Below are 72089 nucleotides of genomic sequence, written 5' to 3'. Positions count from 1 at the left end.
GGATCCAAGACACACAACACCCTTCTAATGATGCCCTCCAACTCCTCAACTTTGGGTCCTCGTATTGAGAGAGAGAGAGAGAGAGAGAGAGAGAGAGAGAGAGAAGGTGATCGACAGGAAGTAGGACGATAGGCCCATGAAACCTAGCCCAAACTCATGCTTCATATGGAAATATGTGATGTTCCCTAAATATGTGCTAGATGTGATTCATCTTTCTTAGGAATTGACTAAGTCTGTGTGTGAAAAGACTTCTAGAGTTGACGATTGAGTTATTGAGTAGCCTCTATGGAAGGGCATGCTCCATGCCAGTTATAGCTACAGACCTTGCAAGTCAAATATTAGCACTCTAGAGAGAGAGAGAGAGAGAGAGAGAGAGAGAGAGAGAGAGAGAGATGTGTATTTGCCTCATGTCATTGCAAGTTCTATGGAGCATGAGGAAAGTATTTGCAAAAGTGCTTGCAAATTTTAATAAGTTTCTTGTTGGACATTGCAATAATAGAATTTTTGTAAGATTTTTCTTTTTTTTTAAATCCCAAACATTGCTTCAAGCATTATATGCAGGATCCAAGACACACAACACCCTTCTAATGATGCTCTCTAACTCCTCAACTTTGGGTCCTCGTATTAAGAGAGAGAGAGAGAGAGAGAGGTGTCGTATTTGGGTGGACCCCATGTCTTTCTTTTGCACATTATATTTGCCTCTCTCTCTCTCTCTCAATCACACACACACACACACACATGTATACTTATCCAGCAGTTAAAATATAATTTTTTTACCTCCTCTCAAGGGTTACTATTTAGCTTGGTCTAGTTTCCTAAGCTATACCCTAAAAGGTCTATTTTTTGGGGAGGACAAGCCTCTCCCTTCTATCTTCACATGGGTACCCACCCCTATAGATATTATGCAAAATTGTGGTCTTCATTACTACCCTAACACCATGCCCTCACTCTGTCTGTCCCCCTTGACTATACTGCTACGCACCTCAGCCTACTACTCACTCCTACATGCAATCTGTCTCCCTCTCAACTCCTAGTACGCGAGCAGGGCAGGCCATGAGGCGGCTTCGAAACCTGTAGCCACTAATGACTCAGATTGTGGGGCGTCTTCTCACATTGAGCAAATCGGATGACCTATAAAAGGTGAGGGTGCTTTGGGCCCCTCACTTAGTTTGTGGGTATTCTTTCTTTGCATGTGTATTTCAAAGTGAGGTGTGAGGGCTTTGATACTGTGTTGCTATGGAGGTTGTTGAACTACCATCTCAGGTTGGTACTCTCCTTGATAATAGTACCTTGAAGACTTGCAATAAATTTTTCTTACCTTCCTGTTACTATGATGAGTTCGGTATTTTTTTCTATTTCTGTAGTTACCAAGTGGATTTAACTGGTATTATGCCACGAGTGCATATTGTGCATGAACTCATTGTTTGTAGGATGGGTTTTTTTGGATATTATGCCATGACTGCATACTGTGCATGAACTGATTGTTTGTAGGATCTGTTATTCGCGCAGTTACCAACTAGCTTTGTTTGATTTTTTGGGATATTATGTCGTGACTGCATACTGTGCATGGACTGATTATTTCTAGGATGGTAGGTGAAAAACTGTGGCTTGCAGTATCCAATTATTCTAATAAAATTGGCGATGTTTATTGAGGGGATCAATGGTCTTTTAATCCATGAATTGATCACAGTGACTTACTTATGTTTTTCTATCTCTGTTATGGTAGGAAGTTCGTTTTTTCATAATTGTGGGTTATGACCCAAAAGCAATTGGTAAACTTGTGTATTGCCTTATGGTTGAGGCTTCTAGATACCCTTGCGTAATCATAGTCCTGGTGCTAGGTAATGTCATGGTCAGCCAATAAAATAAAAGAGATCTTTTGGTACTAGATATTACCGTTAGACTGGTCTGTCTTGATACTATGCAGCTTAAAATTTTGGTTTATTCCTTTGACACTAAATGGTAAAGTTGGCCCCGAAGGACGAATATTATGTGAAACAAGCTATGGGGAATATGGTTTGCATAATTTGGGATAAAACATTGATACTAGGTTCATATCTGACTATTGTGCCGCTTAAAAAATGCTATTTTTAAAAGGTTGTTTACTAATGTGAAATTAGTTTAAGCTAGGATAGATTTAACCGTTTTTTCTCTCTCTATCACAACACATATAGATTGAGTTAAGTTGGAATTGACAAGCCCATGTGGGCCTATGAGTTTTGGTTTCTACTTAGCCAAAATTGACGCTTTAAAAAGGGATTTTTTGGTACATATCTCAAGTTGTTAATTAGGTTACTTTGCTTTATGGTACTTAGGAATTTAGGCCTGACAATATGTAAAACAATATTTAAAAAACTAACCTATGGGTTAAAATAGGACTATTGGATCAAAAGGGGTAATGGCCTTTTGATTACAATGATATATATGTTAAATATTTATTTAAGGTCTTATAAAAATTGGGCTATATAGAGACCATACATATAATTACTGTCAATAAATGAGATAATAAACTTTTTTTCACAATAAAAACTAACGAACTGAAAGACATGAACAGTTTGGACAGTGGTGTTAAGTTAAAAAGAATTTTAAGTTGGACATAAAGAACAACTGATATAGTCCGTTGACACCTGTAATACACATCCAAGACTAACAATTATGTTGTTTTGTTTGGATGAATGCAGGTGAGGACTCTATCCTTTCTTGGATATTTTTTTGGCTTAAAGCTATTGTCTTCCCTGTTAAGTATGGAGCCTGATTTACCCTTGTAATTTTCTGTGGTAAAAGCGCACATTTGTAAGGCCCCCATTATGAGGAGAAGCCATCGTGCGTGAAGGAAAATCACTCACCGGAAACCAAAATTTTCACGGACAAGAATCAGGGGCAACTTTAAAGGCCTCGAGGGCGGAGGCCCCCGAGACTTTTTTCATCGGAATATTCCTTTTTGCCGGAATATTATGGCCGGACGGCAGTCGGAAAGTGGTCGGAAAACAACCGGTCGGTTGGCCGGTGGCCGGTAGTCAATGGCCAATGGCCGGTGGTCGGAAGTCAATGGCCGGTGGCCGGTGGTCGGAAGTCAATGGCCGGTGGCCGGTGGCCGAATTCAATGGCCGGTGGCCGGTGGCCGAATTCAATGGCCGGTGGCCGAATTCAAAAGCGGACTTGTCTTCTCAAGGGCGGCCACACATGGGCGGATTGGAGGGTCCGATTTGGACTTATTCGCACAAGGGCGGCTACACATGGCTGTCTCTCATAAGAGAGGGCAGCCCTTTTGGCCTATAAAAGGAGGCCATTTCTACACACATTTCATAGTGTGAAGTTGATGCAACAAGGTGAGTGTGAGGTGGTGAGAGTGAAGCAAGGCGGGAGCTCCATTAAGGGTATAATCCCTTTGTAAACTACTTCTTGTTTTGAAGTACCAAAGCCATTGAGTGGCTGCTTTCCCGTGGACGTAGCCCACATTGGGTGAACCACGTATATCGTGTGTACTCTCTCTCTCTCTCTCTCTCTCTCTCTCTCTCTCTCTCTCTCTCTCTCTACACTATAATCTCGTGTATATAAATTTGTCTCTCTCCATTAAGTAATCTACTCAATTATCTATTTAGCTACGTCTTATTTCCTAACATTCCCAAGAGTACACTTGCTCCTACCACTTGGGAAGTAATTCTGTATTAGACATTATCATTGTACAGTAGAATGTGGCTTCATTCTCATATACCATGTACAAAGATAGTTCTAAGACTGATTTCTTTTTGTACTAATTTTTTCCTTTTCTCTAAAGCCAACTGTCTTTTGAATGTAAAAGTTCATTCATGTCTTATTATATAAGTTAAAATAGCTACACACACACACACACACACACACAAAAATGACTTCGCTACATCACATATCTTGGTCAACTTTTTACTATTGCTATTGCTACAATTTTTTCTATGCAATCACTACATAAGTTTTTACTACATGGTGTTTTTACTGGTCTCTCTAGATATTAGGAAAATTTTGCTAGTTCTTATGGCTACTAGGTTCAAGCTTGGGAACTCTCATTTTTGTTAATATTGCTAATGATCTATAGATTGGTTGACACTAATGGAATTCGATATAGCTATTGTAGAGAGTGGCTGAGACGGTCACTTAATGTTAAGGCTTTGGCTTATCATTGAGATAAATAGGCACTATAAATTATATTTATGAACTATGATCTAATGTTTGGATCATCTTGGAACTTGTACAAGTTGAAAACATGCTACCAATTGTGGATGGCTATTTAACAAACTCAAGATGAAGGAATAAAATCGTGGATCTAATCCTTTCTCATTTTCTTACACAGCAGATTGAAATTCGAGTCAGAAGACATATTGAAATGGTTTGGCAAGAGGCTTCATTTACTTTACACTTCAAAAAAAACATTTGGATCAGAAGGGGTGATGACTTTTTTATTAGAATTTAAATTGTTATATAAAAAATAGAATTTTAAAATTAAAAAAAGTTGAAGAAATTGAATTAAAAATGTTTTTTGTAGATACTTTATAGATATGACTTTAAATATAGAACAAAAAATTCAAACAAAGCTTTGATTACATTTGGATCACAAGGGGTGATGGCCTTTTGATCTTTTAAAAACTTCTAAAAGGACATAGCTTTGAAAGTCTATAGTCAATCACTTCTACAAGGATTTTTTATATTTGGCAATACTTGACACTTTAAGGATGGTTAGTTTAAGTTAAAAAGTTGTCAAGTACGACATGGATAACAACTGATAGGTTCGTTGACACCTGTAATACGTATTTAAGGCTAACAAATATGTTGTCTTGTTTATATGATGCAGGTGATAATTCTATCTTTACTTAGGATCTTTTTGGCTTTGTTGCTATCCATCATTGAAGAACCTGCCTCTTATACTTTAAAACAAAAAACTTTTTCTGACTATCTCTTGTACAAAAGCACAAGATATTTCATTCTTACTTTGATGTACAAAAATGAATCAATGACTGAGTCATTTTTGTGGTAATTATTGTCCTTAGTCTAAAGTCATTTGTCTTTTGAGCGGTTAAGTTCTTCTGTGTATAAATATTAGTTTGAAATAGCAACACACACACATCCTAAACACAAGGTTTTTCCCAAATGTTGGGACACCAGGACGCTGGCTTTAGATATAGATTGATGTACATAGTGCTTTGATGAACTCACTATCTATAATTCCTATTTAGGTTGATTGGTATTAGGTGGTCCATCATAGACTATACGTCGGATTCTTGCTAACGATATTATAGTCTTTGGACTTTGACGATTTAAGGTTGCAAGATAATCCAAGATTACTTATCCTTGTTCTAATTGATTTTTTAGGTCAAAGTTAAAGACAAGATGATTGTTTGAATGAGGGTTATCCATCACCCTTTGAAACATATAAAGATTATGGAAAATATCCAACAATACTTAATGGACCATCCAATACATTAATCCCCTTATCCTAGAACTCGGCCTTTTTTAGACAGGAAAGCAAAAAAAAAGGATCATTTATCCCAAATAAATACAATCTAACCTCTCACTCTTTTTTTATAGGCCTTGTCCCTTTCAAGCAATTGAGTTAGCTTCGGAATCTCTTTCTATTGCTAGCTCCCTTGTTCTTCGATGTATTATCAATCTGGATGCATCACAACTTATAGATGATTCTACCCTGACAACTGATAAGAAGTCTTCTATCTTACACATGTTGTCCTTCAATGATTGGGTCAAGGTTTTGGCTACTCTTGATGAAGATCCAAAGGATGGTGTGGCTATGATCTCAGAATACATCTCCCAACTACCTGTATTAATGCTAGCATATATATCTGCACAAAAGGCAATATGGAGTTTGCCAAGAGATATCCCAACTTCTACACCGAATCAATCTGGAATGTCTGTCAACCATACTTAAAATGTGCTTGTAAATTCCTTGACCCTAAGGTAGATTGTGACTCTAGTATTATGTGGTTTGACCATGCTATCTGGTACATTCTTAATCATTTGGAACAACTCTTCCCTGAGAAACTTGTAGACTTCCATTTCTCTTTGATTTGCTCTTGGCTCAGTGGGCAAGCTAGATCCCTTATTATTGACCAAATTGCTTTTAATGCTTTCAGAATCTTAATTATTGACATCCTCAAGGAACTTAAATTTGCTGAACCAGGCACCTATCTCACCACTTATGCCAGCTACAAAGGAGTAAAAATTGCCACTAGCCTACTTAAACCTTGCATTAAATATGATAATTCCCCCTCTCGTAAAAGGCCAAACTCACTAAGTATCCCTAACAGCTCTTTCATGTCTTCTCTTACACCTGGCACTTCTACAAGCTTCAATAGAGGAAAATCTTGCAGTTTTACTAGAGGGATAGGAAGGACTACCCCTATTCGACACCTCCTTGAAATTTAACTCATTTTGATGTGCATGTTATTTTTGGTCTTTGTGGAAGAAAGTCTATTTTTGGAAAAAAATCTACAGTTGATCAATTCATGTACAATGTCTATACTACAATAAACTCCTTGATTGGTTTCCTCCAAAATCTATCTTTTGTGAATGTTTCAATTTAATTTTTGATAACCATAACTTGTTGGAAAATGTCATGATAGGTTGGAATTATCATTAGCCTATTAAAAGTCTTATTTATAACACATAATTTTTACATGACAGTACTATTTGAAAGTGTTCTTGTTCAGGATATTAGCTTTTTTGTAAAGACTTCGGTGAATTAGGTAAGCATGTGTGCACCTGTGATCTTAAATCATTAATAATCTTGCGGTTCAAAGGATCATTTGTAAGGATTTGAATCACATTCCTATGTTCCCAAAAAATCCATACCTTGCCCTTACAACTTTAGTTAGCTGTTTGACTGAATTAGTCAATACTCTCCAATTGGAGATGACAGTACTACCGAACTTAACCAATTTGGTTAAAAAATGTTTTTTTAGAAAAGATAGCACTCTTACCACATGACTGGTTATCTTCTATAGGTTCTTGGATTACTCCCAATATTAAAATGAATTTTTAGACACTTTCACAAAAATGGCTAATTGTTGGTCTTGATAAGGCTGCCAATAACCCTATTTTTATTTGCAAAAATCTTGCATGGAGTGTTGCTCACTTACGACTTGCTAGGTTTGAGTTTATTTTAGTTAACTTATCTCCTAAAGAGGTCACCTTTTACATCACTAATCACTTTAATAATTTTGGCTACTCATTAGATGAAATAAAACTACTTGTGCTATTCCCAACGTATAAACACCACAAATATAAATTTAGATGGATTTTAGATGCTTCTAATGGGATATTCACATGTGTAACTAAAGACATTAATATGTGTCTTGATCTTGTGCTAATTGAGTTTGAATGTGTTCGTGCCTAAAAACAAAAAATGTGTTTTGATTTTCTCAAAATCCACTACAATCCATATTGGCTCATTAAAAACTTCAATGAGGTAACACTTAACTTCCCATATCAAATTTTCTATCTATTTTTTTATGATATCACTCAATGTTATGAAAACATTCCCATTAATGGTGGTCTTAGACTTTAAAAAAATTCTAAGAAAAATGATCAAGATAGCATTTAAGAATGCCAACTTGAGAACAATACATGTCATGATGACATCTTGTAATAAGTAAAGCCTAGGAGTAGTTGTGGTTTCTTTGTCAAGGAGAAAACTTGTAATCCTTTGACCCTCAAGGCTTGGTCTGAGCTCAAGGTTGGTGTATATTTCTGATGTTCTTAATACTATCCACTCATAATTGTGAGTTTTGCAAAGAAAAAAACATTTCTCTAGCTCATAAAGCTAAGTGGATAAAAAAGTCTAATGTATCACCTCCTACTCACTTCAATGAAAATAATCTATCTATAATCCTCACATGGATTTTTGATAATTGTACAATACAATGTAGAGGACAATGCTTCAATCAATGTTTTGATATCCCAATGGGCTTATCATGATCTTCTATTATGTGTAACCTATACCTAACATATTCTGAATACAATTAGTTTCTCAAAGCCATGGCCGATAAGTCTACAAACCAAAAGCTATCCCTCTTTTCTCACACTTATCAATATATTCTTAGTATCAACAATAGATCCTTTCAAGAGAGAATCTCAGCTATGTATCCAAAATGTGTCAAAATTTAGCCTACCCTTGGAACTAGCTTTAATACTCCCTTGGGTTTCTTTTTCACCTCTATACATTTCTTAAACTTTTCTATTTTACTACATAGTCCATATAATGGAACTTTTGATCCGCATTTCATTTAAAAAAGGGACAACCTTAAAATTCCTATTGTCGAGTTTATAAAAAAGAAGAGTAATAGACTAAATAAAGCGGCCCCATTAATTCATGTTTAAGCTTATTATACATGGTGCAGCCATCTCAGGTGCGCCTAAGATAGCCTGAGCAAAATTTCAAAGCTGGGGCATATTGGGTGTGTCCCGGTGCTTGGAGAAAGAAATTGTTAGATATTGTGTGCCTTCATATTGACAAATTGTGGAATCACATACTGTTTGAAGTGTTGGTGTACACGAAATTATAACTATGCAAAAAAGGGCGAGACGAGGAGCAGAAGCACTATGTTTGAAATCAAAGATAACTTTCCAAGTTTGAAGTATCTATTCAATTAAGTTGTGTGAGCCCATATATGAACTTAAGATCTAGTAGAGTCTTGGGAAACTTGGGTATCTTAGGAGAGAATAGGAGCATAGCGTCCATAAAAGAGAGTGTAAACCAAGGGATGCCATTAGAAACTATTGCGGAAGAAGTGTTAGACACTTATTATGACTCAAGCTCCGAGATGTCTTTCTTTTTAGCACAATCAAGAGGTAGGATCTCTCTCAATTTCAAGCATATTTTGACCTTCTTCAAAACCAACAAGTATAAGGCCCAGATTTACTTGGATCCTAACAAGGAGTTTGTAGTAAGGATAGATGACCATACCGTCAAGTTTGAAGAAGAGGTTAGGGCAAATAAACAAGACAGCTTCTATATGAATCAAAATGGGGTACAATAACTCAAGATACAGGATCTTGATTTCGTAGATAAATGGGGATTGGAGGTTGATACCCTAATTCCTAATAAGGCTGTGAAAGAAGGACCTCTTGTGCTCAAATTAGAAGATATGACTTGATTGATACCAAACGTTTGAAATGCATACCCACAGAAAACCCTAGTCTTGGAATCTATTGTTGGGAAGCCAACAATGTTACACACCTGATTTGGACTACCCATGCCAAACTAGGACAACTGATACCCTTGAAGATAGTGTATATTTTCAAGATTAAGGAGAAGGGCTTAGTAGAACTACCGGTCCATCTCTTTAGGGATTCTTATAACAACAATTTTGTTATGATGATTTCAAAGGAGATTGAACAGACTAAATACCAAGGACATTCAATCCAAGAAGTGATTATGGGAAACATACATGAAATTGAATAGAATGTAGACCCAAATGATAGAGCCTATGATAGCATGATCAATCAAAGAGGAGCATAGCTAGGGGCAGCCATCTCAATGATGGGAACAAGAATAGATATGCAGAAACCACCTATAACAGGGAAAGAATGGGTGACACTAGGACAAGGAGAGGTCCACATGAGTCACATCTATCAAACAGTCGGTTTGAAGGTTTAATGGGAGAAACTCTTGCTAGAACAGAGAGAGCAGGTGTTGAACATAACCGTAGAGTCAAACCAGCAGACTTCCAAAAATGGGTCAAAAACTACAGTGACTCAAGAGATTTGTATGACCACTTAGCGAGCTTTAGACAAGTTTTGAGATCACTTGTTGAGAAATTTTTGATAAGTAAGATAAGGAAGATAAGCTATCAAGATAAGTGAAAGAGCTTATCAAAAATGCGCATAAAAAGAGGGCTTCTCTTCTCATTTTTCACTTCTCTCCTCCATTTTTAGGATGCAGCTAAGGTGTTCTTCCTTGGAAGTGTGAATTTCCTTCCAATTAAGGTTAACCCCTCCCCCCCCCCCCCCCCCAACCCTTTCTTATCAATTGAAAAGTCCCAAAACCATAAGCCTCTTCTACCTACATAATTCATCCTCTCCACAGTAGCAAAGGTATGCCTAAACCCCTTCTTAAAGAAGAATTTGTTAATCATTTATACACTATTACATGAGTATTTTTCACTACACTAGCATGTCCACTTTTAGGAACTTTGCAATTTTCTTACACTACCATGCATGAAAGGGTTTCACTCTTGCAAAAGCACTCAAAGGAAGTTTCTTGATTATTGTCTCAATATTGCAAGTTCTTGCATTCCAAAGTTTGTGCTTACCACACATAGATCACACCAAAGAAAAACTCATTGTAGAAAGCATATGCATTGTTTAATTCAAGTTTCTCTACTTTCAAGTTTGTTTTGCAAATTTAAAGGGGGGAGTAAGGGGATAGCTTCACGGAAGTGATGCCCATGTTGCTTGAACATAAAACTCCCATTGCTTCCATGGAGATGCCCCATGGATGGCAAGTGATGCAAAGAAAACATATGGGATTCGTTTATGAGACAGGGTTAACTTGAAACTTACGTCAAGACAAAACTTAACTTTCAAGAGAATCGTTGCTTTTCTTAAGGTCTTGTTTGAGTAATCACTAAAAGGAAGTAGGAACTAAGTTGACTAAAAACTTTACCGAGAAGATTTGACGTGGATAGCCCTAGCATAACATAGAAGATTTAAGTGTGAAATCTATCTTACATGTTAGGAAAAGGCCGATGAAGGTGTTTACATGCGGGATGCAATGGGAGATGGTCCTTTTTGGCTAGGACTGGTGTATGTTTTGAGCTCAAGTTCATTCATTGCCCTAGAAATGGGATTGAGTTATAGTGAGTCCCAGTCGGGTGATAAGGACCCTCAAATACGTGTGGAAATCGTTCTAGTTTGGGTAGGCCTAATGCCGATGGGAAAAGGAGGAAGGAAAATGGATCCATGAAGGGATCAAGATAAGGGATGAGGATGTTATTTAATTAAGGAACTCTTCTAATTGTTTTGTAAAAAGGAACCTTGGAAAGGCTAGGAACCTAAATGGGATATTCCGCAATTGTCCTCATTAGGCGGACCTTTGCTATGCTTCTTGGATTATTGATTTAAAAAGAATCTAAAGTAGATTAATTTTGTAAGCATTTCCCACACAAGATAAAGAAAAATAAGAATTGAAATTGTGTCAAGGCGCCACCTCCATACGTGGTGGAGGAGACAGGATACCTGAGTCGTGGGACGAGGATAGGGATATGCTTGGAGAAGTATGTGTGATTTTGAAAGATAACTAGATAATTTCTAACATCATAGTACTACCTTGGGTAGGTGCATTTATCAAACGGTTTGGTGGGTGGTGGATTCCGGAGGGTTAATTTGTGGGCCAAAAAATTGAACCCAATTTTATGTTGTCCATTAAGTTAAGTCAAAAATGGGATAAGGGGATTTTGATCTAAGCGGGAGTCAAACGTGGGAATGAGGGCTTTTGGTAGCTATTAAAGAAACTCATCTGAGGGGAACGCTATGACGGCTGTGCTTGGCCATAACCAAGAAAAAATCACCAGTGACCTTGAACCAAGGGTGAAAAAGAGAACACCCACTAGTTGACCATGGAAGGTTGAGTTTACATTTAGTCTGATGACTTCGACTGGAAATTTCAAAGCGAAAAGGAAATATGGGTTAAGGGTTTCGTAAGAGAAAATTTGTAATGGAAATGGCCTATTAACTTTGAGAGTAGCGGAAACTAGAGAAAGTACTTTTGGGAAATTACTTTGAGAGCATAGTAGGTGAACTTAATTGATGGTAGCAACATAAACATAGCATTTAGTTAACTTGGCATGAACAATAATTTTGCAACAGAGAGAGTTTAGAGAACATGACAACAATTGAGGACCTAATTTATGTGGAGCCGATCCCCCCTCCAATAGGCATTTGTATTTTAGTTTCTCCCATCAAGAGAGACTTGTTACAATATAATCTTCGTGTTCCTTGTGACCTAGATGATGCAATGAATTTGGAAAGCTTCATGCATCACAAGAATAACATTAACTTTGTGAAAAGAAATTAACTATCCCAAGACCTCAAGCACCTTTGAAGGTGGAGAGAGATAGCAGGGAATGAGGGTAGGAAAGAGGAAGAAGAAACATTTCGTAGGAGAAAGAATTAGTTCCTCACTTATCATCACTCTTCTTGATAGCATACATAACAGCATAGTAATGAAGATGGAGAAGATGGCAAGCTTAAGCATTGAAGCATTGCTCTTGGTTGGATTTTCATTCCATAGCCAAGAGTGTTGGTGTAGGCTCTCAACCTCTCTACTTGCTTGAAGGAGGAGAGCAAGCTCTTGCACTTTGCACAATGAGTGTGTGTGTGTGTGTGTGTGTGTGTGTGTGTGTGTGTGTGTGTGTGTGTGTGTGTGTGTGTGTGTGTGTGTGTGTGTGTGTGTGTGTGTGTGTGTACTCCCCAAGCATGCCCCTAGCTTGAAGGAGGAGAGCAAGCTCTTGCACTTTGCACAATGCACAATGAGTGTGTGTGTGTGTGTGTGTGTGTGTGTGTGTGTGTGTGTGTGTGTGTGTGTGTGTGTGTGTGTGTGTGTGTGTGTGTGTGTGTGTGTGTACTCCCCAAGCATGCCCCTAGCTTCCTTGGTCGACCCCCCCTTGTAGCTCATGCTTGTAGCTCATGCTTGTAGCTCATGCTTGACGCTCATTGGACTCCTACAGGCCTAGCCAATCACAAGCAAGAGGCATTACAAACAACAAGGGTAGTCTTGGGACAAGTGTCTCCCTTTCCCCTTTGAGAGAGAGAACTTGATAAATGGAAAAACAATTAATTAAATCTTTTAAATTATCATTGGACCCCTTGGGTGGCCAACCAATAGGCTTTAGGCACACGATGAGGGCAACATGAGGAGGAACTTGACAAGTGTCCCTTTTGCTTTCTTTGTACCAAGCTTGCCTTGTGTGAGGGTGTGTGTCCTCTCTCATCGTAGGGCTCTCCCCTCCTTGTAGGGATAATTGTTGACTTTTGCACACCTTATCCCCAAAGCACCTTAGTCAGCAAGCATGACAAAGCACCTCAAGCCTGGGTAGTGTTCCCACAAGCACCTCAGCCTCCCTAGTCGGCAAGCACGACAAGTACCTCAAGCTTGGGTCGGGTTTCCACCTCAAGCACAGCCCTAGCTTACCTAAGGTCAAAGGACTTTTAACACTAACTATTGGAGGTCTTCAATGAAGCTAACCCTAAGGTCTTTAAGCTCCATTGGTTAGCCTTGCTCTTTGACAAACCATCTTTCATTTGGGCCCCTTTACCATTGGCCCCGTGTTGAGATAGATCTATAAGCACATGTCTATATCCTAACCCTTGTTCCCGTTTATTCTCCCACATTAAATGATCAATCTAATATGATAAAATATTTAGGTTGGTTAGATATTAGATTTTATGACAAAAGTGAATGTTATCACCCCCTTGAGTTGGCATCAAAGAGCGGGACGGAGTCCTGTCTTGGTGTCGATCTCAAGCGGTAGGGATGTCAGGAATCATGGTATATCTATTTGGAGATGATGCATCCAATGGCCCTGGCATGGCCCTCACAAGTGGTATCAAAGCGTAGTTTCTTATCCTTGGCCAGATAAAGATTTTAGTAGAGCTTTTGTAGGAAGAGAGTGAGGTATGGACAGAAAATGGCATGGAACTCTCCAGAAAGATAAGTCCTCAAAAACATTGTGTAAGAGAAAGCAAAAATATAAAAAATGGCTAAGAACTCTCGCGATAAAAAGAGGAAATGGAAGTAATTTCTCTAGAAAAGAAACAAAAACCATGCTAGAGCACCTCATCTTTCCTGCAAAAGGGACTGTTTCTTTTCAAAAAGTAAATGGTGAACAAGTTTTAGTGCCAAGTAGAGAAAGACAAGCTCCCTTGAAAGTACTCAAACTAATGAGCCTTGGTAATAAATTTTTGTAACAAAAAACCAGAGTTAATATATTAAAAATTTTGAAACAACTAAAAGCTATTTTTTAAGAATGGAAAAATTTGACATAAAAACAGGGAAAATTTGAGCTACCGTTACGGTAGCTTTCCATCCATTGTTCGTGCAACATTCTCTCTCTAGCGTTAAAAGGACCAAATTTGAGTCCAAAATTTCCCTATGTATATTCTTGAACAATTTTCTAAAGAACTATTTGAATCTTTTGGTTGGAATCAAATACTGGCTACTCTGGATGTATGTGTGGATTGCGTAACCCCAGATTAGTCTACTACCAAGTTGGGATAAAAAAAGAAGTTACCCCAAAAATAGTTTTCAATATGAGATTTGGACATTATGAGTTCACAGTCATGCCTTTTGGCTTGGGTAACGCCCTACCATCTTTAACCGTCTGATGAGTGACCTTTCAGAATAGGGCTATATGATTTTCTTGTGGATTTCTTTGATGACAATCTCATATTTTCAAAGACCCAAGAAGATTGAGAACAACTTGTATGCCATATTATAAAAACTCTTAGAAAAAGCCTAGTTATATGCTAAGCAAGGAAAGTGCTCTTTCTTTGTAGAAAACGTGTATCTTTCTATTTAAGATATTTCCTAGGAAGGTTGGGAAGGTCTTATTTCATAGTTTCCTCACCTTTCATAATGTGTTTCTCTCCCTTTTGTGATCGTATAAATCTTCTCTAGACAATGTAATCAATGAGTACAAGATCCATCTTGTTATTTTTTTGTCACTCAAGAAATTCTACCTTTTGTAATAGACTGTTTTTTAGTGTTATTCTTTGTAGCTAAGATAGCTACATTTGTAGCTCTCTCAAGGGATTCTACAAATATCAGACATAGGAAGTTCAGAACGAATTTAATTGTATTTGTCAAGAGAAATCAGAGAAAGAAGGATTTAAGACAAGAACCAAGATCTTAATAAATGACAAACTTGTTAAGAGATACAAAGATGGATTATTTTTACAAGTCAATAGGCCCATCCATCACATGATCACAAAAGCAACTATCACAAGGGGGACACATATTAGGCTTTTCACCCATAGGAAGAATTTGCTGTGAAATTGCTGCAGTGATCTCTCTAGTATGAGGTGAGAAGTTAAAGGGCCCTCTAAGAGGTAAACCAAAGTGAGGGTAAAGATATATCTTTTGATTAGGAAGAAACTATGCAAGCAAATAGACTCACTCAGAGAACCCACGATACATCAACCTCATCAGGCGCATTAGTATCAAGGATCCAAACCCATTGCTTCAATTACCATAGCCAAGCAGACATTGTTGCGAAAGTGATCCCAACCCCAAAGTGTCACCCTTATTATGTCTCGGAACATCCACTATTTGGTTTGAGCTATTGAATTTCCCAAGTAAGCAAGCACTCATACCGCTTCACAGAATCCCTCCTAAATAATTCACTTGTTTGTTGCAAATGAGGAATGACCACGGATGAGATCATCTCTTGCTACCCACTGATCCATAAAGTAAGGTAATGAGCAAAGAGACAGCGGAAAGGGTTAAAAGAGACCATCCTAAGAAGTTCTTGACAAGGAGATGGGAAGAAAAGAGAAAGAGAAAGGTAAGAATACCATAAGAGATAAGGATAGATTGTCCCTTATATAGATCACCATCTAGAGAAGAACGAATTAGTGTTATCTAGAATTTAAAGGTGTAGCTTGCGGATGAAGATTTACCACCTTCCTTTATTGTTTCGAGTTGAGAACAGCTCTTTCTTTTTGTTTAGGAGTTTGTAAGGGCCTTCTCCTAGCCCCTATGCAAGGCCAACAATCTAAGACACCAACTTAAAAGATGAAAAAGAAAAAGAAAATCATGGAAAGAAAAAAATATTCGAGAAAAATTTAGGCTCAATTTAAACACCAAAGTATACTCACGGTGCATTTTTGGCTTATGTCATGGGAACATGGACATAACCAATGCATAGAAAATTAGCTTTTCGTTTTGAGAAAAAATAACATAAAGGAAAAGATAAGATAAGGGAAAGTAAAAAGGAAAAGATCGAGAGGAAAAGAGAAGATAAGGATAAGGTGAGTAAGTTCTCATGTTTACTCAAGCAAACTTTCCTTTGTCTTAGAAGGACAAATTACTAATTTTCTCTTGTTAACTAATAACATTGCTAACCACTAACTACGATGTTAGTTCAAGTTCCATTGTTTCAAGTTCTCTAAATTACCATACTAATATGGTATAGAGAGAGTAGAAATCTCTGTCTTTAACCATAAGTGACTAGAGATTATACTTATATTTTTCAAGTTCCTTTCTCTAGATTACCAGACTAATATGGCATAGGAGAGTAGAAAACACTCTCTTTAACCATAGGTGACTGGATATCATACTAAAATAGCATGCATGTTGGATGATGATTAATATCTATGTGTACCCTTAAACCTTGCCAGAAATATATTTTTCTATTTTTAAGATGCACGAAATAATTGCCACATAATCACAAACAATTAAGTATTGAAAATTTTTGGAAGTAACTATTCTATTTAAAGTGGCATTATAATTTACTCTAAAAAGAATGCTCTTATGAAAGGTTCACAAGTTTTTCTTTAAATTTAAGAGATAGGATTTTTCTTCTTTCAAAGAGAAAAAGAGCATGTGTGTAAGATTTGTTTAGTGATACAAATAAGAGATAGGATTTTTCTTCTTTCAAAGAGAAAAAGAGCATGTGTGTAAGATTTGTTTAGTGATACAAATAAGTTAATACTTATTGACTCAAGGAGAGTTAAGTGTTGAACGGTAGCTCTATCTTGATCAAAGGAGTTTTTTCTTGGCATTGGGAATTTCCTTCCATTAAGGTTCCCCCCCCCCGCCCCCCCCGGCCTCTTATCAATTGGAAAGTCTCGAAACCATAAGCCTCTTCTAGCTACATAATTAAACCTCTCCACTTTAGAAAAGGTATGCCTTGATCCCTTCTTAAAGAAGAATATGTTAATCATTCATACACTATTACATGAGTATTTTTCACTACACTAGCATGTCCACTCTTAGGAACTTCGTAATTTTTTTACACTACCATGCATGAAAGGGTTTCACTCTTGCATAAGCACTCAAAGGAAGTTTCTTGATTATTGTCTCAAGAATTCAAGTTGGTGCATTCCAAATTTTATGTTTACCACGCATAGATGACACCAAAGAAAAACTCATTGTAGAAAGCATATGCACTGTTCATTTCAAGTTTGTCTATTTTCAAGTTTGTTTTGCAAATTTGAAGGGGGGAGTAAGGGGATAGCTTCACGGAAGTGATGACCGTGTTACGTGAACATAAAACTTCCATCGCTTCCATGGAGATGCCCCATCGATGGCAAGTGATGCAAAGAAATCATATGGGATTCATTTATGACGGGGTTAACTTGAAACTTACGTCGAGACAAAACTTAACTTCCAAGAGACTCGTTGCTTTTCTTAAGGTCTTGTTTGAGTAATCACTAAAAGGAAGTAGGAACTAAGTTGACTATAACTCAAGGAGCTTAATCTAGATTTAAACTAAAACTAAAAACTTTACCGAGAAGATTTGACGTGGATACCCTAGCATAACATAGAAGATTTAAGTGTGAACTTTGTCTTACATGTTTGGAAAAGGCTGGCGCGGGTGTTTACCTATGGGATGCAATGGTAGATGGTCCTTTTTTGTTAGGATTAATAACTATAGGTCTATTTTTTGAGCTCGAGTTCATTTATTGCTCTAGAAATAGGATTGAATGGTAGTGAGTCCCGACCAGGTGATATGGACCTGCAGATACGTCTAGAAATCAACCTAATCCAGGTAGGCTTGATGCTGACGTGAAAAGGAGGAATAAAAATGGATCCATGAAGGGATTAGGATAAGGGAAGAGGATGACATTGTGATTTAATTAAGGAACTCTTCTAATTTTTTGGTAAAAAGGAACCTTGGAAAAGCTAGGAACCTAAATGGGCTATTCCGCAATTGTCCTCATTAGCCGGACCTTTGCTCTGCTTCTCGAATTATTGATTTATAACGAATCTAGATTAGATTAACTTTGTAAGCCTTTTCCACATAAGATAAAGGAAAATAAGAACAGGAAATTGTGTTAAGGTGCCGCCTCCACACATGGCAGAGGAGACACGATACCCGAGTCCTAGGACGAGGATAGGGATATGCCTGGAGAAATATATGTGATTTCTTGAAAGAACTAGATAATTTTACTAATACTAAAAGAAAAATGAAGTAAAATATTCTAAAAAGAAAAAAGGTGGGAACGACCTGATAAATTCTATCTTGCAAGGGTATGCAACAGTTTGCATTCCGCTTTCAAATGTTTGAAATATATTCTTGGTTTGACATGATTGGAATATTGTTTTCTAGTACTACCTTGGGAAGGTGCATTTATCAAAAAATCCGGTGAGTGGGTGGATTCCGGAGGGTTAATTTGTGGACCAAAAAATTGAACCCAATTTTATGTTGTCCATTAGGTTAAGTCAAAAACGGGATAAGGGATTCCGATTTACGAAGCAGGAATTAAACTTGGGAATGAGGGATTTTTATAGCTACTAAATACACTCATCTTAGGGGAACGCTCTAAAGGCCATAACCAAGAAAAAAGTGTCAGTGACCTTGAATCAAGGGTGAACTAAAGAACACCCACCAGTTGACCCTGGAAGGTTGAGTTACATTTATTCTGATGACTTCGATTGGAAATTTCAAAGCGATAAGGAAAGATATATTGGGGTTAAGGGTTTCGTAAGAGAAAAATGAATGTTATCACCCCCTTGAGTTGGCATCGAAGGGCGGGAGGAGTCCTTTCTTGGTGTTGGTCTCAAGCGAGAGGGATGTCAGGAATTGTGGTGTATCCATTTGGGGATGGTGCAGTCGACAACCCCTGGCATGGCCCTCACAAAGGGTTGTAGGGAGCACAGTAACACAGGGAAACCTGGAAACTTTTTGGAATAAAGACAAATACACCGGCCACACCAGACATCCAAATCACACCAAACTTGAACCATAGGCTCATCACTAGTGGGAGAACACATTGGTAAGCTCCAAAGTGTAAAAAATGTGAGAAAAGTTGACCTAGTATCTTCAGCACACCAAAGATAAAGGGCCCATATATGGACCAAATTTGACACATGTGTTGATGCCATCATGTTGGGGAACTGTGGGGAGTTGGGGGTGCACTAGAGTTCAAATCATCAGGATAGAGCAAAATGATCATATCTTCACCGCAAAGTGACATTTTGCACCTCTGTACAAAATCTTGATCCGTTTGACCTCTACACATTACACTTGACCCTTACTATTTAGTGGGCACACAATTACTGGATAGTGACTCCAAGTCAAGCTCGGCTCAAAAAAGGAAACAAAACCAAGGCCATCACCCACCATAACTAACATAGTAGAAGCTAGATATGGCAAGTTAGGGGCATAAATAGCAATTAAATGCAATTTTTATCTTAGGTACGTCATGCCTTGATTTGAGCACTTTTGCACATTTTTCCACACAGCATGATCCTCATACCTAGCACACAGCATACACTAGCCCATGATCACTTTACCACCCAAAAGAAACTAAACTGGACATAACTGACTTTTAGCTTGTCAAATGAGTCCAAACTTCACCAAAAACCAAATCTCCACTCTATGAAACTGAACAAGTTGACAAGAGCCCAAAATGGCCCCGAGCTAGTCAATTCTATCATCTTAGGCGTGCCTAAGATAGAACTATGACCAGAGGGGTTTGACTCATCAAGTTTCAACAAAGAAATGCTTACTTGGCTTATCTCAAGCACCATGACAATTTTCATCAAGCTTGGCAAAGCACAACTCCATCAATCATCACAAGATCTAAAAGCAAAAAAAACGGACACAAAGTTGCCCATAACTCTCACCACAGGTGTCAAAGGGCCATCACACTTCATGCATGTCACCTACAACACATATACATCATGTGCATCCACTTGGTACCAATTTGCATGCCTACACACACACTTGCATCTTAGGCGTGCCTAAGATAGACTTTGCCAGAAATTGTGATTTTAGTGCTTCTTGTTTGCTTTGTTAGCTTTTCTACTCTTTGGGAATTGCTAGAATTGGTCCGATAACCAAATTTGATGAATTTGTGTCAGGTTCTCTCTCATCCAGTTCAAGAGCTTCAAAGAAGAAGACCATGAAAGAAAAAATGGTAGAACTTTCCCCATATCAGCTTCAGGAAGAGTCCCTAAAAGAGGCCAATGTCACTGATGGCTTATCAAAGAGCAATTAGACAGCCAACATGTCACAATGTACCATGGCACATTCAAGAATCCACAAGGATCCCAAGTAGAAGTGCATATCCTGCCCAAAGAAGCTCAGGATCTTGCCAAAGAAGACGCAGTCAGACCACTATAGGAAAAGATCAGTCCAAAAGACTATCTTGAATTGGAAGCATGTGGTGTGGATTACAAAAGAGCCTCTCTCTCTCTCTCTCTCTCTCTCTCTCTCTCTCTCTCTCTCTCTCTCTCTCTCTCTCTCTCTCTCTCTCCCCAAAACCCAGGTTATGCTTGTAAAGACCCTCAATGACAAAAATCCATGCATTGTATACAACAATGAGCAACTTGAAGTGGTAGATAGCTTCAAGTACCTTGGCCTTGAGGTTCCATCCAATCATAAATGGAAGGATTGCGCAATGCGTCACTTGGAAGCCGGAAAGAGGGCTTATCATGCATTTGAGACCATGTGCAATGCTGGAGAGATCAAGAGTAGGGCTCTCAAAAAGTACCTCTTTGACACATTGGTGCACCGGTGCTTCTTTATGGAGTGGAGGTGTGGGGTGATAGCATCAGGAAGTCTACTTGGAAAGAGTTTGAGAATGTCCAAAAGTGTTTTCTCACCATTTTTTCCAAGTCAAGACACAAACATCGTACATTCTCTTACTTCTTGGGTCCGGATCGCTTCCCATTGAGGTCTTGGGCATGCAACGGGTTGTGGAGTACATGCTTAAGACACAACGTAGCCCTTTGTATCGACTTCCTAGAATCACATATGAAGCAAGTCAAAAGGTCCAAAAGACATGCAAGAGCAAAATATTAAGTTTGGGGTGGATGCTTGACATCAAGAAATGATTTGGAAGATGGGATGCATGTCACTTGGTCAAGGATGCGTCGATCGACTCCCAAGTTAATGAGGCCTTCTTACAATGCCAATGTATCACGGCTTGGGAGAAATCCAGAGGTTCTCGTTTCAGCCATTACACCACACACATTGCTGCAAACTACACATCTCTCTTCTTCTCCAAACGAGGTAACCGAACCCATCCCTACATCCTTGAGCCCATCCCGTTGAGTTCGATCCACACCATTGCCTCCATTCGTCTTAGCTCCCATTCTCTATGCTGCGAGACAAGACGTTCGGGCACTGGTGAGGAGTCTCATCGACTTTCCACCTTATGACCTCGTCAAGTGCGAGAGAGTGAGTACCACACACTACTTGAGTGCTCAACTTTTGACCACATTAGGTCCTCTTTTCCCCATATATTCAGTCATGAGCTCTCCCTCCCCTACATACCTTCCTCTCCCAATCATGATGTGGACTCTCTATCGCGACACTCATTTCAATCATTTTTGAGCATCGAAAGTCACTTATGACCTCCACTCACACCACGTGACATGTTCATTTGGTCCCATAGGTCATATTTGACCTCCAAGGATGATAATAGAACTCTCTCTCTCTCTCTCTCTCTCTCTCTCTCTCTCTCTCTCTCTCTCTCTCTCTCTCTCTCTCTCTCTCTCTCTCTCTCTCTCTCTCTCTCTCTCTCTCTCTCTCTCTCGCTTCGCATGTCTCAAGGAGGGGTAGCAGAAAGGAATGGAAGATTTTGTATCACTTGGTGAAATATGACAAGTACAAACGTTATGTATAACCAAAAAGAGCACCCATTTTTGTAGCCAGTTGATACATTCCTCATCATTTTTCCCCCTTCTATGCTTGGATGGATAGAGATCATCCATTTTTTTATTTAGAGGAAGACATTACTTATTTTAAAGGAGAAGATGATGTTATTTTTTTTGGGGATATGAATGCTTGCACCAAAACATTGCAACATGATACTCAACAATTTGATATACCATGCATTTCAAGGAAATTGGAGGAAGTTCACTTGTAGGATCGTACTTCAATGGAAGAGAAAGAGCCAGATCACTATGAAAAGATACTTTTATACATGTCTAATAGCACGGATATGCTCATTGCCAGTGGCGTATCTTTATGGAGTGGAACCAATAAATCTACATGTAGAAAACATATTGGGGATAGTGTGATTGAGTATATGCTACTCTTTGAATCCATCATGTATCGAATAAAGAGTTTTATGCTTGTCCATTGAATCCCGGAATCAAACCATCAGACCTTATGTATTGAAATTGCATGTGGAGAAGCAACTAAGCTTGATAATCTAATTATCACTATGTATTTGTTATTGTGCCGAAGAATGCTTTTTCATAAAGCATTTCCATAGTATCAACAAAGCTAGATCACACAAAAGGTGGTTTGATAAAGAATGTCAAGATGCTCAAAAGTCCTTGATAAAGCTTGATGCAACTATGGACAAAGAAAAATATCAAAGTCATTTGCATACATACAAGGCAATGATTCAAAAAATGAGAAAAAGATGGGAAGTAAAGAAACAATTTTTTCAAGTCCAAAAAAAGGCATGTGCATTTGGAAGATTTTGGAAAAACTTAAGGGGCAAGTGGGTTGAGAGTTTTGATAGCTTGAGTCTTGTGGATATGTACACACACTGTAGGTTACTATGAGCAACCAAATGCTGAAAAAATTCCTTTTTATGCTTCACTTTCATGTATGTCCTCTTTTTTTACTATTGAGGATGTATGTGATGGGCTCAAAAAGTTGGCCACTTGCAAAGCGGGAGATCTTTAAGGTATCAAGCTGGAAATGAAATGGACGGGAGCTTTTACACATGAGTGGATGTGTGATATGTTCAACCTTGCCCTTCAACATGGTTTGCATTATAATTGGAGTTCTAATTGGGTCAAGCATTTGCATAAAGAAGGGGATGTAAAGAATGTAAATAACTATCGACATGCTATGATAATTGGGTCTCTTATGCAAAATTTGTTTGGGTGCATAATAGAGATAATATTGAGTGATTGGGCTGAAGAGAATGGCAAGCATGCAAAAGGACCATCGGGTTTTTATCGACATCATAGCACCATTGATCATCTTGTCACTCTTTGTGTTCTCATGGAGGAAATTCGATTGAAAGGAAAGTGATTGTATTGTTGCTTTGTGGACTTTAAGAAAGCCTTTGATATGATTCCATGTAACAATTTGTGGAGAAGGATGGAAGAACTCCAAGTGCAAGGTGAGTTTATGCTTACGATTTCTCGAATCTATGAGAAGGTGATCTATTAATTGCACATGGGAAAAGAAATTTCAGCAAGCACTATTGGGGTTGAACAAGGATGTCTGTTGTCACCAACTCTCTTTGGTCTTTGCATCGATCAATTGGAACAAATGGTACTTAACTTTATGCAAGAAGAAGGCATTGAAGAGGTCACTATTTGCAATGCGGTAATCATGCTTTTGTTGTATGCGGATGATGTAGTGCTTCTAGCACAGACTTTACAGGATGCACAAAAGCTTATGATTGTCCTTGAGAACTTTTGCTCGCATAGTGGGTTGATTGTGAATAAATCCAAATCAAAGGTTATGCTTGTGAAATCCAACCATAAGGAGAAGCCATGCATTGTGTACAACAATGAGACGCTTGAAGTTGTTGAGAGATTTAAGTAGCTTGGCCTTGAGGTTCTAGCTACACAAGTGGCATGAATGTGCTATGCATTGTTTGGAAGTGGGAAAGAGAGTGTACTATGCATTTGGGAACATGTATAATGCGAGAAACATCAAGTGTTGGGTTCTCAAAAAGTACCTTTTTGACACATTGGTGACACCAGCTCTTCTTTATGGAATTGAAGTGTGGGGTAGAAGCATCTCAAAGTCTACTTGGAAAGAGTTTTAGAATGTCCAAAAGCATTTTTTTAGAAACTTAACACTAGTTCTATAATCGGACACTCAAATGTCCCGAGACACTAAAGTGTCCTATTTTTTTAGCAACTTGTCATAATTATTTGGTGAATATAGAAAAAAAAATCCATAGGTCATGTTCATATCTTAGGTTATCTATGAGGTGAATAACATAGCCAAATTTTACTTTTGCCAAAATTAATACCGAATACAGATTATAATGATAAGTTTTAAGATGAAAAAGTCATAAAAATTTAGTGCAGTTTTAACAAAATTTTCATAAATTGAATACAACTTCTCATCAAAATAATATTTTGCATATATTTCAAGATTTATGATAGGCAAAAACTTATTATAGCAAGAAATTGAGCTTCATAACCTAGTTATGGGACTAGATTTTTGTTATAATCAAAAGACCAAAATCTTGAAAATGCTGACAAAGATGGAAATTTTGGTCTTTCAAGGCCTCTTTCATTAACATGATGAGGTTTTGGGACCAAAACTAAGATGTATAATGTATCTATAGGTCAATACCCATCAACTAAGCATTTTTCAAGGGTTCAAAGTCATAGGCATCTTGTAATTTAAGCTCAATAAAAAAAAATTATAGTACGTAATTTCTTGCAAAGAAAACATTGCTATGAAAAACTAATGAAAGTGTGTATATAAATCTCCCAATTGTGTCCATATGAGGTATTTGTATACAAATACCTCATATGAACGGAAAAATTGAAAAGTGGACTTTATTTTAAGGATTATCTTTGATAAATAAAAAATCATAATTACAACATGCGCAATTTTTTTGGATATGCCATAAATCACCAAATGTGGCTTGCATAACCATTAAAAATTATCACCTTATGTAATGGAGTCATAGATCTAATATATATGCATCATAAGACAATCGTTAATTGAATTTGTGAACGTTGCATATTTGACCCATAGGACTTTCTATATTTAATTCTAGTCACAAAGGATTTTTTTCTCACATGAAAATTGCAAAAATATCAAGCACATATATAAGTAGCTACCACGGATTATTGCATGCACCCTGCTCATTTTTTTCTTAGGCTAGAGTACCAGTTTTAAGACACGGCATTGAGGCAAGGGAGACGAATCAAATTGATTGTGCACATTATGGTCACTGCAAGTTTGAGAGTCTAAGTACCACACACTACTAGAGTGCTCAGCTTTTGGTCACATCAGAACTTGCTTCCCTCACATTTTTAGCCATGACTTAGACCTACACACTTTCCTTTCCCAGCCACTTTGTGGACTCTCCATTGCGACTCTCATCGTGTGGTGGTTGCTACTTCTGCCCATCGGGTCATTTAGTCCACACCAACTAGAATGTATAGTTTACCTGATTGGGCCCTTGGTAAAGGACCAATTGCATATATTCCCCACTTCTCAAATGGGCCATATGAGATGATAGGAGTCTGTGGCTCATAGGCTAGTGTTTGATCACTGGATACATGACAAGCTCTCCATGTTTTACACCAATAATGCACATCCCTGTTTAAACTAGGCCAAGAGAATCCTGCCTGTAGAATCTTTCTACTAGTAATATCTAGAGCAAAGTGGCCGCCGTAAACACCATCATGGCAACTTGAGATTACCTCCGTGATTTCACTGGAGATTGGCACTCGCCTGAGAATCTGGTCTTTGCCCTTGCAGTACAAGGTGCTATTTATAAGGTGGTATCTTGTTGCCTTTTGGACAAGCCATTGTTTTTGGCCCTTTGTATACCCTTCCAGACATTCTCCTGTATCTAATAAGCTGATGATTTCTGGCATAGCATTGCTACCCTGGAATAGGGGCAGCTTTAGTTAGATTGCTCCTATGGGAACATCTTGTATTCTCTCCTTGTCTAGGGTATGTACTTCTTGATTTTTTGCCCTAGGGACATGAAACAATTGCACTGCTTCAAACTTCCTTGACAGATCCTTAACTTGGCGTAATTGGCCAAGAAAAACCTGATTTTTTCAAATCCAAGTGACATTTATCTGCTTAATCAAGAGCATGGCATCGCCAAGCACATTTAGGCGTTGAACACCTTTTAAAACACATTGTTCTAATCCAAGAATTAGGGCCCCATACTCTGATTCATTGTTGGAGTGGGAGTGTAGCATAGCTGCCCAATAGAGAAGACCTTTTCTTTTCGATCATTGAGAATGATGATGCCAGCTGCAGCCTGCTGGTCCATTGTTCTTTTGTAAGCTCCATCAAAGAAAAGAGAGTGAGCTCCTTCTAGCTGAGGAATTTCCACCATTGGTGTCACTCCTTTGCCTTCTGTGTTGACCTTTAGCTTCTTCTCATAGTGACGATGAGTAAGAATACCTAATAGGCTAGCTCTGGTGGAGTTTTCCACTTGCATAGTGTAATCAAACTCTTGTAATCTAACAAGCCACTTAGAAATTCTAGATGAGACATCCATGTGTTGCATCACATATGGAAAGATCTCTTCCATTGTTAGAATTACAAAGGGTCTAGGCAATAGATAAGAGCAGAACTTTGTAGTGGCAAACATCAATGCAAGCACCATGTGCTCTACCGTGGTGAATCCTTTTTCCGATGGGGTCATGACACGGTTAGAGAAGTAGATAGGATGAATGAAAGAAGTTTGGGGGTCCTTCTACATTAGTACAGCTCCAAGTGTATCACTCCCTACACTGGGGTTAACATAAAATGGCTCGTCCCATCTAGGGGGTGCAATGATGGGAAGTGTATTCAGGATCTATTTCACTTCGCTAAATTGTTGCTCATTTTCTTCACTCCATAAGAAGACATCTCTATGGGTGACTTGCAAGTGAATGAACCTGCTCAAATACCTTACCTTCTGAAGGAAAGAGACAAATTGCTTAGCTATTGTGGGTGATGACAAAGACACTAAAGCTTGAACGTTGCTTGGGTCAGTCTCAATTCCTTTGGCTGAAATTACATGGCCGAGAAGAGTGACCTTGCTTTCACCAATGTGACACTTATATACGTTAAGTTGGACACCCAAGGTTTGCAGCCTAGCCAGGCCATCATAAACCTTGCTCAAATGGAGGGAGCGAGAAGATGCAGAAATCATCTATGAAAACGTGTATTGACTTACCAAAGTATGGCTGAAAGACAAAAGTTACATAACGTTGAAATGTGGCCGGAGCGTTGGTGAGGCCAAAGGCATCACTCTATAAGCAAAAAATCCCCATGGTGTTATGAAGGTTGTCTTTTTTTGGTCTTCTTTAGAAATGCTGATTTGGAAGTAGCCTGAGTAGCCATCACATACTGTGTAGCGCTCATGACATGTTACTTCGTTGAGGATCTCGTCTTGGAATGGGAGGGGAAAATGATCCCTCTTTGTTGCTGCATTGAGAGGTTTGTAGTCTACACAAACCCTCCACTTACTATTCTTCTTTGGCGTGACCACCACTGGAAATGCCTCTTGTTGAACTACCCCAAGCCTTCTGAGATTTTGCACTAAAGGCTTACTTCCTTCCTTGAGTCTTATGCAGTACTACACCACTGTGATGCCTATGATCTTGTCATAACCATCAATGAAAAGTGTGGTGAAGTTACCCAGCGTAGAGATGTATTCTTCTCTCTCTTCACTAGCTAACTCATTGGAGAGCATCTAATGTAACTTGTATCCACCAAGGGTTGCGTACGTGATGGTCCATCTTGGTTCTCTAGTGGTGTTTCAGATTGTTTCAATATCTTTGCATCTCTGAGGATGACTCCCATCACTTGGATGCTATTGTCGCTCTCCTCAATTGTTGTCGTCTCTTCTCCCGATGTGGTCAAAGAGTCATTGGTGAATTCATCTTCCGATGCCTCCAAGGTCATGTTGTGTTGCGTCTAAGTCTTCATGTCGTAGAATATGGACTTTCCCTTAGCATCCTTCATCTAGATCATTCCAGTACTCCAGTCCTGCTTAGCCTCCATAGCCATGAGCCATGGCCTTCCGAGAATGATAGGGTAGCCCTCTCCTTTGTGTGGCATGACAAAAACTTCTACCTCCACTTTTGTGTTGAATGCCTTCACCTTGACTGCATTCACAATGCCTACGCAATTCACTTTGATGTTATTTTCCATTTTAGCTCAGCAGTGTGCTGGCCTACTTATCTCTAAGCCTAGATGGTGCATCATTTTCTCACTCATGATGCATATTTGTGCACCACCATCTATGTAGACGTTTGAAATGCATTGGCCCTTGATGTGGGTATCCATGATAGGTAGGATGTCGTCAAGATTCCTCCGAGAGATAGCCCCATCTATCCTTGGCCTTGACTTTCTAGTACTTACCATTTTTTTCCATTTGTCTCCTCATCCTTGGTGCAAAATGGAGTAACTGGGGCCATGTTATATTCGGACCCTGCATGAATACATCTTGAACTAGGTCATATGGTTTAGCATACTCATCCAACAAAAAATCCACGATGTCAATCTTTTGTCGAGGCTTAGACGCATGCTTGCTAGACTCTCCTTTTCCTTTCATCTTCTCCTCCCTTTAAGAGGCCTCTTCGTGCCTAGCATGCTTCACTCTCATGGCATCCACTTCTTCTACTTTTCCTTTCCCTTTGTCCTTCTCTTTGACACGCTCTTCTACCTTTGTCTTTCCTTTCTCTTCAAGGTTGATGACACTTACAGCTTGGTTTCTAGCAGGTGGTGGAGGTAGCGGTGGAATGAGAGGTTGCGGTGGTGGTGGTTGTACGGGTGGTCGAAGGATTTGGACCGGTGGAATCTGCTCTGGTTTCCTGGGTGGTGGTGGTCTCGCCCTTGGTGGAGAGATTTGATTCTTCCTTCCTCCTCTATTGAAGTTATGCCTTCTTGGATGAGGACAGTAGTACATGCCATGGCCGTCCTCTCCACAATTGTAACAATGGTAGTCTTGATTCTATCTTTGCTGCCCTCTTCCTTGCTCTACATTTCTAGCAGGTGCATGCCCTTGCTGTACCAGATGTACTGAAAGATTCTCTACCTGGTTTGTGTTTCGATTGAGCAAGTCTTGTTGATCTTCATCTGGTTCTATGGTTGATTCCTCTAGACGACTACTGCAGGTGCGGCTAGGTGTGGTTGGGCCCTTCTCGGTTCCTCTTCCTTGATAGTTCTGGCTTTTAGATGAAACTCCTTATCTTTAAGGCGGGCTACTTCAACTGCTACCTCATACGTAGCAGGAAAACAAATTGGCCATAAACCAGCCACAAACCGGTCTTTCTTTAAGAAATCGGGTGCCCCTTCACCCTCCCTCAACGATGCAACCCATCGTCCCCATAGATCCACAAACTTTGATTTTTATGTTGCATACTCAGCCATACTTCCTTGCTTCAACTCCATCAGCAATTGCCATAGTTTGTCGGATGTGATGCCTTCTCCAAAACGCCTTAGGAATGCTGCTCTGAGCATATCCCACCTCTCCTTGGTGGCTTGCACCAATGCTGTTGTACCATGATCTTGATTCCACTTTCATTAACATTGGAAAAATATCATCAAAAAAATATCCACTGAGGTATCATCAAAAGTGCCTGTGCTTAGAAATGTTGTAGGAGAGCTCCACGCAAGTGGTCTGTGTGTGTGTGTGTGTGTGTGTGTGTGTGTGTGTGTGTGTGTGTGTGTGTGTGTGTGTGTGTGTGTGTGTGTGTGTGTGTGTGTGTGTGAGAGAGAGAGAGAGAGAGAGAGAAATGTTGCAGGAGAGCTCCACGCAAGTGGTGTGTGTGTGTGTGTGTGTGTGTGTGTGTGTGTGTGTGTGTGTGTGTGTGTGTGTGTGTGTGTGTGTGTGTGTGTGTGTGAGAGAGAGAGAGAGAGAGAGATTCTGGGTGTGTGGTCGCGTTTGCCTATGTTAGCTCGCGGGGAAGTACCAAGCAAGAAGGGCGTGTGGTGATGCACACTAATAAGCACCCCTCGATTCCAGAAATAGAGGGGTTATTTTTATGCACCCATACCTATAGTGGTTGACTTCATTATGAACCTTCACATTATGTGAGTTGTCTCATTCAAGTCCACCGCTAGTTCAGAGCTCCAGCTAATCCAAAAGAGACCAGCTGTGAGGTGTATTCCCTTAGGGTTCTAGGGTTTATCAATCCACGGAGAAGTATTGTGGCAAGAGCAATTTCAAGAAGCAGTGTATGCAAGAGAAGCTCATAGGTTTGTGTGTACGAGCATGTGTGTTTATGTTTTGATACTTCTCGTAAGAGGGCAATACACGTCTATTGCTCATGCTAGTAATAATGATGCCATAGAGGTTAGTAGGAATGCCAGCTAATAATAGACTAGGAGTGGGTTACTTAGCTTTAAACAAGGTAGGTAGTTTTTAGGTGACAGAGTTACTCGACCAAAAAGGTATTTAAACCATACCTATTTTTGGTAGATGAGTTGGAGTAGCAACTCTAGGTTAGCACACCAAAGAGGGAAGCTGTCAACCAAGGGTTAGCCAACGACTTGTCAGCTAGATAAGTGTGTGTGTGTGTGTGTGTGTGTGTGTGTGTGTGTGTGTGTGTGTGTGTGTGTGTGTGTGTGTGTGTGTGTGTGTGTGTGTGTGTGTGTGTGTGTGTGTGTGTGTGTGTGTGTAGCTGTTTAAATCTTAACTAATAAGACATAATTGAATTTTCACATTCAAAAGACACCTGGCCAAGAAATAATGAACTGATATGTACAAAAATAACTCAGTATCAGAATTATTTAGGTACAATGATTGTAGGAAAGAGATCCTCTTTCAGTAAGACAAGTAGTAAAAGAACTTTCCCGTTCCTCAGTGAGTATATCATTAAAGTAAGGTTGCTTGCCAAAGAAAAGACAACCCTCCAAGATAAGATAGAGTCCTTACTTGCATCCATCCAAACAAGACAACAATTCAGTTAGCCTTGGATGTGTTTTACAGGTATCAATGGACCATATCAGTTGTTATCCATGTCCATCTTATAGGTTTTAGTTACTTTAGACAAGCTAGGTTTATTCATTAGAACTGGTATGTTTTAGCAATCTTTTCTTATTACTTCACAAATGAGTGTTACGATCTACTTTCTAAATGGTGAAGTCCATTAAGAGTCAAACTATTTCGAGAGCCATAGCTCAGTAGCTATGTAACCATATACTTACCTTCAGAATTAGTAAACCCATGGTATCAAAGGTACCCCTTTAGACAAAGGGATGTGAAATCCGACTACTTTTTGTCAACCAAAGGTATCAGATGAGGGTGATTACTACCTCGTTTTTTATAACCAATAAGATACCAGTATAACCGGTCAATAGAGTAGCAAGACTCCTTTTTCTTAATGTGGAACCTTATTTTTCAGAGCAATAGCTTGCAAGCTATACCAGAGCCGGAAAAAACCAGCCATATACTTACCTTCATCATCCCAAGATATCCATAAGTCATTAGCAACTTTTTAGGAACAGTAGTGTCCCAAGAGATTTAAGAACAGTAGCTCGGTTATTATGCCAAGAGCCCAAAGTAGTTGTTTACATACTTACCTTCAAAATTAATAGACCCATGATTTCATTATACCAGCTATTGGCATCCCTTTAAACAAAGAAAGGTAATATCCGGCCATGTTCGTGCAAGATATTAATCATTTTTTCCATACAATGTAACAACCTAAGGTACCAAACGAATATCTCCTTTTCCTAATGAGTAGACCAATAAAAAACCACATAACCTGTAAAGCCCGCAATTGCAAGGTCCTGCAGCGGCTATAACAGAGTCAAAAAAATCCTTAGCCAAAACCAACTTGTGCAGGTATTGCCTTAATTAATATAGTTGACGAACAATAGTCACCTTTTATGCATAAGAAGTTATTAGGACCAAACTATATCAGTGCCAGGTGTAGCAGCCGTTGAGAACAACCATGTTATCAAGCCAAACCAACACATACACACACACACACACATTAACTCAGGCTGATTTTTTTGTTCAATGAGAGAGCCCTACTCGCTCGTTCTGTGCTTTGTCTGTATGCTTCCAGATGATGACAACACATACCCCTATTTCCAAACCAAATGTTTTAACACATTATGCCTGCAAAGGTAAAGTCCTGCAGCGGGCTAAACAACAGAGCCAATATAACTGCCTGTAACGACAACCAGCTCATGCAGGTGTTCCCTTTATTAATACAAAACCCATAACCATGTACCTTACTACAAAACGCAGGTAAAGTCCTAAAGCGGCAAAAAAGCCAATATAGCAATCTGTATAGCTTACACCTTTCACTCAGGTGTTCTCCCCATTAGTAAAGTCAACAAAAAAGGCCTAAAATTAGTTTCTCTTTATGCACAAGCAGTCCCAAGGCCCACAACAATGCCCAGTTGTAGCAGTTTATATACCAAATTATGCAGCGGCTTTTTACAGAGCCGACGACCCCTAGATTACATGCAAGCATTCCCTTCAAAAAAACCATTACTCTGCTCAAATCCTAAGCCATATGGCTCAAAAGTTTGTCTTTACGTTTAAGACAAATACACAGTGTATAACTCAGACGGCATCTTTCTTTACCAACCATGCATAGTACTGCAACAACAATCAAACCAAAACCGAAGCTTTGTAGTAAGGTACCTGTGTTACTTGAGCTGCAAGTTCCATTTTAACAAGTTCAAACAGTGGAGAAAATGAGCAGAAAAAAAGACCTACTCCAGGGCTAAGTGAGGGCCAGAGTATGCCCTCACCTCAGTTTATATAGAATGGCATGCACGCTCCTAGAGCCAGCAGGTTGAATGCATTCGGCTGCCCTCAACTGCGCGAGCCTGTAAGTGCCAATGCCTAGGGAATGCGATAGAGAGTGGACAGGGGCCGCCTACCCCGTGTGATGATATCACTCGATTCTTCACGCTTTGATTAAGCGGGGTTAAAGTCCCATTATATGGCAGTTTCCATTGGCATGGCTAAAGGGTATCATTATTATGCAACCATGGGGGGGGGAGAGGGGGGGGGGGAGGTATTTTAAAGAACTTATGACAAGTATACTAGTGTGTGTGTGTGTGTGTGTGTGTGTGTGTGTGTGTGTGTGTGTGTGTGTGTGTGTGTGTGTGTGTAGTTGTTTAGATCTTAACTAATAAGACATAATTGAATTATTACTAGTGTGTAGTATACTAGAGTGTGTGTGTGTGTGTGTGTGTGTAGCTGTTTAGATCTTAACTAATAAGACATAATTGAATTTTTACATTCAAAAGACAGCTGGCCAAGGAACAATGAACTGATATGTACAAAAATAACTCAGTATCAGAATTATTTAGGTACAATGATTGTAGGAAAGAGGTCCTCTTTCAGTAAGATTGGTAATAAAAAAACTTCCCCGTTCCTCAGTGGGTAGTTCATCACAGTAATGTTGCTTGCCAAAGAAAAGAAAACCCTCCAAGATAAGATAGAGTCCTTACCTGCATCCATCCAAACAAAACAACAATTCAGTTAGCCTTGGATGTGTTTTACAAGTATCAATGGTCCATATCACTTGTTATCCATGTCCATCTTACAAAATTTACTTACTTTAGACAAGCTTTAAGTTTATTAGATTTTTTAGCATTCTTTATATATTCCTTCCAAAATTAGTGGTATAATCTACCTTCTAATTTGAGTGGTGAAGTCCACCAAGAATCAAGAGTTTTCTTTTAGAAAAAAATTTTAAGGAATAGTGAGGTTTACTTGCTAAGCCATAGCTTGGTAGCTATGCTTGAGCCCATAGTAGCAACCATATACTTACTAAGCACTAAAGTATCAAAAAAATTCCATTTTACTAAGTGGAACCTCATTTCTCGAGCCATATCTCGATATTTATGCCAAGTTTTGAGGGTACCAACCATATACTTACCTTCAATCTCCCAAGATTTCTTCATAGCTTGGTAGCTATGCTTTATACTAACAGTAGCAACCATATACTTACCAATCCGAAATAGAGTATCAAGTGGAACTTTATGTCATGAGCCAAAGGCCAGTTTTTTTTATGCTGAGAGTATATACTTACCTTCAAAACTTCAAGTTTTTCCTTAAGTATTCAATACAGTTCGGTAGTTTTCAGCCCTGTTTTTCTCCAAGATACCTTCAAGTTTCCATTGTCCTGGGTGCTAGATGGGTTAAGATAACCTTAACACCTTCTCCCCATATGAAATCATGAGGGAAGGTATTATGCCAAAGTCCAAGAGTTGCCATATTTCTTAAAACAGAAAAGCCAAACGTCTCCTTGTCGGTGTCAGACAGAATTTTATCACCAAAACAAGCATAAGCTTTCAGAAAACTCAAGGTTCCATTCACTTCTCATGCGGTCACTAGCCTTAGCTACAGGCCATAGCTAAATGCATTAGCTATATACTTACCCCCCCCCCCCCTCCCCCCCTTTCCCTTTTTTTTAACAAAGCCAAGTGATTAGTCATCATACAAAACATTGTAATGTTCGGTTACTGTTAGGCTTGAACAAAGAAGAAGAAGACCAGTGTCGGCTTAAAACAGAGCCCAAAAAAACCAGTGTCGGCTAAAAGAGCGCCCAGTGAAAAAGCCTGTATCGGCTTAAAACAGAGCCACCTTTTTTGAACAAACCTTAGTTAGGTTGGTAAACGACAGGGACCTGCAACGGCTTAAGCCAAGCCAAGATACCCAATGATGTATATTTTTCTCAAGAGACTAGTCAGCAAATCCCGCAATCCTTCTAATAAGTCCCATCAGTCGAAAAATATACATTGCTACCATATCTAAGGGCTACAGCAGTTTTTATGAAAAAAACCAGTCTACGCAGAGTATTGCCAAAACAACTTCGTAAAGAAAAAACCCTAATGAATGTTATTCAGTTCCATGTTATGCTATGAGCACTACTGCAAGTAGTATTAACTAACTGTTTTCGAAGCAACAAATAACCAAAAGATTTTTTTCAAAAAAGCCTAGAGAAAAACCTAAGTGTTTTGAGCGGCGAGCTCCATAGCTCGGACAGTGAAGCAGACGGTATATTGCCTTTAGTCAGAACAACAAAAACATACACAAGCTAAGTGAGGGGCAAGGTGCGCCCTCACCTTATTTATAGAGATTGAGCTGCATTTTCCTAAGCGTGATCGATGAGAGAGGCAAGCCACCCTGCTGTGTAGCGTCTTCAAGTGATGCACAGAAAGCCTTGCTAGGGGAGATCCATACCCCAGATGCGCAGGCTGCCTACCATTTGCAATGAGAGCTCGGCGTTTTACTCACGCCCAATTCTAGGAGAGATTTGTTATGCAAGGGCATAGTCCCACAGGCCATAAGTTGAATGTTATAAGTCAGTATCCCACGAGTGCTTCAGGATTGGGGGGGGGGGGGGGGGGGGGGGGGATATATAGAAGGAGGGAAAAACTAAAGCCTTAATAGTACTACTGTGTCTGTGTGTGTGTGTGTGTGTGTGTGTTGTGTGTGTGTGTGTGTGTGTGTGTGTGTGTGTGTGTGTGTGTGTGTGTGTGTGTGTGTGTGTGTGTGTGTGTGTGTGGGTGTGGGTGTGGGTGTGAGAGAGAGAAAGAGAGTGCTTATCCGTTGGCCGTTGACACAGGAAAGGGAGGGGGGGAGAGAGAAAGAGAGAGAGAGAGAGAGTGAACGAGGGTGGGGAGAGAGAGAGAGAGAGAGAGAGAGAGAGAGAGAGAGAGATGGAGAGAAAGCGGGTGAGGGGAGTGTGTGTGGGTGTGTGTATGGGGTTGTGTGTGTGTGTGTGTGTGTGTGTGGAAAGAGAGAGAGAGAGAGAGAGAGAGAGAGAGAGAGAGAGAGAGAGAGAGAGACTATTCCTTACGCCTTCTTAGCTGGTGACGAGCAAGGGAGAGAGAGAGAGAGAGAGAGAGAGAGAGAGCTTGGCCGCTTGTAGTGATAATGGAGGGGGGGAGGGGGGGGATGCGGTCCCTTCTGCATGCGCATGAGCAAGGGGGGGGATGGCGGCAACCTGCAATTAGGAAGAAAGAAAAAAAAATTGTTTATTATAAGCTCCCCGAATGGGGTTGTTCCGATGGTCGTAGCCTCTCAAAGCCGGCCATCAGTGTCAAAGATGAAATTTGTGTGGTTGAGTCTGAATTATGTCATATTATGGACTCTATAAAGATTCCCCAATCCTAAGCCTAGTGTTATGGCATACTCTTAGCTAAGAGTTGTTCATGCTTTGTAATTCTCATTAAGTTGAAGGCTTACTTGTCTCACTGACTACACTTCTATATAATTGTCTGATTTGAATAATACAACTCCAGTTTCATTTCTCGGTTTTAATGTCATAATCTCTTTTCAATTCTAGTTTTATCTTTCAGTTACTCTTTGGTCTGATCTGAAGTCTTATGTATGGTATGAGCTAACTTTAACTACCAACCTAGAATAGTTGTCTAAGGCACATTCCAATGGTTGTGGACCTTGTTGAAGAAGAAGAACCCTTGCGAGTGCCCGAAAACAATGTCTGTAAAATAAGAGATGAGAGTCAACTTCCTCGAACCTCTTCACTTTAGAAATGCTACTGCACAAAAAAAACAAGTCTTCCATAACTCAAAAAATTTCTATTTTTACATCAATGTGTGGAGGGTGTTGTGCTCTTCAATTGAGGCTATAGATCGCCCAAATCGGAGTTTGGATGAAGAAGTTGTGATCAAAAGAGTGAATCAATGTCTACTATGTCAAAATGGCTGCGAGAGAGAGAGAGAGAGAGAGAGAGAGAGAGAGAGAGAGAGAGAGAGAGAGAGAGAGAGAGAGAGAGAGAGAGAGAATGGACCAAACATTTTGCATGCCCTCTAAAACCTTGAACATGAAAAGATCTTTCTTCTCCACATGAGAGAGAGAGAGAGAGAGAAATCTACTAGATTTTATAAGACACACCAATTAGCTAAACCTACTTTTGCACCTAAAAGCATCGGGCAACCATTGGCTTTTCGTAGCGCCCAACTGACTTGAGGGTTGCAGACTACACATCTAGCATTCTAGACATCAGCAATGTCAAGCAAGTTCGGGGACCTAGGGTAGTCTAATGGGCACAAGGGGGCTCTCTCTCTCTCTCTCTCTCTCTCTCTCTCTCTCCCCTTAAGTAGTGCCATGGCCCCCATTTCATGCTCAAGCTTGAGTGAACATAGTTGCTTCTTTGTCCCCTACCATCTTTGCTCTCCTTGCTCTTTATAAGACACACCAATTAGCTAAACCTACTTTTGCACCTAAAAGCATTGGGCAACCATTTGCTTTTCGTAGCACCCAACTGACTTGAGGGTTGCAGACTACACATCTAGCATTCTAGACATCAGCAATGTCAAGCAAGTTCGGGGACCTAGGGTAGTCTAATGGGCACAAGGGTGGGCTCTATGTACTCTCTCTCTCTCTCTCTCTCTCTCTCTCTCTCTCTCTCTCTCTCTCTCTCTCTCTCTCTCTCTCTCTCTCTCTCTCTCTCTCTCGCTTCTTAAGTAGTGCCATGGCCCCCATTTCATGCTCAAGCTTGAGTGAACATAGTTGCTTCTTTGTCCCCTACCATCTGTGCTCTCCTTGCTCTTTATGCAGCTCCTCTCCCTATGTGTGTGACTATTGTTGCATAGCACCAATCAAGGGCACGCCTCAAACAAGCACTCCAATAAGGAATTCCAAGAAGGTTTTTATTTAACAAATGATAAAGTAGAACCCCCATACTTGCAAATGCTTATGTTTTTATGGTTGTGTTAGTGTGTTTATCTACTCAATCTAAGTAGTTTTATTGTATGAGTAGGGTCAAGGATGTACCCACAGCTTATAGAAAATATTGTTGTTCAGCAAAGGAGTTTAGTGCAAAGTATGAGTGAGGGCAAGCTACCAAAAGATCTCACTGAAATGGAGTGGCCCTCATACTAGTGGCTTATTGTTTTCAAGGCCCCCTACTAGAAGGAGGCAAAAGTATATCTTCACATTGTGCAATCCAGCTTTGTGAATATTGTCTTCTCTACCATAAGCTTAATTAGGCAACCTCTTCAATTGGTGAGTTGATGACCGGGTTTGCTAGGGGCTTTGCTTATGAGAGAGATGCAATGGTTCCCCTTGGCCACGGAAACATCAAATTGTGTGGGCCCTCCTTAAAAGTAAGATGCATAAAGGGGGATTAAAAAGGAAACTAAATGAATTCCACAATGATTAAGGTGTTGGAAATTTGCTACACTTGGTTTGTATTGTGTTGTCTACATTAGTTATGTCTAAGTAAAGCTTCAACCTGTTGAAGTTGTTTAAAAGCCCCTCTACATGGAGTGGGTAGTTTGCATTGCCACATATCCTACTCATTGACATAAAAATTACCACACAACATGTTTCTTTTATTTGTAGCTACTAGAAATGCTAAATAGCTATAATGTCGCTACGAGCACTCCACCACAAGAGGATCTAGTTGATAGATCACCACCCAGCCATGAGACAATGAGATTACCCCTCATCCTCGGACCCTTATAGGTGTGTTATGTTGTCCACATTGGTCCGGCCACTCGGGAACTACGATCGCGGGCGTCCTGCCTTGAATCTCACCTTTCCCACACAGCCTTTACAAACTCTATGTGACAATTTACCCCCCCCCCCCCCCCCCCCCCCCCCCCCCCCCCCCCCCCCCCCCCCCCCCCCCCCCCCCCCCCCAACAAAAGATTTTTCATCCTCAAAAACAACATGGAAAAAAACTCTCAAAAATCGCACTCCGGCTCTGATACCAATGTTAAATACCTATAATGCCGCTATGGACACTCCACCACAAGAGGGTTTGGTCGATAGTTCAGCATCCAACCATGAGAGAATTAGATTACCCCTCATCCTTGGACCCTTATAACGTGTGGTGATGTCCACATTGTTCTGACCCCCCAGACACTACGTCCAGGCGGTCTCCCCCTAAACCTTTCCGATTGAATGAATGAAAGCCGATCAACTTGGATGTAGCCATTATAGGCTACATGGCATTACTCATGCCCCCTTATAAAGAGTTTTCATCTTCAAAAACAAGGGGAAATTCTCTTAGCTACGGCATTCCCAAGCTGCCGCTTCCTCGTCTAAGTATGTCCACTTAACTAGTATTTCATGGTACACTTTATGATGTCTTTGTCTATCTTGATACCCTAGAATCCTTTCCGGTTCATGTAATGCCTTTGGCGGCTCTATCAAGTCAACCAAAATCTTCGGAAAGAAACTATATTCTCCAAAATGTGAACTGATTTCTTCAGTTTACTAATGTGGAAGCCAGGGTGAACCTGAGAACTCTCAAATAACTCAAGTTTATATGCTACATCCCAATCTTTTTAAGACCTTTAAAGGGACCACAGTATCTAGGAGAAAGTTTGTCACACTTTTTCGCTTTCATAGTTTTTGACTTTGCAAGAACCTTTAGGAATACAAAGTCACCTTCTACATAGGTAACTTTTCTTCTTCCTTTATCAGCATATGTTTTAACACGATCTTGTATACTACAAATGCTTTCCTTTATTGCCTTTAGCCTATCATTCATATCTTCAAAGAAATCCTTGACATATTGAATATTCTCATTTCCTAAGCCTATAGCCATAGGAGATCTCTATTGGAAACCATAATCAACATAACTCGGTGTAAATCCAATTGTTTAATGTTTGAAAATGTCGTAAGAAATTTCCAAAATGAGTGAGTATCCTCCCCAATTAGACTGCTTCTTACTTACATAAAAATGCAATATGTCCTCTAGGATTTGGTTAACGCTTTTTGGTTTGACCAATAGATTGCGGATGATTTGCTATACTCATACTCAGAGAATTATCCAACTTTTTGAAGACTTCCCTCCAAAATTACTATTGAACTTTTTATCTCTAGATGACCCTATATCTGTGAGCAGGCCATATAGCTTGTATAGATATTCAATAAAGATATTTGCCAACCCTGGCATTTTAATCATTTTTTAATGGCAATAAACTTTGCTATTTTGGTCAACCTATCCACTACCACCCACACAAAATCATTTCCTCAACTCATCTTGGGTAAACCGATAATAGTCCATGGAAATGCTTTCCCATTTTCCCTGAGGAATCTCCAAAGGATGGAGTAGCCCCCCAACCTTGAGACGTTTATGTTTATTGACTTGAAACTTATTGCAATTCATAACATAAGTCTAGACGTCCTTAAACAAACTAAGCCAATGAATTGTCTTTTAACTAGTGCATATGTCTTTTGAATCCCGAGATGATCGGCACTTGGACTATCGTGACTTTCTTTCAGAATTCGGGACCAAAAGTCATCCAATAGTTGGTACCCACACTCTACCTTTGTAGAGTAAGTACCCGTCGTCAATGGAGTAGTTAGCATACTTCTCCCCCCGACGAAGTTTATCATCCCCCTTTGAAACTGAAGATGCCAAAGGTGATGAAGGGTCTACGTTAGAGCTCTTTGGCCCCAAACTATACCGGAAAGTCTTGATTAGTCTCTCTGTACTAATTCTTACTTCCCTACTTATCACACCTACGGCTTGTCTCTCCTTTCGACTAGCACTACGTGCCAACAAGGGAGGTGGTCGTGTCTATGAAGTAGTGCGATCATGTACAACTCGCCAGACCTCTGTAAAGGATGGTGTGCTCACATAACCCTCATAGTGATTCCAAGAACTCATTTTTGAAGACTGTGAAGCTTCATTCATATGCGACTAATTGCAACCGCCATTACATTATATTTACCTCTCTAGTAATGTATATGAAGGTCAAACTCCTGTAGGATTTCCGTCCACCTACCCTTCAATTTATTTATGACTTGAAAGTCATTTCAAAATTTCATGATCTATCTAGACCTTAAAAGTGGCACCATATAAATGGTGTCTCCTCCTTTAAGTGCATGTACTATAGCCAATAACTCTCGCTCATAGTTCAAGAAGTTGCGTTAGGCAAGATCTAAATTTTTAATTTCAAATGCAATCAGGCGTCCCCTTTGTATAAGCATGGCTCCAACTGCCTCATTACTTGCATCTATCTCCAAGAAAAACAGCTTATTCGGATCCACTATAGTCAATATAAGTGCAGTCGTTATAGCCACCTTAAGCTTTTCAAAGCTTTTCTATTGGTCTTCCTCCCAACTTATGTTCTTACTTTTTGCCCTCAACTGGTCTGCCAACAAGACTATGATCTTTACATAGTCCTTTATATATTGTAGGTAAAAGCTCGATCTACCCAAGAAAATCTACAGTTCTTTGAGAATTTTTGATACTGGCCACTCGAGAATAGCTTCCACTTTCTTAGGTTCCATCTGCATTCCCTTTGCGGATATGACGTGATCCAAATAATAAATCTCGGTCTCAGAAATCACATTTTCTTTTCTTCGCAAATAATTTATGTTATTTCAACAATTCGAACACCAGACACAAATGTTCTAAGTATTCTTTTTGAGATTTACTATAGAGTAGTATATCTTCTAGGAAAACTACTATGAATTTTCATAAGTATAGACATAAAATGTTGTCCATTATTGTCATAAATATCGTTGGTCAGGTGCTCGAAGTTGAGAGCATAAATTCTAAGTTGAAGATGCAATTTCAGCTTGTGTAGAGCTTGTGGTTTGAGGATTTTTTAGTAGATTTGGGCAAAGAATCACAGAGGCGTTTACACACCATCAAAGTGGTCTCTTGAGAGATGCAGTTTTTCGAGCACATAGGTGGAGCTTCTTTCACAAGTTTCCACGGGATACTTTGCCAGTGATTTTGTGCTTCAATCTATGGTCTTTGCAGATGAATTTGCATATGGTTATGGCACATGGTTGATTCCCATTGTACATGCATTTCGGTGAGCACTTTTGAGTGTCGGTGAGCTCTCTTAAGAGCATTGTTTCCATATTGATTAGTTTTTTGGATTGCACCTCTTTCAGCGCTTGCTTATGTGCAGTCTCTCCCTTGATGTACGTTGGATGTGGATTGTCATTGTATGTGAAATTATGGAGCCATTTTGGCATTTCTACTCATTGGCATTGAGTAATGGGTTTGGTTTATGGTTTTGAGTCCTCTTTCGAGAACTATAGTAGTCGAGGTTTACACCCACTTTGCCATATCTTTTTGTTGACAAATTTTGTCAATTTATAGTGGCCGAGAGCTTCTCCCACTTTGGCATCTTGGATACAGTTTATGGTTGAGATTTGCATTGAGATTTTGCTCCAGTTATAGAGGTGACTCTGCTTTATAGAGGTGACTCTGCTGGCTTTTTGCCTGGTTTTATGCACTTTGTGACAAGTGCTAGAGAGTTGTTAGCCAAGTTTTGGCTTGTGTCTATGCAGATGGTCATTTCGCTTGCGCTCTCATTGTGTATGGTCATTATTTATGCATGATTGGTTCTTATTTTTAGCAGAGGGTTATGCGCTTTATGCTATCATTGCCATAGTTTTGGTGATAGGTCTTTGATCAACCAGTTTTCTTTTGCATTGTATTGAGCAAATATCCTCTTGTAGACCGTGCATTTACACTTGCTGTGGACAGATCTATAGACTCGTTTTGCGCTTAGTTATGGCATTTTGTAGTAACAGTTCGTCATTGGATACACAGGTTGGTGTATCAAGTAGATCTCAGAGGAGCAGACATATGATTTGTTGGCATTGTAGCAAACCAGGGCACATAAGGAGATGTTGTTTGAGGCATTGGAGACAACGGGGAGAATTTTGTTGGTTGTTGTTGAAAGTATGACTGTGGTAGACACTCCTACTTCCGCAAGTTTACCCAGACATGCGTGGAATTTATCTCACGATTGACAACTAAACAGCAGTGCTTTACGCCATGTTACTCCTCGCAAGGAGTGGTTTAACATGTTTTCTACTCTGAGACAAGATGGTGTTCATGCTATGGGTGACATTCATTTGTACTTTGTCAGTGGGAGTATGCTTGTGCTCCATTACGTTCAGTATGTGCCTGATGCTCGTAGAAGTTTGATCTCCATCTCGCAGCTCAAAGATCATGGGTGTCATGTTCAGTTGACATATGAGTCTTACTTGACAAGGAGAGGTTTGCTTGTGATAGCGTGAGGCCATCATGGTGCTCGTTCGACTCTTCTCTACATTCTTGGTGTTAGAGATGCCATAGTCTCTGTGAGTCTGTCGCCATGCATACGTTTGTAGTCTAGGCGAGTACACTTTGCTAATGAGTAGTGTAACACTTCGCTTGTTGTTCATGTAGGGTCTGAGGACAGGGACATGTAGAGCAGGATAGCTCTTTGATTGCATGACTAGAGCAGTCATCGCTGGTGGTGACAGATTCTGTGTTTTGCCAGTCAAGGAGCAAAGCAGTAATTCACGTGTAAGACGGCATAGTCTCGATTACATTATAGTCATACCAACGAGAGACTGGATATGTATCTTTCCTGGATGAACTCTAGAGTGTTGTGCATGACATATATGTAGATGCACAGCTAGAGCGGCAATGCTCTAGCGAGACACAGCAAATTGATCCTCTTAGGATATAGATGCCTCCTACCATGTAGATGAGCGATATGGATTTCTTTGACATGCGGGTATGCCAAGACAAGTAGAGCATGGTACGATGGATGCAGGGATGGTCTTAGTCTTGAGCACCCTTGATTCATCACATTTATTTGTCTCTAGTCTTGATGGTGCAAGGATTGCACTTAGTGCAGAGGCGATTGCCAGGGATAGGTTAGCTGAGGTTACACGAATTTCATCAGCATTTGGGACTCTCATATACAACCTCTTACTGTCGATACCCGACATAGCAGCTACAGTGAGAGCATTTGCAGTTTGGACTCACAATAGCATGATGCATCGGGGAGTAGTGCAGGTCATTATAGGTACTTGCAAGGTCTACATGTTGATTCTAGCAAGGACATACGCTTCCGCACACCGCTAGAGTCTATACAACAGCATGCATCGGCTTCGAGAGAGCCAATAGGCATAGGTTGAGATGACTTTCCTCCTTATACCTCATGTACATACTACTAGGTCCTATAGTAGTACCACTTATCGGCACATTTGCCTTTAAGTAGGATATTATTGGGGTAAAGGTGGTGTGCCTCTTACACCGGGCTGGACACGCCAGAGACGCCCGACCAGCCAGTACTTGTACACTATTCTTTACTAATAGAAGAATAAGGGACTCTCTCACACAAACATTGTGGTGAGCTGCTCCACCCACACAGCACTGCGTTCTTACTTCTTCCTGTCTGCACACGCACCACTTTCACGCACTCACAATAGGTCTTTCCCTCAAGAGGGTAGTGTCTAAACCTCTAAATAAAAGTACGTCGAGCTTGGTTTCATTATCTTCATCAAGAAGTTAAGCATACATATCAAGAGAATGAAAAGGGTGAGTGGGTTTATCAGGGCTTCTTAGAGCTTTATGAGCTCTGTAAAACATCAATTGATTAGTGTAAAAACTCTCACTGATCTCTATACATCTCATGGGTGCACTATAAGCCTTTTAAACATATCTTCAAACGAGTAGATGATTGGCATTGGAGAGAAGCCGATGTCGAGAGCAATTGTGAACACCAAACCATTTGTGCAAGCTTTGCAAGACATCAAAGAGTGAATGACATGGTGATTAGCGCAATTAGAAGCTAATAATCTCACATTTAGTGCAGTGAATAGCATTCTAAACACTCTACAACTTCGATAATCTACAGCTAGCGTGTGGTATGTTGGATGAAATCGCGTGAAATTTGATGAGGATGTAGCACTCAGTAGGGTGCAACTTCTCCTACAAGGAATTGCGTTGTTTTGTAGCATAAAGCGAATATGAGCCGCATGTGTCGTGTGGGCTTGTTCTGCAATCAAGCTAAATCGGGAGCTAGGGGGTTTAATTGGCCGCATTGATGCAACAAGGGGGTGCGCCCTAAGCTGGGCCACAACTTTTGTGTTGAAGGAGAACTCAAAAGAAGCATCTACAACGTGTGTTGAGCTTTGCAAGTGGGGTATGCTGATTTGTCTCCCCTTTTCCATGAAAATCTCAACGGAAGTAGGACCCATTTTGACTTTATGAGAGCTAATCGGCCAAAATTGGCTTGGGGCCTTGAAAGAAGAAGGTTTCTTCCATTTTCAATGCATGAGTACTTGACCCAACAAAAGGGGAAAATAGAGGATGCACCGCCAAAAGGGTTTCTTAAAACTACTCCCTGAATCACTTGATTTGTTTAATGAAGGGTAGTGGCACCTTGACTTCATAAGGTACATGCCCGAGGCATTAACCAAAGCAAATATGGATTTTGTACATAAATGGAAGAGTACTAGTTGCTAAAGCGATGGTAGAATTGTTAAACCTAGGAATGAGCCATAGGCTCTAATACCACGTGATAGGATTACCATACTCAAGGAGGATGGGTTAGTGTCTCATTCATGATCGGACAACACTAATCCTTAGTATGAAAAAATACTTACAAAACACAAGATGATAGAAATTGGTCAAGTTCTCATTGGAGCATGAAGTTACATTGCATTTGAGCATAGAAATGAGCACAATATATAGGAGAAAAAGTGGCAACTTGAGTGACATCATCAATGAGGTAGAAAATCGTTCAAATCAACCCAAGAGGAGAGTATCAAGTGGCAAAACTCGTGCACACCTTTTTGGGGCTATTTTTTACCTATCGATTGTCTTCATATGCAAGTGGAAAGGTGCTAGAAAAGTCCATGGCTAATGTACACATATGTGGGCATCATTTTGGATATGTGATCATGCATGTGGACTTGGGGAGAGTCCCCATACTAAGGGCATAAGGTAGGCTTACCCAACATAATCACCCCTCTCTCTACTGAGAGTCGCAAAACACCGTCAAAATCGATAGCGCGTCGAAAAAGTCCTCTACAGGACTCAAATCATGCACAAAGTCGATGGAGATCATGGCCGGTAGATCTTGTAGCCGAATCCGACGTAGCAATAGCTATGCATTACATTTCTTGAAGATATGTAAGCTCGAACGGCTCCTTATATCCCAACACAAAGATCCTCTTGGCGAGCTTAATTCTTTAAGCCTTGAATTTATCCTTGAATTTTTTAGCTCTTTAGTGACCTGTAATACTATGTAAAGCCCTTCTTTGCTCTCTGTTTTCCCCGGTCTTCCCGAGGATTGTGGCAATCCAACAGACAAGGGCAGCAAGGGGTATACGCTCCTCCCTGTTTTTGTGTTTGTGGTGAACCTGATTGCAAGTGAAACATGGATAGCTTGGAGCTCTTTAAACGAAGAGGTGGCGGAAACACAACGTAGGCGGAGCTGGAGCAAGCAACCCCCTGGCACTGCAGAGCGGCAATGGGTTGTGTGGGGACGGAGTACTAGTCGACGGCGTTGTAGGGTGACGAAACTTGCGGGCGACCATCTGTCGTGGCCGACAATCGACGATGCTACAAGGTTGTACCGGAAACGACGGGAGACACAAGAAGCACATGTGCACAATGCTACAAGACTGTAGAGTGTTGATGGCAACGAGGTGGTAGCTCTACGAAGCAGTGACGCTACAAGAGGCAGAAAGAGGCGGCTCTAGCTGGGGATGACGAGCAATGCCAACAACGCTTGTACAATGCTCAACGACGGTAGCAGGTGGCTTAAAGCTTAGGTGGGTCCGTTCGCACGAAACTCGACACCAAGCTCTAACACCAATGCTATAAACCTATAATGCCGTTACGGGCACTCCACCACAAGAGGGTCTAATCAATAGCTCACCACCTAGCCATGAGAGAATGAGATTATCCCTCACCCCTGGACCATTATAAAGTATGGCCCACCGTCCACATTGGTCCGACCGCCCAGGCTCTACAATCGGGTAGTCTCCCCTTGAATCTGCCTTTTCGCCTCAACAACCGAAAGGCGGTCAACCTCGACATAGCCATTACATGCTACGTGACGAGAAAAGTAGAACCTCTGGACATTTCTAATATGTGCAATAATTATTAGTGAGTTGGAGCAAGTGAAATGTAGCTAGAAGAATTGAGGAAATGGTAACGTAGCAGAGATAACACAAAAACAAATTGAGACCTGAGTGCTCTCAAAAGTCCTACCGATGGTAGGCTCTTGAATTAACGTTGTTAAATTCAAGGAAGAAATACCTACAGGTAAAGTACTCCAAAAAAACCCTTGAAGACGCTTCAAAAAACCACTCCAGATCACTAGTATCAATGCTATTTACAACGATTAAAAAGCAGTAGTTAAAACACTGTGTTAAAGCACTCGCAAGACTTCAATGCCTAATTTGTCACACTAATGTTTATATATAACTACTCTACACATCCAAATGGCGCACGGCAAGGCAAGGCAAGGCAACCACAGTGTAAATTACCAAAGCCTAGCAACTAGTTCCACTCATGCCGAGGGAAGACAATGCAGTTGCTAATAAACAATTATTCTTGGACCATCACCTTGTGTTTTGCACACATCTTTATACATACACAAGATCAATTATTTAACTCTGTTCGTCAAAACCATGTTCAGTACAGCACTACCCGCCTCACTGTCATCTTTCACAACCTCACAACTTTCTTTCTATTCATCTTGGACCATCAACTTCCAAAAACCATGCATAATTGTCTGCATAATCGTCAATTGAACCATCCACCAAGTCTAGAATCTCAGAAATATGTCGCGGCAATTGTTGCTGCCTCAAAATCTTAATGCTTGATCATAATATACATATTTGCACAAGTAAAAAGATCATACTTGTCTTTGTGCTTTTGTCCACAACACCACCACCCATGTCTGTGAGAGCAAGACGTGTGATCAACATTGTGGAAATAAATAGTGCTCATCGAGCTCTAGTGCTATGTTATGACACTCATGTGTGCAAGAGACCATATGGCACAATATATGCTCCACCAGCCCCAACCTTCTCAATTCACAACACAAGCTTTCAGGCCCATCTATGTGAGACCATATAGCACATCATCAGGCTCCACCAGCGCCGACGACCATGAATTGCAACACAAGCTTTCAGACGCACAAATAGGATGTTCATAGTTGGAATGCACACAAAAAGATGTTTAAAGCCAGCTGGCCTTGCACAATTTGAGCACATCCAACATTCAAAGGACTTGGGTGAAGCCATTGCATACTTATGCATAGGAGCACCACTTAGTACATTGTATATTATGCTACGACAACCCTCATCATGCATGCTCCTTTCCATTTGTCAATGTAGCAAAAAGTTCTGGGGTGCACATATTGATCACACACTGCATTTGGTCAATATACTCCAAAACATGTTGGCCCTTACCACCAAATTTGCATATCTTGCAAACTCTAAGACCATGGCACACGACATCTATTAATAGATGATCTAGGGGAATTCCTTGCTGGATCACATAACTTAGGCCTTGTGAGACAGTGAGACCTTATGGTCCAACCTTTTTCTACATAACCCTTTCCGAGGTCAACCAGCTCTTAATTATATTTTCCTATTTCTGATTATATTTGTCTTTCACCAAGAAAAGCACCCCACTATTGCTTACTTTCAATTGAAAAAACAAGCCACACAAGAAGCAGACAAAAGGCAAAGCATCAACAGACCCCAAGTCTGCTTCACCCCTACTTCTGTTTCTTGTAACAAGTGGTCTCTTTTGCATTACAAGGTGATGATTTGCGCAGATTCTCCAATTAGAAGCCTCTGCTTTATACTCCTATTGGATTGGATGAGACTGGGGCGAGATAGTAACTTCCCACCGTTCTATGTGAGCTGAGGGGTGTGGCAGCAGGAAAAGGCGAGCTCTTTGACTCCACCATAATCTGAACCCAGACAACTCGAATGCACCCACCGTCTGAAGTTTCTCCCAAGTTCTCTTCGCATTGAGTTGCTACACCCCCATGATGCTACTTTAGACTGCACAAAGGCAATTCTCACTGTGATGACCATACCCATTATCTAAGAAAGTGACATTCAATCGACAGGTTATGTCATGCTCTAAGCCATTGTTTCTATGAATACCTTGTAATGTTTCAACTTAAATTGCACACAAGCATTCAGACCATAGGACAACTAGCATTTGGATGTGATATTACTGTCCGTGGCTGTTGCAGAGAAGTATATTACACTTCTTTTTCTTCACTGACACTCTACAATAATTATGCTTCCCAGGGTATATCTGAAGTCAGACAATACGAAACATTACCACCAGCAAGAATGCCCAATGGTCCTTACGTGATTTCCCTTGGCAAATCTCCTCTCACCCAAGTCTTGTATGGCTTGAAACCCCACCAATAGCATAAAAACCAGTCACAACCAAGTCCTGCCCACTACAAACTCTACAAAACATTGAAGATGAGTATTGCCCAAGTTAACACTACTCTTGACAAACATTGAAGACGAGCATTGCCCGAGTAAATCCCATGGCAGAACCCTACTCCCGAACAATACACACAAATTTGTGAACAATTAGCACAAGAAGTGGCTCTCTCATCCACTAATGTTATATATATAGGGAGCATGCTGCCATAGCAAAGGCAAAAATGGAAATTTTTTGGCATCAACTTTTACCAAGAGCGCAAATCCAGCACAAACCTGATGCTTTGTGGCATTGGACGTCAAGCTTACTCCTGTCTTCACTGCATTTGATCAAAGCTGATCATGGCTAGAAAAGAGCGGCTTGTAACATTAGGTACTTCGAAGTCACAAACACATTTGGTGGCAGAGACTAATTCAAATATCCTTAAGGAGACATAACTACACAACACGTATCTGAACACTAACAGATTAATGATCGAGGACAGGCAGGAAGCCCCATGTTTGCATGGACTCATATCAATCCAACTAAGTCTAAAACTTTACAATGTCCCAGATAGCCAAACGATGTCTTTTACAATAAAAAGGCAAGCAATCACACAGCCGGAACACACATGAAAGCTTCATCATTAGGCAGGGAAGCATGACAGGGGACTGATTTCTAACCTTTAGAAATTATCAATAGTTGGAGGGGCGGCGCCGACGGCCACCTTCAAACTCTTTCCTGAGGGGCTTGGGTGGGGGGTCAGGTTTGTTGGGGTCAGGTTTCTTCAAAGAAAGGACCTCTCTACCAGAGCCACCGCGGGTGACTACTCGCACAGTCACTTCTTGTCCGGGCTGGAAGATAGACCTGAGCTTTTCAAGGCCACCAAGAAAACCTAGATCCTGGGCAGGTAGGAACGCCTCGCGCCCACTTGGCATAGTAACCCAGTAACCCACAGGCATTGCCTTGCGGATGGTTGCTTGGAAAGTGTTGGGATCACCTGGTTTGAGCATCTTTTCCGGGTCCATATCCACGACTATGTCATCGTAGTAGTCGTTGTAATTGTTGTTGTATCTATTGGAGCTATAGGCAGCAGAGACGTGGAACCCTTTGCTCGTTAAAGGCGATAACGCTGCGGGCATGAAGAGAGCCTTAAGGTGGGCTCTACCAGCTATGGAAAATGCTTGAGGGTTCTGCGCCAATCTGCATAAGTGTTGAGCCCCGGCCTGTGCTGCCGGAGACGCTAGAAGGACACCTGGAGGACTCATTTCGGAACAAACGCACAGAGAAACGAAACCTGCGTAAACCCTAGCAGATAACTATGTTCCAACTCGACATTATATACATCGCCAACATTATCTTGTGCCCCTTGCAAAATATCTTCTTCCTGTATTTGTAAACAAGTGATAGACATCATACACGGTTTTATTGATGATTCAAAAAGACACATTGTTAAAAAGTCAATTGTAGATTCCCGAATAGGTGCTACATTTTTCCTTGTTAGGACATCATACACGGTTTTATTGATGATTCAAAAAGACACATTGTATAGGTGCTACATTTTTCGGAGAAAAAAAAATCTAAGCGAGTCTTGCCAGATGCACAGAGAAGTAAGAGTAGCACCGTCAAGGTCTCGATTGAAGTGCACAAGGGTATCTTGATTACATCGTGCAAAGGAGAGAGAATGGGAGTGTATGGCAGCACACAGAGGAGAGAGAAGGGGAGCCGACATGCAGATGCGAACGTAAGATTTGTTTTTTTTTTTGTTATACGTCAGGCCCCATGGAGCAATGTCACCTGGGCGCTAAAGTGGTTACAAGAGGATTGAGAGGGTGTTTGTTGGGTTGGTGGGGGTTCCAATCTGAATAACTCTTTTGTAAGGGTAGTGACACATTCACTTGAGAGGAGAGAGAAGGAATCTCAATGAGCATCTTAGGAAGTAATGAATAAAATAAAAGTGGAGCCAGTAGTAGTCTGAAGTTAAGGAAGCTAAGCTTTTCCAACACCTCGAAGCAAATGATGTTTCTGATGCGGATTGGCTTAGTGTGTTTAGCATCAAGCGAGAGAAGAAGGCAAAGATTTTTCTACACCATCTACATCCTCAGTTTGTCGCGAGCTGTGCAAAAAATTTACCATCATGTTTATTAAATAGTTCTTGTGCGCTCCTTGCCGCACTGTCGAAGCAAGGGACTTGCCAATACACCGTATGCGAGCCACAAACGGCTCCAAGCACACAACAAGCCTAAACTAGCAAGCTCAAGAAAACAAAGGGTGTGTCACTCACCGCTCTACGCTCGCCTTCGTGGTGGATTCCTCGCCGCGATGAAGAAGAAGCTGCAGTCGTGCCGCGCTCAACCGCTTCGCCGCCGTCGTGCCTTCGTAATGCTCGATCGCACACACACTCTCCCTCTCTCTCTCTCTCTCTCTCACACACACACACACACACACACAAGGAGGTGAAGAAGAAGAAGATGGAGATGGAGCAAGAGCACTCTTCAATTGCACAAATGAGAGAATGAGTAAAAATTAGGTTTAGTTGGCTTTTATAGGAGCTCACCCCATTCACACTTGGGCGCCCATGCTTAACCAACTAATCCCTTGAATGTCCAAGTTAAAGTGCGCCTCTCATCGGCGATCACTCTACCTTTCCCTATTGGTCCGACAAGCCCGGTACCTGACTCTACCAAATACATAATACGCGTCCATCGTAGGTGATGGGTGTCCGTGTGTCGTGAGGGTTAACATGCCCCCCTTCTTGATGTAGATTCTGTCCTCGGAAGCTATTGAGTTGAAGCTGGATCGTCGAGGTGGAAGAGCATTTGAGATGAATGTCCTTAGCCTTCTTCAGTCACTGCAAAATCAAACAACATTGGCACAGTAATGGCATTCTCTTAAAAAGCATATGCAGTTTTAGGTAGACACATTGATTGGTAAAAGAATTTCAAACAATTTGATAGCAATGAACATTAAATTGCAATGTAATCAAATGCATAAACAGATGTAAAGGTAAAAAATTAAACAAGTCTGGGGTCACTAATTTGACGGTCGAAAAGCACTAGAGATCGAATATTAATACCATGGGTAAGCTTCTTAATTTTCTGTGGTCAATTAAGTTGTTTAATCGCGAGAGCCCAGTATTCATGTTCAAGGGCTGACTAGAGGCTATATCTAGAAAACTTTGTAGTTAAGCTACCATAAAAGGAATTTCTCATGAAATCATCGCCTGGCTGATTACTTTTTCGTTGACCCCCCAAGGTCTTTTCACAGTGATTCAATTATGATGTGTGTGCTTATTTTGTATGCCTTGGGTTTTTTGCTTTTCAAGGAAAAGCGCCCACACTGGGAACCTCTAGGGCTCTAGTACCATAGGCGATACATGTGAGTGAAGTACCAAATCAAGCTGAGATTTCTCTTCCAGCTTAAAATTTTACATTGTGGCACTTTGATTTTTTGTTTGTTCATTTTCATCATTTTAATTTTGTAACTTTGGGGGGTCATATAACACTGTTACCCTCCCCAGGCTCATCACATTAGTAAACTCCCTTTATAATACTTACGCTAAAGGTCAATAGGGTTAAGCCCACTAGAAAGCCCTAGTACATTTCATACAATGCTGCCTAAATCGGATTAAGAACCTAAGTAACCATTGATTATTAGAAAGGCATTCCCCATGGTATTAAGAGAAGATTTCTAATACCTAGCTTGGTCAAACTAGCTTAGTCGGACTGCTTGATTTTTAAACCTAGACAAGTGATTATGACAAAACATTACATTGAATTAAATGTTTGATACTAAGCAAATGCGCTGAATATTATGCTACCAATCACAATCAAGGCAGACAAACATAGATGCAAAAAGATAACGGCAATGCTAATGGACAAGAAACACCTGTTTGTGTCGATGGTCGCGCTTGATTTGAAGGTTCCATGAAGGTCCAAATCCTATCAATAGCAACACGCTCCTGTACACACTAGGAAACAAAAGGAATACCTCCAGGAGGCACATTAGTGGGAAAAGAGATCTTTGCTAATCACTCAACTCTAAAACAGAAACACTCCTATCGTACTAATCTTACCTACCCTCCATCACTCAAGTGATGAGGATCAAAGGTGTTTTATGGCATAGGTTTCTGTTTCACTGTACCAATTGTGACATGTGTAGGTCTGAGTCAATGTTTTGACTTTAATGTGCATACTCGTTTGCTAATTGCTCTTGCTCTTTTTTTTATTTTATTTTTTTTGTGAGTATAAAGCTTTATATGTACATTCCCTAAGATTGGTGATTAAGAGGTCAGGGAAAAAGGTTGAGAGGGAAACAAATGAATGATGACTGTCAGCAAACACTCCCCCCTTCCTTGGGTAGATCATACCGTTTGAAATGAGCTTGTCACCCTTTGAAACCAATTGTTCCAGTTGGTAATAGGTGAGGATTTTTGCCAGTAGTTTTCTATTACCCTAGGTGCCTCGTCAAGTTGCAAGGGTGGTAAGGTACTCTCCCAGGATCGAACTTGAAGTGGTTCATCAGGTGATTCTTGAACACTGGGAGGTGTGGATTCTTTTGTAGCTTCATGGAGGTCCACTACTATAGATGGAGGCTGTGTAGAAGCTTTTACCTCTATGGATGTATTACAGGAGGAGCTAGAATCTTCATGGGACTCCCCCCTTCCTGAGCTAGGTGGAACAAATCGTTCTTTCTTTGGTACCCAAACTAACTCGGGAGCAGGTGTGTAGCATTCTGTGATTTTTTTCTTTCCACGATCATTGATTCGTTTTGGAGCTACGGGATTGGGCTCACTTGGGTCAGGTGATAGGTAAGAGCACAATCTACGTTTGGGTACCCAGATTTGATCATTTCCTTGATAGTAGCCTTGGGCTTCCAATAGTCGTTTAGGGATCCATCGCAACATTTTCTTACTTTTCTTGGAGCGAGTGGTACGTTTCTTACAAGGCTTCTGTTTTTTAGCACTAGCTATGGTCACTAAAGAAGCTTTAGGGACCCACTTGTATGTTTTCTTCGTTACATTAGGATGAGTCTTGTCAGAAGCGATATGCATTGCTTGTAGCATATTTAAGGGTATATGCATTTCATTCCCCTCAGGTGTTACCCAAGTCGTCCCCCTATTTCCCCAAGTGTCTATGGTTGATGCTAGGTGGACCCAGTCTACATTGTCTGATTCCGTCATACCCGGTAACACATCCATATAAGGAGAATCTTGGCCAATGTCTGTATCCTTCTTACAAGTGTAACAATATTGTAGTGGGGCCGAGTGAACGGTGGTGTCAGAGCGATGATCAATAATGGTTTTACTCCCTAAGGGGTGTACCTTACCAGTCACCAAATCCACTCTAAGGACAGAGTCTTGGAATTGCAAATAGACATGATTTTTAGACCAATCGTGAACCATTTGTGCTTCCCTCATGAATGGTCGTCCTAAAATCATTTCATACGACATAAGGTGTTTAGAGAAATCCATTACAATGAACGTATGTCGTACCTTGTGTCCTAGAACTTTGATCTTAAGATCCTTGAGCATCCCCATAGGTTTGGCTATGGTACCATTTGCCATCTTTACCACAATGTTAGTAACACTGAGGCGGGGTTTTCCCATGGATTCCCAACAATCTTTTGTAACGATGCTAACTCCCGCACCACCATCAAGAATTCCCTTTATAGTTAATCCCTTGGTAGTGATGGGTAGGGTCGCATTAGACTCGTCGCCTTCAAAATACTGCCCTAATTCGTTAATGGGTACCTCAATCACAGACTCGTGTCCATCTAAGTCAAGTGATTGCACATGATTTTCCTCATCAATCATAATCGAGTCAGGCCTATTTGGTTGCGCAAACTGCGGTAATCCCGTTCGTAGCTCTCCGTTAAGGAATGCTCGAAGTGCAAGGAATAACTCAGGATCTCCATACAGCTTTGCTATGATCGTGGTTCGGACCTCAGAAGACATGAAGTCCACTAGTTTGGCAACATTCATTGGTGTTTTGCAGGGTGTAGGTCCTTGACTAGGAACTGGTGAGGATGGAATCTCATATTCCTCAATGGGATCAGGTATTCCTTCGTTAAACATCCTTTCCAACAAGAAGGGTGTATGCTCACTTTCTGATGTCCTGTCCTCACTCCCTTCTTGGATGATACTAGATATGGCTAACGGTCTATGGTTCATGTGGGGTGGATGAACTTGCGTGGGAAACACTGTGTCATGAATTTTGACCTGCATTGGGTTCTGGTTCTAGTTTCCTTTGAGTCTCCTCCACTAAACCTCTTAGATGTTTCACCTGCTTAATCTCGTCTACTGGGTTTGGGTACGTCCCAATCTTCTTTTTACGATTTTTCCCTTTTTGCCCCTGCGGTTTATCTTGGGGGTCTTGGATTGGATTTGGAAACACTTGTGGTGTTTTCAAAGGCTCTTTATGGTTTTCTCTCATTCGGTTTTCATTTGGTTCCATGTTACGGTTTTCTTTGTCGGTCTTTCCCTTTGTGGTATTGGTTCTAGTCTCCATTGTCTCGACTGAATCTGAATCATCCTCGAGGTCATTCATATACACGGGGTCATCTCCTGTTCCTATGTTTGTTTTGGAACTTGGCTTTGAATTTTTCGTATTCTGCGACTTCTTCCTTCGTGTCTTCTTTTTCTTTGCTTGGATAACTGACGCGGTATCTCTCTCTTCGAGGATATGTCCTGGCCCTTGAAGCATGGACCGTGTAATCGCATAAGCAGGTGTGACGGGTGGTATTGGCGATGTCACAGTAGCAATTTCGACCAAATTCAGGGGTGTGATTTTAGGCGCATTTGGGTTATAGGGGCATTGGGCAATCAAGTGATCTATGCCACAACGATTACATGTGAGTATTGGCATTGCAGACGTGCTCCCTTGATTCACTTGCATCTGTGCAGCATTCTTTTGCAGCCTAATAGGGCACTCCGCTACTCGATGTGGTCCACCACACTCGTAGCATTGAAGAGGTGGCCTCCTAGCCTGGGTGTTGATATTTTGACCTCTGGATGCGAGAGCAGCAGCTTGATAAACCGGCTTGACTTGTCCCCAACAATCTTCCATGTAGTATATAGGACACTCTTCCAATGTATCAAGTCCGTAGGCAATACTAGTGTCTATTTCCTCCTCACAACCATCTGCATAAGCATTTGATGGCTCGCAACCCACTTGGTTCATAGGGGCGACTCTTGGATGCGGGGGCTGCGGTCCTAGCACAGGAGGTGGTAACGGTGTAGCTTGTACAACATTTTGAGATCTAGGGACCATGTGTTGCGGTAGTTGCTCAACAGGTGGAGTAGGCATCAATACAGGAGCTCGAGGCGCATCCGTCCAGGCTACAGGTGGTCTATTTGCCATCATACGTTTGATCATTAAACAATCCTTAGCTTGGTGACCATACCTACCACATGCGTTGCAAGTTCCATTAAATTTTACTCTAAACGTAGGGCACTCACTAGTGCTATGTGGACCTAAGCAAATGGAACACCATTGTTACTCCCTTCTTGGATACATGTGACTATTTTGAGGGGGTCGATTATCCTTAAGAGACTCTTGGATTGCCTTGGTGAGGTCTGTCAAGAATGTCTCAAATACCTTTGGCTCATTGGCAATGGGCTTTGCAGTCATGGGTTCATACTCAATGGCTTGTGAGCTAGTGGATCTCGTGTCAGTAGACACCCTCATGCCTGCTATCATCAAGTTGTCCTCTAATTGGATTGCATTGGCAGTGACATCTTCCCAGGTTGTGATACCTCTAATCACTAGTCCATTATAGATTCCTTCAATCCTCAACCCTCGAATGAATCGATCAAGCAGTTGGTTATTGTTGAAGCGCTCATTTACAGGGCAGCGAGAGTTTAAGTGCTTTAGACGACTAATGAAGTCCCTTACTGACTCTCCTTCCTTACGTTCGGCCTTCTGTAGCTGAGATGCTACACCCCAAAGCACACCTTCTCGTATGTACTCCTTTAGAAACAACCTTCGAAGGGTAGGGTAGTTTGTTTTCTCGTCCACCCTTAGGGTCCTATACCAATCTCCAGCCTTCCCACTTAATGTCAAGCTTAAGGCATTGCACTTATGTAGTTCGTTGCGTTCCCCTAAGGAATCACATACTTGTTCAAACACTTCAATGTGTTTTCTAGCATCTTCGTCCCCATTGAATTTTTGCGTGAGTTTGGCAATTTGTACTGCCTTACTTCTAGGCTCTCTATCAGATGCATGACGCATATTTTCCGCGATAGATCGACCTATGGTTTGAGCAAACGCTGCCAAGTCACCTATGTGAGGAGGCAGGGCCGGTGGAGGTACTCTTGGAATCATATGTGGGAGAGGAACGGGTACCGGTATTGGCATATGTGTAGATGATGCAGGATATGGAACATAACCGGGCATAGGTCCACTCGAATAAGAGCTAGGGAGCGGCACTCGAGGAGCTTAAGCAAGTGGTACAATTGGAGGTGTGGGGGCCATGTGTGCATAAGGGGCTAGAGGCACATATGGTCGAGGCCCCATATTAGGTACTACGACACTAGGTAGTGGCACTGCGCTAACCGTAGATGTCATCGGTACATTCTCTGTCAGGCTTATCCCTGGAGTGAGCACTGGGTTTTCCTTGATAGAGGGTTGAGCCAAGTTAGGGAAGCTAAAGTTTTCGCTCAGAGGCTCAGATTGCATAGAGACCCCAGGTGAAATGACGTAAGATGGGTCCATGGGGCTCATTAGAGGAGTCTCCATTTGTGATAGAGTAGGCTGTTGAGCCTTGCTCGTATCCAGAAATCTCATGGGGCCAGTTGAGAGTATATTTACCCCTCGGTTTTGCCTTTCTGATTGAATAATGCCATGGATAACATTACAGATCATTTTCTGTTGATCTTCGATGCTCGTGGCACTAGAGGTGGATTGTACAATCTCTATCCATCCTACATGGTAGGCGTGGCCAGAGTGTAGATCCGTCAACACCTCAGTGTGGAGGTCGTATGTCCAATGATCATTAATGAACAATCCTTCTAGAGTCGACGTGTTAACGGTTTCTTGTGAGGTAGAAGCAATGTTGCTCCCCGTGGTTTTACTTGCCACCAACGGTACTCTAGAGGGAACTTCTGAAGGAGGCAGCTCAACAGGGCCTTCTTGGTAAGAAGTTGGTAGGATATCCACATGGACACTCTTTGGGGGTGTGGGGTCCACGTGCGATGTGAAAGGAGATTCCACTTCCCCACCCCCTTCGCGTGCTTCATCTGCATCAGGTTCCGAGCGAGTAGCTCTACCTAATGTTTCCATGAAACGGCTAAACATACTAGTACTAGGCTGTGGAGCTTCGGGAGGTGCATGGCCTTCTCTCTCAGTGTTTTGGTTAGGGTATGCTTCCATGATTTCTGAGTCGGAGGAGGAATCACTAGCGGCTATTTTAGGGTCTTGGGTGGTGCTACCTTGTGTCCCCGCTGAGGGTCTAGAGCTTATCGTGAATGGGTAATGGGTGTCCGTATGAACAGAGGCACCCTCAATATGCTCGTGTTCTAGCACCCGCCCAGAGCGTAAGTGCATGTGCTTTTGATACCCTAAGGTGTCAAAAAGCTGCTCTAGGAGGCCTTGTGACTAGTTTTTAGCGTGTTTTTTGTTTGTTTTTTTGCTAGATTTTTTAGAGCGTGTCGTGGAATGGGCCGTGTGATAGCTCAAAACGAGCGTATCGGTCAGAGGGTCGTGCCGTGCTTTACAGCCCTCCGTTTGGTCACTCTATGCCCTCGGAATCCCTAAAACTGTCAATTTCCAGTAGGGAACTAGGCCCAAACTAGAAAGTCTAAGGGTGCAAGTGGGAAGAGAAAGGAGGAGAGTGGAGGACTTGTCCCACATGCTCTCATTCTCTCTTGAGGGAGTAGGGTATATATATAAGAGTGAGTCTAGTATATATCATACGATTGAGGACTGAGGCCTGGGCCTGGGCTTGGGCTTGGGCTTGGGCTTGGGCAAATGATCCCGATCCCGATCTATCTTTTATACAAACCAACCCGTCCGTTTTAAGAGTCACGTTTTTTATTTTCGAAAAATATCGCCGCCCACTCGCTCGCGTTTTTAATTTCCGAATTTTTTTCCTTTAAAATTTTTTTTCTCGAAAAACTTTTTTTTCCCCAATTTTTTTTTTAATTATTTTGTTTTTGTTGATGCAGAAAATACAGAAATTGAAAAAAATGCAGAAAATGCAGAAATTGCAGAAAATGCAGCAAATTGACAGAAATGCAGAAAATTGCAGAAATTGAGAACGCCGAACTTGAAAATGCAGAAATTGCAGAAATTGAAAAAACGCAGACAATAGCAGAAATTGAAACTTGACAGCAATTGCAGAAAACGCAAAAAACAGAAATCTTCCACACACTCCTTCCCTGCCTTTCCTATGATAGAAATTGCACCACAAGGAAGCGTAAAGTGCTAACCGAGCTTAGTGTAGGGCATATCCCCGGCAACGGCGCCAAAAATGTGCGCTCCTTGCCACACTGTCGAAGCAAGGGACTTGCCAATACACCGTATGCGAGCCACAAACGGCTCCAAGCACACAACAAGCCTAAACTAGCAAGCTCAAGAAAACAAAGGGTGTGTCACTCACCGCTCTACGCTCGCCTTCGTGGTGGATTCCTCGCCGCGATGAAGAAGAAGCTGCAGTCGTGCCGCGCTCAACCGCTTCGCCGCCGTCGTGCCTTCGTAATGCTCGATCGCACACACACTCTCCCTCTCTCTCTCTCTCTCACACACACACACACACACAAGGAGGTGAAGAAGAAGAAGATGGAGATGGAGCAAGAGCACTCTTCAATTGCACAAATGAGAGAATGAGTAAAAATTAGGTTTAGTTGGCTTTTATAGGAGCTCACCCCATTCACACTTGGGCGCCCATGCTTAACCAACTAATCCCTTGAATGTCCAAGTTAAAGTGCGCCTCTCATTGGCGATCACTCTACCTTTCCCTATTGGTCCGACAAGCCCGGTACCTGACTCTACCAAATACATAATACGCGTCCATCGTAGGTGATGGGTGTCCGTGTGCCGTGAGGGTTAACAGTTCTAATCAACAAAGAGATTGCATACAAGTCTGCAATGTTGTATGTATCTGAGAATTGTAAAGCTACCACTCGAGACCTCGATGGCCACAAAGTTGCATGGGCAGTTTTTGGGGAGCAAGTAGTGGACCCTTGCAAGAAAGTGGAATAGAAAAAAAGATTAACAATTGGTTGGCACAAAATGAGGGGGGGTCCAATATGGTTAATGAGCCAAGCTCTGGCATGCCAACATACAACGATCTAAAAAGCCACAAACCAGGTCAAATGGAGTATGCACAAGAAGAGGTGGCTTTTGGGAATTAGTGGTGCAATTAGTGGCTAGAGTACAAGATGTAAAGTTGGCTTTTCAATTAAAGTAGGGAGAGCTTGAGAGCATGCAACGATCCATGTAGAAGACCAAGGGGGAATCTACAGTGTTTATCTTCAAGACAAGTGCAATAAAGCCAAGGGGATGGCTAATAAAGATAACCCATTGATTATAGGTAGCACTTGAGGCACATATTGTTGCCCTTTCACATGCACTGCAGAGTTTTGGGTTGTGAAGGCATTTGTAGCTCTTGTGCACGTATGGTTCTCTAGAAAATAAGTGCCTTTGTATTCCTAGGTCGTAGGGCTAAGAGTATTTTGTAGGTTCTACAAGCCCTTTGTTGTTGTGGTTCTTGAGGTCCTTCAAAGCTATCTTAAGAAGCTATCAAAACTGCCTATGGGCCATAGGTATTCTCTAGGTACCATAGAAACTTGCATAGGTATTTTGCCTACTCCATAGGCACTTTGTATTTTACCTCACCAAGTTTTTTGTATGATCTAAACTAAATTGTAGTATAAAAGTTGCATTATGAGGGGCCTTAAGTACTTCAAAGGTGCCTTTAATTGGGCATAGATACTTTCTTTTGTAAGAGTCTTGTGATGTGCATAAGTCTCTTGAAGTACCTATGATGTCCATAGGAAGTATTTAGTAAACTATGATGTCCAAAAGTACTTTTGATGTCCATAGGTACTTTAATAAGGAAGTTATGGTTATGTACATAGGTATTCTAAGAATCCCTATGGTGTCCTTAGGTACTCGTGCACTATGAAAGGAAATTTAATAGGCAATCCTTTTGTTGATGTCCATAGCTATTACAGACAATGTGGTACCAAAAGGTACTTTTCTACTTTTAAGGGTACTCCTTAGGTACATAGATACTTTTATAAGTTGTTCTCAAGAGTTTTGATTCCCATAGGTACTCCAAGAGTGCCTATAATATCCATAGATGATCCCCATGAGATCCCAAAATTCCCTTGAGTACTTTGTTGATGTCCATAAGTACCCTCACAAGTGGTCTTTAGTTACTTAGGTACTTTTATAGGGTGTCCTCATGAGTTTTTGTTGATCTCTATAGGAAATTTAAGGAGTGTCTATAATTTCCATAGGTACTTTTTCTAATTTCCATAAGTACTCCGAGAGATCCTGTAATGTCCAAAGCTACCTTTTTCGACATGCAAAGGTACTCCAAGGGTGCATATAATGTCCATAGGTACTCGTGTACTTTATAGGAACTCCTTGTGTGCCTATGATGTGCATGAGTACATATGGTGTCCCTCGGCACTTCAATACAATGTGGTGTCAAAAGTCATCTTCTACCTTCATAGGTATTCCATAGGTACATTAGTACTTTTATAGAATGTCCTTAAGAGCTATTGTTAATTTCCATAGGTACTTTAGGAGTGTCTACAATTTCCACTTCAATACAATGTGGTGTCAAAGTCATTTTCTACCTTCATAGGTATTCCATAGGTACATTGGTACTTTTATAGAATGTCGTCAAGAGCTATTGTTAATTTCCATAGGTACTTTAGGAGTGTATGCAATTTCCATTGGTTTTTTTTTTCATAGGTACTTTTGTTGACCTCCATAGGTACTGAAGGAGTGCTTATAATGTCCATATGTACTTGTGGTCTTTATGGCAACCCCTTAGGTGCCTATGATGTGCATGAGTATATATGGTATCCATAGCCACTATAGTACAATGTGGTGTCAAAGGTACTTTTCTACCTTCATAGGTATTCCATACGTACTTTTATAGGAAATCTTTAGCACCTACTATTGATCTCCATAGGCACTCAGGAGTGCCTATAATGTAATTTTTTTGATACCCATATGTACTCTGAGAGAGACTATATGCCCATACATACTTTTGTTGATCCCCATAGGTACTCCATGAGTGCTTATAATGACAAAAGTTGTCTCTAGAAACTATTTTTATAGGTACTTTAGATGTACCTATGATGTCCCTCTTCATGTTAGTTATTTGTATATACGAAAGAGACATGGCTTACAAGGGGTTCATGAAATCTTCTTGTTAGTGTAAGTTTTAAGGAATTGTTGACATGAAGCTTAGGGTTTACAAGATATTGATATGTATTTAGCATAAAACATGCCTTTGAAATAGCTAACCCAATGTATGTTGCATTGTATGTGAAGCCATCATGCTAGCTATGTGAAGTATATGAGTGACATGGCAATTACCTATTCCAATTTGACTCACTATAATGCTTGCAATTGCTAATAGATTCTGACCACAACTGATTTTGTTGCCATCTTTGCATCCAGAGTGAAATATCTGATTTGAAAATTTAAGAAAAAGTTGTTAGTAGGCAATCCTTCTTCTGTATTAAAGGGCATGGCATATACTCGTGCATGTGTGCAAAAAAGAGAAAGAAGAAGGAGAAGCAATTGAGGGAAACAACACACCAAGAGAATGAGTGTGTGTTGCTTTTATTGTTATATGAAGAGTAAAGTCAATAGTTATTCATGGACAAGTGACCACAAGCCTTTACCCCAACAGTCTCCCTTAAAGGCCAATGCAGTCATAAGTGGCTATGACTAAAGCTAGTATGTACAGCAGTGAAGCACAACAGCTTCACCCTTGTACGATTGGGCTCACCCTACATAGATTAACTCGATGCAATGTGCAAAGCGCTTCGTAGCCATGCTCTTCGTAAGAGCATCCGTTGGGTGATCATCGGTGTGGACTTTGATAAGCTCCAATCACTTATCCATCAACGCATGTTGAATGAGATGATATCTCACCTTAGTCTGTTTTGACTTGGAGTGAAACACCAGATTTCTTTCCAAAGCAATGGCACTCTGACTATCACAATGCAAAATTGGAACATGCTAAATGTCTAAATCTCCCACTAAAAATGCCAACCATATAGCTTTCTTGCTAGCACATTTGATGTTGCAACGTATTCAGCAGCTGTTGTGGAAGAAGACATACAATCTTGGAGAGATGATCTCCAAGAAATAGCTCCTCCTGCAAACATGAATATGTAGCCAAACGTAGATCTCCTACCTTCTTTGCATCTTACATAATCTGCATTTGTGCAACCAACAATAGATGCGTTGTTGTTATCAAAGCATAAACACTTGCTTGTTGTATCCTTCAAGTATTTGAGGATGTTTTTCATCGCTATTCAATGATGCTTGCCATGATTATCCGTATATCGACTAACCACTCCCACTTCAAATGCAATGTCTAGCCTCGTAGCTACCATTGCATACATATGCCTACAACTGAAGAATATAGCACACTTGCCATTTTTGCTCTCTAAGCATTTGACTTGGGAAAATCTTCCTTGCTAAGTTTCGAATATGCAGTAGTGAGTTACTCACTGTCTCCCCTTCTGCATATTGAAAAGTTGCAAGACCTTGTGGATATAAAATTCCTGAGACAATTCAAAAACTCCCTTTTTCTTGTCTCTTTTGATACGCATACCAAGAAAATGATTTGCTTCGCCCAAATCTTTCATAGCAAATATTTTACTCAACATTTGCTTCAATTTGGCACTGTCCTCATTGGAGTTTCCTACAATGAGCATGTCATCTTAATATAAAATGAGAATGACCAAAGAACCATCAATGAGTTTTCATGTATATAAGTCCCATGTCTCATTGTTGACAATCAAGTTATACTTTGATTGCATGGACTGCTCCCACTTGACCTTGTCATCCATTTGCATGGCTTCTTTATAAAAAAAATGGCTCACCACAGTAGTCAACACGACATAGTCCAACCCTAGGTGAAACCGCTCAAGTGGATGTGAGAATCTAGTGGATCGTCTCAAAGCCTACTGACTACAACTCCCTACCCTGTCAATTGGAGCACTACTAGTGGAAGGTACATCACTAGTCTTTTGAATTTTCATAAATTTTGAGGAAATATCCTCGAATGTGACTTTTCTATACTCAACCTCTTGATAGGCTTTTTATGCATCTTTGACTCGGCGAAGATAACATACGAATTGTGAATAACTTTACAAGATTTTGGGTGCCAGAGATGATATTCCATCTCCCATTTTGCACCATAATGGGAGAAAATGCACTTGTGTGAATTTGGGTCTAGCCTTCTTTGAAGCTCTTTGGGCATACGCCTCGTATCCAAAAATACGCAAATGATTAGAATGTGGCTTCTACACAAATGCCCACTTGTGGAGATCACTTGATGCAAAAGCTACGTCTTCCATTCATTTACAACTTCCAAATTTAGTGTTCTTCACTATTGAAGGTGAAGCCACCACTCGTGAACTATGGAAAAAGTTATGCAACACTTATGAAAGCAAGATTGTTAGTAACAAAGTTTAATTGATGAAAAAGCTATACGAGCTTCATAAATGAAGGATGGTGGTGGTGTTTGAAGACACATAAATGAGTTTAACATCAATTTAAGTCAATTGACTTTGCAGGGACTTAATTTTGATAGGAAGTCCACTTTATTTTCTTGCTATGTTCCTTACTTTCCTCATGGGATAAGTTTGGTACAACCATAAGCAATTTGGCACCTAATGGCAAGCTTGTCTACAATGATGTTGTTAGTAGATTTCTTACTGACTCAGATTAATAGAAAATCTATTGAGCTTACACAGTCTAGTGATTCTTATGTTGCTCATTCTCATAAAAAGAGGTCACACTCATGATTGTGCCAAGTCTAAGGGCAAAGCTAAGGTGGAAAAGATCAATGTTGTGGAGTCTCCTAAGACTCATGTTTCCGATACCACTTATGCTTTGGATATCTTGTTCTTTACATCACATCTTAGCAGAAATTCTCTTGTTACACATGAGGCCAGCCATGTACCAATGCTCTTGTTACGCATAAGCCAGCTATGCACACAATTGGATGATTGATTATTATGCCACTTTCCATGTTATGCCACATAGAGAGTGGTTTTCCTGTTATGTGAACGGCTATCAAGTTATATTTAAGTTGGGTGACTCTTATGCACTTGACTTCTTGGGATTGGAGACATAAATTTGGTACACTCTAATGGCACAAAGTTCATAATTGAGAATTTTAGACATGCTCTTGATTTAGCATAAGAGCTTGATTTCTACAGGACATCTGGATGACATGGGTTACATAACTATATGCCGGGACTAGCCTTAGGTTATAAAGAAGGGAATTTGGTGTTTCTCAGACATCATAAAAGTGACCTCCTCTTCTTCTGAATCCACACTAGCAACCTCCTCTGTGCAGTCAATGCCTGAACTATTACAATCTATACAAACCACTTCTTCTGTGATCAAGCCCTTTCTTTGAGAATCTGTTATCCCATAGCTGTGAAAATGGAAATCGCAACCAGCACCACCGCCACCGCCACCTAGAATTTTCCCAGAAATGCGATCAGAGGTGGCTGCCTCTTCAAGCACTGCAGCTTCACTTGGTACCCCTACACTATCTAGTTTTCGTGACTCAGATTTGGGGTTGGTGAGAGCATTTCCAGTACCAGCTGCCTTCCTCCGCAACGTGTTAAAAAAGTCCTTCTATTTTGAGCTTGAATGAGCCGCCTATCTTCGATGAGATCCTTCGTCCGCACTCCAGTCGGGGAGTCTATACTTCCATTGCTTGGCTGACCTCTGTGACCATGAGACTTTGTACGCTCTGCACTACCACCAATGCCGAGAATGGGTAAAGTGCTTGTACCCAACAATCCATGTGGTGTGCTTCCTTCGGATTTCAGAGCAGTGGTTGACAGCACACCGTCTTTGTTTGCCTTCAGAACAAGGAGTTTCCCCTGCGGATGCTTTGAAGGATCAGGTCTTGAAGCGCTTGATGACCGGCCTACATCAACTGTACGTACTGTCTTTGATTTGCCTTTATCACTCAGACTCTGCAAAGTACAAGAGTAGCAAGATTGTCAGAAATACAGGCCTGCTCTACAGCAACTGTGAGCTAACAATATAATGTACATGAGAAACCAAGTGGAACTGCCTTTTCCACAAGTGGTGCAGTGCAAGTCCCTTGCTGCCTAATCTGCAGGAGCAGATTTGACATGGAAACCCTTATTCAAGGCGGAAGTGCTTTCTAAGGATTGGGACATAAAACCAACCCTCTCTGGAGAAATAAGACTGTGGGCAGTGAGCGAAAGAACTGGTTCTGTGTGATGCGGCGGGCCACTTTCGCATACCAAAACCTGAGAGAAGGTTCCGCCCCTTATTAACTCAGGAGTTAGGTAAACACTATTCACACATCAGTCAAAAACGAGAACTCATCTTGCACCCGTTATGACAGCCAATTAAATCACCTCTGCTAACTGGTGCTGAAGTGGCATAATACCTGCATATTTGTTATTGATAGGGGAGAGTAAGAGACTCCAACAAAAGGAGCACCACAGAACGTGACCATTAATCTATCCGCACAACAAATGTTTCTTTAATTTTTGGCCCCAATCGAGGGCGCAAGCCTTTTTCTGTATGTAAAAAAGGATTCCTTTTTAGGGGAGAAAACGAGCACAATACAAACTCGCGTATTTAAGACTTTAAAAAACAGCCATGGCATATCAAAATGACATGAACTACAGACATCATAACATTGATCAAAATGTCATGCATATCTACGTTTGAAAAGGTATCATGACTACTCCATCGATCTAAGAGAGCCAAAAGAACTTAGTCTTTGCCAACCTGACGAAAAGAATCAGATAAACGGGTTGATGTTCATCATCATGACCGATGGTGAATTTAAAAGGGGGGATGTTTTCTTCCTCCCTAGTGTGGCCAACTGGAATTGATATTCCATTATTAGTTGCGGTTCATTGTTTTGGCGAACCAGTTGGCCTCACTGAAACAGATTGCTACTGAAAACACAATCGGTGATAAACAGAACAAACTAGAACTTCACAGCAAAACTGAATAACACCTGAAAGAACAACACATCACAAGACGCAAGAGGGACGAAGTTCCCTTCTTAGAACAAAGGTTGGCTTTTTGAAAACTAGCCCACGTAGGGTGTGTGTGATCACCCGCCAAACAGATGACTCACTTGAACACAAACTCCCTTGGTTCTGAGCTCATAGTTGGGACCTTCACTTCTGCCCCTACCATGTCAGCTGATTGTCACATATAGGACGGACATATGTACGGAATTTGCTAACATGGCAGATTTTTAAGCTTAAAGCTTTATGGGCTGAAAATCAATAGTAGATGTTGTTAAGGGATAAGAGTTAAACAAACCAGCTTTTAAGGTTGCTTTATAGGCCAACCCGATGTAGAAACACGTAGGATGTCTGGCCAAAATCTGCAAGTCTTCGTTTTCAAAATCTAAAGTGCCTAATGTGTAGTTCTACTCAATGTGAACGCGTGGATATGCTGCAATGCAAAATCGGACAACGTATGCTCATCCAAACTCCCGATGAAGCTCGTAGAAGGAGCTCGCAAAACCGGACCGTACGCGCGTAATGTAGGTATCGGCGCGTAGCTCTCGTCGGGGGCAACACGCTGTACTTCTCCGCACTTGAGTCCGACCACCGGAGCACACATAGCGTCAAGATGAAGCTCACACTCTCTCTCTCTCGTACACTGTACGCTCACTCACAGACTTCAAAACTTGTTTTAAAAATGACAAAAGGTTTTCCCATTAAGGTCAAAAAGTGGTATATATACCTTACAATTCTCAAACCCTAAAGTTCCAAAATCAACCATCTACTCAATCTAACTATCAGAACTGGGATACAATCCGGAAACTTCTGTAAGTCCCAATATTTACAAGGTGAAAAATCAGGTTTTCCTCAATGAATGAATAATTACAAAAATAATAATCCTCCGAGTAGTTAGTTGCCCTGGGGTGTATCCAGCTTCTAACACTCCCCCCCTCCTTGCTCACGTCGTCCCCGACATGACCGTTGATCTGCTTCTTCATCGTATCGTTTCTCGCATCTTTAGCAGAGATTCGTATCTAGCCTGCAGGTTCATCATTGTCGGGCCAAAAATGTCAGTGTTTATGGTGAAGAAGCCTGTATAGAAAGCTTCTTCAAAATCTTGGAGGTGATAGGATGGTAGAAACATTATCCTCTGATACATTGCATGTATCACCTCCTTGGAAGGCTGACCAGACAGATCATAAGCGCATCTGTATGTATCTTGGAAGAAAAAGATGCTGTCGGCCACCTGGCCTGGCTTGAAAGTCTTGAACACTGCTAAGAGGGTTCTGTAGATTTTCCTCATCATAATGCATGTAAGGTCAGGTGAGCCAGTGAGCAACCTGATGGCGCCTGTTAGGGTTTTCACCATGTATTGGACACTTATTCTCTCACCTGCCTTCAAGCCCGGCAGCTTAGGGTAGTTCAGCCAAGTGGGTTGGCTCCTTTGCAATATTTCCTGCGCTTTCCACGTCCTAATCCTTGGTAGAGGACAAAAGCTGAGGTTGTCTCTGATATTTTTTGGTGCCTCTACCAAGTGGATTAGGTATTGTGGGTACTTTGTAAGCCAGGCCTTCCTCCACTTTGGCTGAGAATCAACAATGAGCCGGACCCCTTCTGGTTTTGAGGTATCTGCATTGTAAAGGGGTACGGCTGGCTCTTCTCTGATCCGCTTGTTTATGGTAGCTGCTTCATATTTCAGCAATGGATATGGGAGAGAGGATTGAAGCCACTCGCGCATGAGGTTGCTGGCGTCGATCTTCTGAATGGTCATAGACTTGAAGACCCTCTGCTCCCACTCCAAGGCTTCCTTTGTGGTTTCTCTGAGCTCCACCTCTATTGCTTTACGCAATTTTTCTTCCTCTTCCTGTGTTAGATCCTGTGGCTCTTGAGAGGATCCTTCTAGGATTTCCTCTTGCATAGGCGTGTCCACCGGATCTGCCACATTTTCTAGGTCAATGCCCTCATTGGCGACTGGCCCTGTGCTCTCTGGCTCTCCTGCTTTGCTGTCCTTTCAATTCCTCAATTTGCCTCAGGAGTTTTTGTTTTTCCGTTTCGCTTCTTCGCCCATATTCACGAGGAGGTCATTTAGTTCGGCGTTTATTCTCTCCGCCTCCTCGAGCTTTCTCTTCATGCTTTCTACTTCCTCTTGTAGGGCTTTTTGGCCTTCTTCCATTCTCGTTTGCATGACTATAGATCCTTCTGCCATCATCAATCTCTGATTTTTCTCTAGAGTCAGTTCTTTCTGAAGTTCTTGCATTTTCTCTTCATAGAGTTGACTCTCAGTCGTGATTTGAGTCGAGCTAGTAGCTCTGACTCTAGCAGGTGATGCTCGCAGGTGACTCTAGCTCTGACTCTAGCAGGTGATGCTCGCAGCCTCTGGATGGTCTGATCTTTGACTTTGAGTTGGTCTTTGAGCTCTAGGACCTCATCCTGGCTTGCTTCTTGATCTATCTCCACCCTTTCCTTGGCGTTTCTCATGGCTTCTACTTCCTTATATTCTTCTTCCAGATGTAGTGTCAAGTTATCTCTTTCCTTCTCGGCATCTAGCAGTGATTTGCTGAGCTGCTGACACTCTTCTTCAACTGCTTGCATTCTTTTTGTGGCTGCTTGATCGGCTTCCTCCATTGCCTGGCAGCTTTGTAGTGCCCTTGCTAGGATGGCCTGTAGCTCAGCTTCTCTCTCCTTTTGCCTTTGGCTTTGTCCTTGCAGAGCGTCTACTTCCATTTTAATCTTTACTTCAGTGGCCTTGAGAGCTGTCATCTCTTTCTTTGAAGCCATGGATTGCGCTCTCAGCTCTGTTAGCTTTGTCATCACCACGTCCCAGTCGTTAGAGGCCGGGTGTAGGTCCACTGTATCTGTGGCAATTTCCTTTAACTCCACTAGCCTGATGCCTTGCATCTGTTCTTTAGGCCCTGTCCTCGCCAAGTCGAATGCGATTGTGGCGGCTTCTTCCTTCGTATATCCTGCAGCTAGCAGGTCCAAAAATGCATAATAAGAATCTTCTAATTCTTTTTGCTCATCTCGAGGCTTAGCCTCCTCCTTTGGCTTTTGCTCCTGACTCTGCTCTTGCTCTCCTCCTTGCCATTCTTCTGCTTTGTCTTCAGCCTCCTTATCTTCTAGTGGAGGGCTGCTAGGAGGTGGCGAGGGTGGTGGTGAGGGCTGTGGGCTGGGTTTAGGGCTGGCTGGTAGAGATGCAGGCTTGCCCTTTAAATCCCTGTCTGCTTTAGTTTTTCTTTCTCTTTCTTGGTTCTCTTGCTCATCTAGCAGTTTCTGCCTTATTTGCTGTACTTCCTCCTCTGTGAAAGGGACGTGTGGTATATTTTCTGATGTTGCATCAAGAATCTCCAAGTTCTTGATATAGTCCTCAAATCGGTCCCTTTGCACTCTTTGGGACGATCCTGACATAGCTTCTAGAGATGGTTTCCAGAGTTCGCTTAAATCACCCTTGAGGGCTCTCTCTGCTCGGAAGCTCTCCATCAACCTCTCTAGTCTTGCCGCTTTCTGTGACCTTGTTTCTTTGGCCGGCACCTGGGCAAATTCCTTCTTCCCTTTCTTCTGCTTGGGCTGCTTCTCTTGAACTGGCTCTAGCCGTCTTTTCAGTCTTGTTGCCACCCTTGGTGCTCTTTGCGGCTCGTCTTCCTTGTCTTCTTTTAGCCTTAGCCAGTCGTTCTGAGACGAGGGGTCAGGCCACCTTCCCTTTGCATGTAGTGCCCCATAAATCACCTTGGTGATTAGTTCTCCTGGCACTATATAGGTTGGCTTCTTGTTGCCCATCTTTACTAGGTTGTCATGTATATATGCCGCATACTTGATTATCTTTGGGGTGCCTTTCGTCATTGCCCAAGTGTATATATGCCGCATAGTTGATTATCTTTGGGGTGCCTTTCGTCATTGCCCAAGTGAATGTCATGGCAATTGCATCTGGCGGCATCCTGTACTTCTGTGGCCTCTTCGTGCACATGTGGAAGTACTGGTTGTATAACTGGCTCATGATTGCCACTCTTGGGTTGGAAATATCTTCAAATGTGTAATTCCCTTTCTTCTCATTGTACACCTTTACCTCATCCCTTCTTTTTGTTACACTATCCCCCTTGTTAGAGAGGTCTAGTGCATCTGCTACAATCTGCTCAGTGATGATTATCTCTGTTTCGGGCCTGCCTTGTAGGTCTGTTACTTTGGCCACTCCATCCTCTTTGATGCTTGTCACAAACTCCCAGACTCTCTTGATGTCCACCCCTGCCGGTATTGCTTCAAAGTAGTTGTGGAGATCAATCTTCTCCAAGTATCCGGCCATCTTGCTTCGTACGAACTCATTGAGTTCTCGCGGCAGCATTGGTAGCTCGATAACATTGCCTTCAGTGTCTTTGAACACTCCTTGGTAGATCTTTAGGTCGTTGGACTCTAACAGATCTTCTTGTATCCATGTGCTGGTGGGCTTTAGTGTTCCTTCTGGAATGACGAAGGGTTCCACTTCTTCCAGGTAATCCTTGATGGTCATTCTTTTCTTCTTTGCCAGTGACTTCGCGGCTGCCATAGATCCTATTACACTCAGTAGTCCGAAGTTAGCATTTTTTCCATATTAGCCGCGAAACTGAGTTTTACTTATCCAAATGACTTGAAAATTGAAAATAAAGCTTAAAAGGAACTTGTGAAGCTGTGCATGTGCTCACAGTGCAAATCTGGCCAAAATTTTTCATCTAGACATCCTACGCGTAGGATGTCTTTTTCATCAGAATTGGTTCATACTTGATATGCTGGTAGTGTATGGCTCATGGAACATGGCTATATGCTTGGATTTGGATTTGGATATCAAAAAGTGGATTTTTGGGCTGATTCAGGCTTTAG

General features: G+C 41.1%; 1 protein-coding gene across 2 annotated transcripts; it reads right to left on the bottom strand.

Moving 5' to 3' along the window:
- Positions 1–33296: 33296 nt before the first annotated feature.
- Positions 33297–50380, bottom strand: LOC147454868 (uncharacterized). Of its 2 annotated transcripts, none has more exons than XM_086516691.1 (2): positions 49699–50380; positions 33297–33314 (listed from the first exon to the last, which is right to left on the bottom strand). In XM_086516691.1, the coding sequence occupies exon 1, from the start codon at positions 50281–50283 to the stop codon at positions 49711–49713; it is 573 nt and encodes a 190-aa protein (XP_086372817.1). In that variant the 5' UTR covers positions 50284–50380; the 3' UTR covers positions 33297–33314; positions 49699–49710. The 2 variants fall into 2 exon arrangements, with proteins under 2 accessions (XP_086372817.1, XP_086372816.1); XM_086516690.1 differs by lacking the exon at positions 33297–33314 and adding an exon at positions 48233–48633.
- Positions 50381–72089: the final 21709 nt, after the last annotated feature.

The sequence above is a fragment of the Adiantum capillus-veneris genome, chromosome 7 (genome assembly GCF_014529385.1).
Source record: "Adiantum capillus-veneris isolate H3 chromosome 7, ASM1452938v2, whole genome shotgun sequence".
Lineage (NCBI taxonomy): Eukaryota > Viridiplantae > Streptophyta > Polypodiopsida > Polypodiales > Pteridaceae > Adiantum > Adiantum capillus-veneris.
This window is presented reverse-complemented; position numbering and strand designations above follow the sequence as displayed.

What these genes read in the sequence shown, in the direction of transcription:
- LOC147454868 (XM_086516691.1), bottom strand. Translation starts at nt 50,283, where the DNA reads ATGAGTCCTCCAGGTGTCCTTCTAGCGTCTCCGGCAGCACAGGCCGGG.